Source organism: Gopherus evgoodei, unplaced genomic scaffold (genome assembly GCF_007399415.2).
Source record: "Gopherus evgoodei ecotype Sinaloan lineage unplaced genomic scaffold, rGopEvg1_v1.p scaffold_41_arrow_ctg1, whole genome shotgun sequence".
Taxonomy (NCBI): domain Eukaryota; kingdom Metazoa; phylum Chordata; order Testudines; family Testudinidae; genus Gopherus; species Gopherus evgoodei.
In genome coordinates, this window is record NW_022060062.1 from 438273 (window position 1) to 510361 (window position 72089).

Genomic DNA, 72089 nt, shown 5'->3' on the forward strand with positions numbered 1-72089 from the left:
TCCCCACAGCTGAGGATGAACTGCTGTTCCTGCTGTGGGAGAGGCCCCTTTCCATCCGTTGGACCGAGCCCTCCAGTACTGATAGTCCTGCTATTTCTGACAGAACCATTGTCCAACTCAGAAATCTCAGAATGTAGCTCCATCAACATCTCCACTGCTGTGTAGGAGCCCAGACATGCAGCTGAAACACCCTGATCTGCTTGGCTATGACATTCTCCTCTCCTCCCCCTCCCCTTGCCTCCTGAGAAGCCTGGTACCACTTCCCTGTGGGCTCTCCCAGATGGACGGACCCCTCATTCTGACCCTACTGGAGCCCATGGGACCTGTACCACAGACATCCAGCGCCATTGCAAGGATCCTTTCGCTCCTGCCAACCAGCTCTGTTGGTATACGAGGAGGAAGACAGGTAATCAGTACCACCAGTTCCAAATGAAGCCTCCTTGTCACCAGATGCTGCTATCTCCACCGGATGACCACCGGCAGTACCAAGAACTTTTGCAGAGAGTGGCTACCAACTTAAAAATTCCACTGCAGGAATTCTGGAACCCCCAACATAGTCTTCTGGACATCCTTCAGCCACAGGGAGAGTGCATGTGGCCCTTTCTACAAATAAGGCCATGCTGGAACCAGCCCAGATGATTTGGCGCACACCAACATTGTGCCCCCACCACGAAAAGAGCTGAGAGACAGTACTTTATGCTGGCTAGAAGGACCGATTACCTAGTCATACACCTGTCTTCTAATTCACAGCATGTCAGCACCTGCAGTACAACTTCACCACGTGCAGTAGGCTGGCAGAGCTTAAGTACAAGTGCCCTGCAGATGACAAGGCCCAGCTCTAGGCCTTAGTAAATGAAGGAAAATTAGTGGCACAGTTGGCCATTCAGCTGCCACTGCATCCCCCTTCTGTGCAAGTGCACAGAATTCATGCCCTGCAGATTTCTTTGCTTCCCCACAGAAAAATGACTTTCTGACAGGGAAGCAAAGAGAAGCTGCAAGAGCAGTCACAAACCACTCCCTAGCTGTGCAGGTACATCGTTTCATACACCCAGAGCAGCCGATGGAGAGCTAAATCACCGCAGGGCTTGCCAAATGCTATCCAGTGGCTCCAACCCTGAGCTGGGATCTGCTGCTAGTCCTGGCTGAGCTGGAGACAGGAGAGGACGGAACTTTTTCTTCCCCTGCATGGAGTGTCTGGAGCTGTCTCAGACACATCCCTAGAAACCTCCCACAGGCTGCCGGAAGCTCAGCATCCTCCCCTGCTTCCTACCCCCGTCACTCCTCAACTGTGAGGAAAGCGGTCACTACAGGGAGCTTCTCCCCCATCCACCCCAACCTCTGTGCATCCAGACCTCCCATACCCAGACACACCCTTTAAGCCTCACCAGTACACCCAGAACCCTCTACGTCTCCACACGCAAAGCCCACTGTGCCAGACTTTCTCAACCCCTGCATCTGGAGACCACTGCATCACAGAGGGGAGATAGGCAGGGTCGCAAGGTGCTTCTTGGGCAAGTCCATGCCTTATGTTGTGTCAGAGTCAGATGTAGCCTCACCACTGAGTCTGTGTCTGGAGGGTGGGGGAGCTGCAAGGTGATCTCCTACCTTAATGCAGCCAGTGGCCCATGCTCCCCGCTGCTTTGTGGGATCCTCTGCATTTATTTATTGACAAATAAAACTTGCAGAATTTTAAAATACTGTGTGCAGAATTTTTTATGTTTTGGCACACAGTGCCCTCTGAAGTACTTATTGCTTGGCCACCGGACTTATGGCTTCATTCTTCTGGTTTCCCGAGAGAGGTCCAATACACCATCAAGGATCTCCATTTAGAATAAGCTGATCTTTTCAGTGATAAAACAAAAAGTGCGTTCTCTGGCATCCATGTCACCAACAGTTTTCAAGAGCTCCTTGCCTTTCTCATGGGGATCACCAAGGAAAATGCTTTTCTGTTCCATCTTTTCTGCCTCAAGCACAGGAAGAGTCTTTCTTAGGGCAGAAGCAGACAGGTTGGACACTCTGCTAACTAATATCTCCTTATTTTCACCATATGAGGCTGTGATGCCTCTCCCAACTTCTCTGACAGATTGTGCCAAGCTGTTTCAAGAGCTAATTGAATGAATTGCCCAAGTCAAGATCTACTTAGAATAGGTTGAAGAGTCCCATCATAAGCTGTTAGACATTCTACACATAGCAGTCTTCTATCAAACAGCATTGCAAGTAAATGAGACTTTGCTAGATGGTCTTGGAAGGTTCCAATAGACCCCAGTGACGATATCACCTGCATATATAAATGTGCAGAGTAAAATTATTACATTTAGACAATAACTCAATTTCTGTTTACATGCCCTCTGCCTAATGCCTTGGTTGTCGAGAAATGGGTTTTGGAGTTTATAACCTCAGGCTATTTCATACATTTAATCTCCATCTTCCCAGCTCACCCTCCTTCCTTGGTCCTCAGCGTTTTGCTGAGACTAGAAGTAATTTCTGTCATGTGTAGGGGTTGTAGAACCTGTTTGAGTCCAGCTAAGAGGGAAGAGATTCTGGTCCAAAAAAACTCCCTCTGGATGGAGAGCAATTTATTTCCATCTCCAGCCCTTAAACACCTTTGTGCAAATGCAGAAATTCAGGATGGTGACACTTGCTGGTATTTTCCATTGCTGTATTCCAGGGATTGGTTTTTAGGCTTGATCTTGAGGATGAGAATTTTTGAATCGTGATTTACCCCTCCCATGGGATGTTTTCTTTGTTTAATAGTCAACCAGGATCACTTGCAGTATTGTGCTTCCCATCAGTTCCTTCTGCTCGGAGGGTATTCTTGAAGGCCCTGGTGGTAGTTGCTACTACTTCATTGACCTGGGATGGTTGTCTTTCCATTCCTTCATGGTTCTCTATTCAATGGACACTCTTACAGCAAAGTTGTCTCTATAGTAAAAACAGCTGTGTCCCTTTTCCACAGGTTAGGAGTGGAGCTAAACAAACAAACACACAAAAATCCACTTTGACCCCACTGTAATTGGATTCATAGGATATTCTTTGGGTGCCATAAAAGCCAAAGCTTACCATATCAGGTACGGATTTGATACTAACAAACCACACTTATTTGAATTAAGTCCACAGACTGTCAAGAAATTGTCTGGTTAAGACACATGGCAGCTTGTACCTTTTGTGACACAGCATGCCAAGTTACATGGTTTCTGCTTGCAGAGATGGCTCAGAACAAGTGCAATCTAGACAAGATCGTATCTGTCCCTCATTGAGTATTGGGTTGGCTCAGGTGGTGGAAGGACCTGTCCAGAGTATGTGCAGGAGGTTCCTTCACCCAACCTCCTGCCATTACTATAACTTCAGATTATTCCTCATGAGATGCGAAACACATATAGGGGGGACACTGCTCAGCACAAATGGTGTGCCCAGCACTTGTCTCCATATCAACTTCCTAGAATTAAGAGCAGTCAAGAGTGCCTGAATACACTATACTCCCTTCCTCAGGAACCAGTCTTTCGTGGTCATGACAGACAATGTTGCATTGGTGATATTATATAAACCATGAAGTGAGGGGCAAGATGCTGTGCTGAGCATCCCTTTGTGCTGAACCAGTGAAGTTATGGAACTAGTGTACAGTGAAGAACGTGGTCATCTCACCCTTTTACCTTCCAGGTGTACAAAACACCAGAGCCATCAGAGCAGGCACTTCTCCCAGGTTTGAAGGTGGGAGTGCGACTCTCTGACTTAAGCATATTTTCATAACCTGGTGATTCCTGGAAGCGTGGACCTCTTTGTAACCACTGTGAAAATAGTGTGAAATTCTGTTCTGTGTAGGGAAGAGGTGGAGATCATCAGGTCATAGGAGTGCATTTCTCACCTATTGGACAAAGGGCCGTCTCTCTGCATGTTTATCGACACTGCTGCCCCCAAAGGCTGCTGAACAAGATCAAGCAGGACTAAGCCGGGGTTGTCCTAATTGCACCAACTTGGCCAAGAGACGTTAAATGATTTGTCTCACTTTGTCCTTTCTCCTTCCAGTTATTCCCCATTTGTTATCCCACAGTTCTAGGCACTTTTCTGCCCAGAGCTTGACTCCTCAATGGTTCTTGGGGAATAGTGAATACTTGACCGAGGTACAACAGATCCTATTAAACAGCAGAAAGATCTGGAGCAGAGCTAGCTACTTTTAAAAGTAGAGATTTCATCAATGGCATTTTCACTGGCAGTTTTTCCTATCCATTCCCCTCTTTGCTGTTCTTGATAATCTTTTGGAATTAAGAAGGTCAGACCTTAGCTTGAGTTCTGTCAAAGATCTGGTAATACTCACAACTTTCCCTTTACTGAAGGGGTGCGGTGGGGGTTCAGTATTTGCCTAGCCCACAGTGACAGAGTTCATTAAAGCACTGATAAATTTATTCCCACAATAAGCCTACCTACTCTGGTACGAGGCTTGAACTTGGTCCTTAACAGCTTCATGGAACCTTCATTTGTGCCTCTAGCTACAGTAGTTGTTTTCTATTCCCGTTGCCTATTAAAATGGCATCACCTCTGCACTTGTGCCTGATCGTTAGGGGCATTAATATTGGAGCCCCTTTATTAAGGAAAAAGTTTCATGATAGCCTCATCTCAAACTTCTACCTAAACCATTCTTCCATTTCCGCACTAACCAGGCCATATACCTTCCTCTATATACGTATTTCCCGCTCCCCCGCTCCATTTCCCAGCCACACCAGTCCAGGGAAGAATCTGCATTCCATACTCTGAATGGTGTTAGCTTTGTATCTGGACAGAGCCAGACCATTTAGAAACTCTGACTGTTCCTTTTGTGGCTCGATCAGAAGAATATACACTTTCCACCCAAAAGAAACAAAATGCGTTTCTGGGGATATTCTGAGTTGTTATAAGCTCACTAATGTTCTGTCCCTTTCTAGAGTAATTACCCACTCAACTAGATCTCGATCTACTTCTATGGCACTGTTGAAAAGTGTGCCAGTCACTGAAATTTGCAAAGTCGCAACTTGGTCACCAGTTCAGTTTTTCCAAACAATATGTCTCAGTACAGGCTTCCAGGTCAGATACTGCTATTGCCAGTGCTGTTTTGTCAGCAGTCTTAAATCTAACTCCAAAGATGCTCCCTCTTATGGATGCTCCTTGGCAGTTGCTTGAAGTAGAGTGCCCATCAGGGCTTTTGAGAAAGGAAAGGTGGTTTAATTTTACAGGAACTGAAATTCTTAGAGATGTCTTAATAGGTGCTCTACTGTTTGCCCTTTTCCGCCCTCTGCTTTGCAGTCTGTCTTTTGGTGATAGCGAAGGAAATGAGGGCTATTTGCCTGCACTGCTTCCCTTATTCTTGAGACGGGACATGAGGTGGCCTGGAGCCACCTGCGTGTGCTGAACAGGCACTGATATCGAAAATGTCAATGATGTGCCTGAAGTGGAGTGCATGTAGGGGGATGAACCTTGAAGAACTCAGCCTAGACCCATCCATACAAGTGGTGCATTTCCTAGACACTACTGTGCTAATAAGCGATGGTCACATAAACACCACCCTATACTGGAAAGCCACTGACTGCTATACTTACCTACATGCCTCCAGCTTCCATCCAGAACATAACACACGATCCATTGTCTACAGCCAAGCTCTAAGATACATATTTGCTCCAATCCCTCAGACAGAGATAATTACCTACAAGATCTCTATCAAGCATTCTTAAAACTACAATACCCACCTGCTGAAGTGAAAAAACAGATTGACAGAGCCAGAATAGTAGCCAGAAGTCACCTACTACAGGACAGGCCCAACAAAGAAAATAACACAACACCACGAGCCATCACCTACAGCCCTCAACTAAAACCTCTCCAGCGCATCCTCAAAGATCTACAACCTATCCTTAAAGATGATCCCTCACTCTCACAGATCTTGGGAGACAAGCCAGACCTCGCTTATAGACAGCCTCCCAACCTGAAGCAAATACTCACCAGCAACCGCACACCATACAACATAAACGCTAACCCAGGAACCTATCCTTGCAACAAAGCCCGATGCCAGCTCCGTCCATATGTCTATTCAAATGACACCATCATAGGAACTAACTACATCAGCCGCGTCATCAGGGGCTCATTCACCTGCACATCTACCTACGTGATATGCCATTATGTACCAGCAATGCCTCTCTGCCATGTACATTGGCCAAACCGGACAGTGTCTACGTAGAAGAATAAATGGACACAAATCTGACATCAGGAATCATAACATTGAAAAACCAGTGGGAGAACACTTCAACCTCTCTAACCACTCAGTGACAGACTTGAAGGTGGCAATTTTGCAACAAAAAAACTTCAGAAACAGACTACAAAGGGAGACTGCTGAACTCGAATTAATATGCAAATTAGATACAATTAACTCAGGCTTAAACAGAGACTGGGAATAGTTGGGTCATTACACTAATTGAATCTATTTCCCTATGTTAAGTTCTCCTCACACCTTCTATGGGTCATCTTAATTATCACTTCAAAAGGTTTTTTTTTCTCCTGCTGATGATAGCTCATCTCAATTGATTAGACTCTTCCTGTTGGTATGCATACTTCCACCTTTTCGTGTTCTCTGTATGTATAAATATCTCCTGTCTGTGTGTTCCATTCTATGCATCCAAAGAAGTGGGCTATAGCTCACGAAAGCTCATGCTGAAATAAATTTGTTCGTCTCTAAAGTGCCACAAGTACTCCTGTTCTTTTTGCGGATACAGACTAACATGACTGCTACTCTGAAACCTATACAAAGTTACTAACTTCTCAATCTACAATGGCATTATTTAAGCAATAGACTACACTTGGATTAAGTAAGAATTCTATCTTTGGTGAAGAATTGGTGGATGGCTAACTGTATTCACTGGGCGGATGCACAATTGAACCTTATTTATAAATAAAATGTACAAATTGACTTTAAGTTAATACTAACTGCTGTAAGAATTATTTTTTTAAAATCTAAATTGCAGCAGAGATGCTCTGGATACCTGAACTCCACAAAATGTTGGGCAGTTGGGTATTCCTTGTTAGTACCTTGCAGCATGTGAGTGAAATCAATCTCTTATTTGTAACTGGCTTGACATTTGTATGTAGACTACATTTCCTTGCACTTAAAAGTTTAATTTCTTCAGAGGCTTCCCTTAATGTATACGAGTTCAACCTCCTGGACGTCATTGATTCTTGGGAATCTCTCAGGTCTTTTCTGATCTTCAGTTTTTGCATGTTATCTTGATAGCTACACACACACACACACACACACACATTGTGGCAAAGTACCTGCTTCTCCTCAGCAGATTCAGTCCTTTTTAGCCTTGAAGACACAGGCTTGGGCAAAGCAAAATCCTTCCACGTCACACAGGGTCTGGCTGATCCCTCCTTCAGTCAGTCCCTTGTGCTGGGTTTCTCCCCTTCTGGGGACAGAGTGCAACCTTCCTTGCTGGAAGGGTTCAGAGCCTTGCTGCACCTAACTTGCTGGCAGCTTCTCTGCTTCTCTCACTCTCCCCTCTGCTTCCACGGCAAGGAGGGTTTAAAAAGTTCTCCAGCAGTTGGGGCCAGCTGAACCTAATTAGTTCCTTGGTAACTCCTTTTCCAGCTGAACCTTATTTCCCCATGGCTCTCTCTCCTCAGTGGATAGGGAAAGGCCTTTTAACCCCCCTGAGAGTAATTACGACCCCTCCCTTTCTAGCCATTTGTCCTGGGTTTGCCATATATTCCCCCCTCCCAACACTACCGGGTTGGGCTACTTGGGTCGGAAAGCAGTGCACCCTCAACAGGCCATCCGCATTGCCATGTTGGGTTCCAGACCTATGTCGTACTGTGAACTGGAAGGATTGGAGTGACAGAAACCATCTTGTTACTCTCCCATTTTTGTCCTTGTTTTGGTGCATCCACTGCAAATTGGCATGGTCCGTGACCAGGGTAAACCTCCGCCCAAGTAGATAGTAGCGGAGGCTTTCTATGGCCCATTTTATTGCCAGGCATTCCTTCTCCACTATGACATATTTCCGTTCCCTAGGTAGGAGCTTCCTACTGAGGAAGAAGGATGGGGTGTTCATCATCTCCGACCATTTGTGAAAGCACCGCCCTAGCCCTACTTCAGAGGTGTCTGTTTGTAGGATAAACTCCTTCCCCTAGTCTGGGGCTACTGGTATGGGGTCTGTGCAGAGGGCTGTCCTCAGATCCGCAAAAGTGGCTTTGGCTGCATCAGACCATTTTACTATGTCTGCGCCCTGAGCTTTGGTTAGGTCCGTTAATGGACATGGCCTGGTGGCGAAGTGGGGAACTATAGTACCCGACTAGTCCCAGGAATGCTCTGACCTGTTTTTTCCGGAGTGCTCGGGGCCACTTCTATATATCTTCTAACTTGTTGAGCTGGGGCTTCACCACGCCCCTCCCCACTGTATACCCAAGGTACTTGGCCTCAGCAAGCCCAATCAAACATTTGGAGGGATTTGCAGTCAGTCCTGCCTTCCTCAAGGTGTCCAGGACTGCTTCTACCTTCTCCATGCACGTCTCCCAGTCGGGGCTATATATGATGACGTCGTCGAGATAGGCTGCCGTGTACTTTCCATGGAGTCCTAACAGTTTGTCCATTAGCCGTTGGAAAGTAGCGGGGCCCCATGCAACCCAAAGGGGAGAACAGTGTACTGATATAGTCCTTCTGGAGTTGTAAAGACCGTCTTCTCCTTGTCAGCCTTGGCCAGGGGGATATGCCAATAGCTCTTGGTAAGGTCAGGGGTAGACATAAACCGTGCCTTTCCCAATCGGTCAATAAGCTCATCTATCCTGGGTATAGGGTGTGCATCAAATTGAGACATCTCATTCAGCTTGCAGAAGTCATTGCAGAACCTCATACTGTCCTCCAGCTTAGGCACTAAAACCACGAGACTGGACCATTGACTATGAGATTCTTCATTGACTCCTAAGGTCAACATCTTCCTGACCTCTTTCCTAATCTCTATTCTCTTGGCCTCTGGAATCCGGTATGGCTTGACGTTCACCTTCACTCCAGGCTCTGTGAAGATGTGATGGTGAACCTCAGTAGTCCTGCCTGGCTTTTCCGAGAACACATCCTGGTTGCGTTTGATCAGGTTGATCACTTCTGATCGTTGTTCTGGAGTCAACTCCGGGGATATTCCCACCAGGTCGGGCTGGTTGCTTTTAAAGGATGGTGCCCCCAGCGTAACCACCGGAGCTTCTCTATCCTGCCAAAGTTTCAGCAGATTTATATGGTAGATCTGCTCCAGCTTCCAGCGACCTGGCTGTCGGATCTTATAGTCAACTTCTCCTATAGCTTCACTTACCTCATATGGCCCCTGCCACCTGACCAGGAGCTTGCTGTCCACTGTGGGTATAAGCACCATCACCCAGTCCCCTACCTGGAACTTCCGGGTCATTGCTTGATGATTGTAGTATGTCTGTTGTGCCCCTTGGGCCTTCTCCATGTGTTCGCGCACAAGGGGGGCCACTTGGGCTATTGTGTGTTTCATCTGCAGCACATGTTCTACAATGTTTCTCCCCGGGTTCAGCTGTTCTCCTCAGTCTTCTTTAGCCAGGTCCAGTATGCCCCTGGAGTGGCGACCATATAACAGCTCGAAGGGGGAGAATCCAGTGGAAGACTGAGGAGCCTCCCGTACAGCAAACAACACATAAGGCAGCAGGGTGTCCCAGTCTTTCCCGTCATGACTAATCACTTTCCGTAACATGTTTTTCAATGTCCTGTTAAAACATTCGACAAGGCCATCGGTCTGGGGATGGTAGACCGATGTTCTAAGAGTCCATATGTGGAGCATTGTACACAGGTCCTTCATCAGCTTAGACACAAAGGGGGTCCCTTGGTCCATCAGGATCTTCTTAGGTATTCCTACTCTGGAAAAAATCTGGACTAATTCTTTGGCTATGGTCTTGGACATGGTGTTCCGCAGGAGTATGGCCTCGAGGTATCAGGTGGCATAATCTAGTACTACCAGAATGTACTGATGTCCCTGGGCTGACTTCTCCAATGGCCCTACTATGTCCATAGCTATTCGCTCAAATGGAACCCCAATAATTGGCAGAGGTACCAGAGGGGCCCTTAAGTGTGGTCAGGGCCCATGTATCTGGCATTCCAGACAGGAGGTACAATATTGTCGGATTGCTGCATAAATGCCAGGCCAAAAAAACCTCTGTAGAATCCGATCAAGGGTCTCATCTACGCCTAGATGGGCCCTGAACAGATGACTGTGGGCCAGATCCATTATGGCCATCTGATGCTTCCCGGGGACCAAGAGTTGTTCTATGACTTGCTCTTGGACACGGACTACTCTATATAGCAGATCCTTCTTAATCATATAATATGGCCCTGGGCCCTTAACTCTCCCCTCCACAGGAACCCCATTTACCTTTACTACTTCCTTATGAATATTGTGGTATATGGGATCATTGGCCTGATCCTGACCAAAATTCCCACGTGCGGTCCCCATTTGTCCAAATTCGGGGGGGAGGGGGTCTACCTCCATCTACCCCTCAGGAAAAGCCCCTGGGGAACCAGGTCCAACGATAGGGTTGTTGATGGCCGACCCAGTCCCACTGTCTGTTGAGCCTCTTCTTTCCCCTGCCAGTGTAGAATTCTGGTACTGGGTTAGGTCCCGTCCCCCTCCTTTTATCCAGCCTCCATTCCCTCCGAGTCTTCCTGGACTTCCCCGGTGGGGAGAACAAATTCTGGCTAACCTCATGGAAGGCTGAGGGAGGATCACCTATCTGGGCCACACCCTGGGTCCCAGGGTCATTATTTTCTTCTACTTCATCACCAGGGAGTAGGCAATCAAACCCAGGAAGTCTAGTCGGATAAGGACAGGGTAGGGAAGTTTTGGAAATACTCCCACCGTCAACTTAGTGGGGTTTCCAAAAACTTCTGTTCTTACGGGGATGGTTGGATAATAGTTGACATCCCCATGCACACAGAATATTCCTGAGCGTTTGGCCTGGGATAGTTGGTCCTGCCTGATCAGCTCCCCCGAGACTAACGTGATTGCACTTCCTAAGCCTATTAATGCTGTGGTCTCTCTACCGTTCATCTTAGCGGGCCTAGTGTATCTATGAGGGACCATCGCAACCCCGACTAGACTTATTAGATCACATGGTCCCTCTATATCTCCCAGTTCACATTGCATAGACTTTCCTAGATTTGGGCATTGGGCCGTGATATGCCCCAATTTGCCACAGGCATAACATCAGTACCCCACTCAGGGCAGCCCCTTATTTTTCAGGCTGCTGAGATTTATCCCGAGTCTTTCTCCCCCAGTCCTCCAGTTTCTCCAGGACTGCCAGCTGCTCTTCCGCTTCCTTCCTCCCCTCCATTGTCTGGCCTGGCGCTCGGGCAAACCGGGGCCTCGGTGCAGGGACTGGTCTCCAATTCTGGTGCCTTCCTTCCCCAGTGGTCCAAGAAAGTTGTTGGGCTGCTAAGTGTCTCTCTATAAGAGCGACTAGTTCAGCAAAAGAGGAGGGATCATTTTGGCGGACCCACCCATGTATGTCCGGCAGCAACCCCCTCATGTACCTGTCCAATACCAGGATTTCCACTACCTTCTCTGGCCCATAGGTCTTCGGGCAGAGCCACTTCCGGGCGAGGTGGATCCAGTCAAACAGCTGGGACCTTGGTGCTTTGTCATCCTGGTACTTCCACTTGTGGAAGCACTGGGCACTTATGGCCGGCGTCACACCTGCCCTCGCCAGGATTTCCGCCTTCAGCTGGGGGTAATCCATAGCTGCTTCTCTGGTCATGTCGAAGTAGGTCTACTGGGCCTCCCCACAGAGGAGTGGAGCCAGGAGGCCTGCCCACTGGTCTTGGGGCCAGGCCTGCTGCAGTGCCATCCTCTTGAATGCAAGGAGATAAGCCTCTATATCATCTTGGGCTGACTGGTTCATCAGCAATTGGTTTGTCTCCTGTTGGACATGTACTGACTCTTGCTGGGCCGCCACCTGTACTCTGGTAGCCTCTTGTTGAACTGCAGTGGCCTGTATCAATGCCTTCAATATGTCCTCCATTTAAAAAAAATTTTTTTTGTGATTTACCTTGCCCTGGGATAGCTTGCCACAGAGCCTCACTCACTATCTCATCCGACCCCTGACACCAGGTGTGGCAAAGTACCTGCTTCTCCTCAGCAGGCTCAGTCCTTTTTAGCCTTGGAAACACAGGCTTGGGCAAAGCAAAATCCTTCCAGGTCGCACAGGATCTGGCTAATCCTTCCCTCAGTCAGTACTTTGTGCTGGGTTTCTCCCCTTCTGAGGACAGAGTGCAGCCTTTCTTTCTGGAAGGTTTCAGAGCCTTGCTGCACCTAACTTGCTGGCAGCTTCTCTGCTTCTCTCACTCTCCCCTCTGCTTCCACGGCAAGGAGGGTTTAAAAAGTTCTCCAGCAGTTGGGGCCAGCTGAACCTAATTAGTTCCCTGGTAACTCCTTTTCCAGCTGAATCTTATTTCCCCATGGCTCTCTCTCCTCAGTGGATACAGAGAGGCCTTTTAACCTCCCAGGGACTAATTGCTACCCCTCCCTTTGTAGCCATTTGTCCTGGGTTTACAACTATATATATGTAATAATAATTGGAAAAAAAAAATGAAGAGAAGAGAAAAGAATGTTTTATGGCCAGAGCATAATGCTACATGTCATACTGTTAACTACCAAAGAAAGTAGGCTTAAGAACATAACAAGGTGTGATTTGTTTAACAGCTTGTGGAGCAAGAATCTTTAGTACTACTTTCTCTTTAACCGCAAACAAACAAAACCGAAACAAACAAACTAACCCAGAAGGGAAAAAAAAACCACTTTGGTATCTATGAAACTAGTTAGGTGATAGCACTTGAAATACACAACAAAGAAGATTTGGGTTCTAAGAGCACACTGGAGATGTGTAGTTGTCAATAAGTGCATCATGCATTTCTATGGTATTTATTAAAAAACTGAGTACATGTAAGTTAAATTACAGAATTGTTTAAGTAAACGTGTAAAATATAGTGTCTTTTCCTGGTTAGTAAAAGCAATCCCACCAAATGTAGCCTAAAGGCTGTATTTAGTTGCAGTTCACATGTTCTAATGGTTACCAATGAATGAGCATCAACCTCACCTTGGTGATGGTGGTGGGGAAATAAAGTACACATACAAAGCTAGAGTAAAACAAGATTTCTTGCTTGCTGATTACAATTCAACTTCTATCACTTTGATTTTAAATCAGTCCATCCTGGCAATGTGCCGCACAGGGATGTCAGAGCTGTCAATTGTCCTGATTACTTTTAAATATCCATTGTGTCATCAACTTTACCTGCTGTGATAAACAAATCTGCCTTGAAAATGAGTTAGTAACTGTAAGTTATTGGGGATAAAATCAATGAATCTTAGAATACCAGGATTGGAAGGGACCTCAGGAGGTATCTAGTCCAACCCCCTGGTCCAAGCAGGACCAATCCCCAACTAAATCATCCCAGCCAGGGCTTTGTCAAGGCTGACCTTAAAAACCTCTAAGGAAGGAGATTCCATCACCTTCCTAGGTAACCCATTCCACTGCTTCACCACCCTCCTAGTGAAAATGTTTTTCCTAATATCCAACCTAAACCTCCCCCACTGCAACTTGAGACAATTACTCCTTGTTCTATCATCTGGTACCACTGAGAACAGTCTAGATCCATCCTCTTTGGAACCCTCTTTCAGGTAGTTGAAAGCAGCTATCAAATCCCCCCTTATTCTTCTCTTCTGCAGACTAAACAATCCCAGTTCCCTCAGCCTCTCCTCATAAGTCATGTGCTCCAGCCGCCTAATCATTTTTGTTGTCCTCCGCTGGACTCTTTCCAATTTTTCCACATCTTTCTTGTAGTGAGGGGCCCAAAACTGGACACAGTACTCCAGATGAGGCCTCGCCAATGTCGAATAGAGGAGAATGATCACGTCCCTCAATCTGCTGGCAGTGTCCCTACTTATACAGCCCAAAATGCCGTTAGCCTCCTTGGCAACAGGACACACTGTTGACTCATATCCAGCTTCCTGTCCACTGTAACCTCTGTCATACACCTAGTCCCAGATTTGGACCTTAGCATCCAAAATATGGGGGTTAGCATGAAAAGCTCCAAGCTTAGTTACCAGCTTGGACCTGGTAAAGCTGCCACCACCCAAAAAATTAGAGTGTTTTGGGGCACTCTGGTCTCCACAAAAACCTTCCCTGGGGACCCCAAGACCCAAATCCCTTGAGTCTTACAACAAAGGGAAATAAACCTTTTCCCTTCCCCCCTCCAGGTGTTCCTGGAGAGATACATAGAAGCAAACTCCGTGACTCTAAACAGAGGGAGTCCACCCTCTCTATTTCCAGTCCTGGAAACACAAGCACTTCCCTCTTCACCCAGAGGGAATGCAAAGTCAGGCTAGTAAATCTAACACACACAGATTTCCCCCTGACTTCTTCCTCCCACCAATTCTCTGGTGAGCACAGACTCAATTCCCTGGAGTCCCCCAATAAAGAAAAACTCTAACAGGTCTTAAAAAGAAAGCTTTATATAAAAAGAAAGAAAAAGTACATAAAAATGGTCTCTCTGTATTAAGGTGACAAATACAGGGTCAATTGCTTAAAAGAATATTGAATAAACAGCCTTATTCAAAAAGAATGCAATTCAAAGTACTCCAGCAACTATAGACATGTAAATACAAAAAAATATATAAATCACTATCTGATCTTTTGTACTTACAAGTGGGAAACAGAAGATTAGAAAGCAGGAAATAGAAATCACTTCTCATAGCTGAGAGAGAGACAGACAGAAGACCAGAACAAAGGACTCACACACAAACTTCCCTCCACCCAGAGTTGAAATAATCCTGTTTCCTGATTGGTCCTCTGGTCAGGTGCTTCAGATACTTATTTCCAGGTGAAAGAGACATTAACCCTTAGCTATCTGTTTATGACAACCTCTAGGTCCTTTTCTGCAGAACTCCCGCCTAGCCATTTGGTCCCTAGTCTGTAACAGTGCGTGGGATTCTTTCGTCTTAAGTGCAGGACTCTGCACTTGTCCTTTTATATACAGGAATTGAAGGGAGGTTAATGCAACTTTTCTGCCTTGACTGAAAATGTACTTTTTTTTATTTCGATAGTTGAACCGACTGTGAGCCTAACAAAGGGACCAAACTCTTTAATAGATGGTGAAAATAAAAAAATAGCAGCCATTTGTACAGCAGCCACTGGAAAACCTGGTGCAGATATTGAGTGGGAAGGTGGTTTTGGAGAAGTGGAATCCATTTCTACTTTATTTCCAAATGAAACCGTGACAGTTGTTGCTCGGTACAAAGTCATACCCACCAAACTTGCCACAGGAAGACGTGTAACTTGTGTTGTGAGGCATCCGGCTTTGGAAAAGGAGCTGAGATATCCTTACACATTGGACATACTATGTAAGTATACAACAAGTTAACTGTTGCTTTTACAGAGCTACGGAGAGGTGAAGTGAGTTGATCAAGGATTTGCAGCAGGCCACTGGCTGAGCTGGGAGTAGAACCCAGGTCTCCTGAGACACAGTCAGTTCCCTACTTCCCAAAACACATTGCCACTTACATTTTCATTAACTTGGTTTAATTACCCATTTATATTCCTCCTATGTTTCTTCATGGGCCCTTATTTTTTTTAACAGATGTGACTAATACTCAGATGTTGAAGCTGAAAATTCAATTCCTCCTCTTAAGCTTTACAGGGACTTATTATAAGCAAAATTCAACAAGAATTGAGGTATTTAAAAATACTTGGAATGGTGGTTGCCATTTCTGTCACATTTGGAATAATACAAGTCATGATATCCTCAAAGAACTTCAGTGATGAAAAATATTACGGGGTTACTGTGCTTAACCAGATCACTCACTACACTACTGAGAGTGTTAGAGAAAGCGTGGATAATTTGAGAATCCCTCCACTTGGAAGTTTGTTTTCTTTTTTAATAGAGATTTTTTTTTGGTTTGTTAAACTTGATGTCCCTAAAAGAAACAAGTGACAGAAGATGATAAATTACCAAGCCCCCCTCCTTATTTGACCCTACGGTCTACCTTGTAATAATAATATTTATAATTTCGTAACTGCACCATCCATCTCAGCTGTGGAAATTTGCAGAGCTTTCATCTGTTAGCAATGTTGGGGAGGAGGGATAGCTCAGTGGTTTGAGCATTGGCCTGTTAAATCCAGGATTGTGATTTCAATCTTTGAGGGGGGCCACTTAGGGATCTGGGGCAAAAATCAGTACTTGGTCCTGCTAATGAAGGCAGGGGGCTGGACTCAATGACCTTTCAAGGTCCTTCCAGTTCTAGGATATAAGTATATCTCCAATTATAAATTTGTGTCTTTATTGCAGCAAATAAATTTCTGTGTATGACCAGATTGTTTTGGATTCTACATCTTTGCATCCTACGTCATGCATCCGATGAAGTGGGTATTCACCCACAAAAGCTCGTGCTCCAAAATGTCTGTTAGTCTATAAGGTGCCACAGGACCCTTTGCTGCTTTTTTACAGATCCAGACTAACACGGCTGCCCCTCTGATACTGGACATCTTTACTATTGTTAGCATATCACAAGTAAAAAGCGTTGCACATGTACTACTTCAATTTCAGTTCATTAACAAATACAACAAGAAAAGAACTCTTTCTAGCCCTTTGCTTGTGAACTTCTGGCTGCTTGAAAAACTCTGTCTTGATGGTCACAGACAAAAGCCCAAACAAATGTAGGGCTTGTTTACAATGCCTTGCCGTTTGGATTGTGAGGGTGTGAATATCATTGCACAGCAAGTGCTGAGCTGCAGCTGCCCCATGTGGATACTGTGGGTGTGAACTAGGAGGTTCTTAAAACAGGACTACATTAGTGTGAATTTAGGAATCTCTTCATTCACACCCACGGCATCCATGCAGGGGAGTAGAAGTACAGCACTTGGCATGCAGTTCTTTTCACACTCCGATAGTGCAAACTGCAGTTTGAGACATGGCCTTAGCATATCTCCCTAGATTGACCACTAATAATGCAGTGCTCTGATGGCCTGCTGACTTTGACAAGAGTTGACCCCAAAATAAATTTCAGTCAGTTTCTCCCCTTTGAAGAGTAACTTGTAACTTGCCATAAAGAAGCTGAATTTCTTATAACCTTACATTGTATGCTATGTTGGTCATTTCAATGTGCTGTTGCAAACTTCAGTCCACGTAACCGAAAATGGATGCCTGAAGTTGGGCTATCAAATATATGACCAGAATTTTCAAAAGTCCAGAAAAATTTGGATTCCTAAGGATTCAAAATGTTAGCTTTAGGCATCGATTTTCAAACACAAACTATAACACACTAATGGGTGTGCAGGAGAGGTGGGAAAGGAAGTGTAGGATGTAGATCTCAGAATAGAAAATATTGATGGGTTAGAGTAACTTAATTACTACTTCAGAAAAGCAACTGAGTAGTAAAAATATTTTAAAAATACTTTCACTCTTTACTGAACATCAGACCCCTTGCTGTAATCTGCTCTATCAAAGAATTAAATATTTACCACCAATTACTAGTTGGTGGCATAAACACATGACCAAAAGAGAATTTTCAGTAAATTTAAACAACTGGTTTTTTTTATGGTTACCACTGGCAATTGATCTGGTGCATTCGGGATGGGAATGATGTTGAGACTCTAGTATAATTCTTGATTTTTTGCCTTCAGTCATCTTGGGGAAATACCATAATAAATAAACGTACGGTCTGAGAGTGCCATTGATAGTAAAATTTTTAACATGGAATCAGGAAACATTTGAAATGGTATTAAAAGACTAAAATTATGACTTATTCCAAGTAATACACAACCTCCTTTAACATAGCCTTACAGTATCCTATCAAGTAAACACACTATTAACAACTTGTAAGAATTGTAAAGAACATTTTTGAAAGGCAAGTATGTTCTATTCAATCAATGAACTTTTGACAATTTTAGAACAGTCTGTATTGGAGGATTGGCTGGTTTTAATGTCTGTGATTGAATTTCAAAAGAACTTTAGACTATGTTACACATCTTTTCCCCAGTATTAGTTAGAAACAAAGAAACGTTAACACCTTCCAAAACAAATTGCAAAAAGATACAGGACTTCATACTCATGAGAACTTGCCTAGTGGTCTTTAAAATTGTGTTGAGCATGAATAGAGAAGCAGTTCTGCTTAGTGCTTTGTTTCAATGTATACTAAGAGTCTGCAACTGAGTTCTGAATCTTTGCACTTGAACTGAGTAGAGTATTGTACCGGAGTTGTCATAAATAAAATATAAGAATAAGAAGCAAGTTGTGAGAACTGTTAATACTCCATCCAGGCCCTGTGCCCTGATACGCGAATAAGGAAGGACGTTATCATAAGGTGGTTTTTTTATGTGTAAATATAAACTGCAGATTAACTGAATATTAAGGCAGTCCTGTTGAGGAAGACTACCAGTTTTTAAACTGCTACTCCCTACATGTCATTTGCATTAGTGCACAGTCTGGAGAGAAAAAAGCTGCATCCTTACATTATTGATGACAATAGCTGAAGAGAGACCGGCCTAATAGGAAATTGCCAGTCTCTATAATGTAACCTTTCTGGCCTAGCCCAGTAGCAACAACCAATATCCATAATATGCCTCCAACGTAAATTAATAGTAACGCTAAACTATATAAGCGTTGGGAAGATGTAGCTTCAGGGGGAAGAGAGAGAGATTTCAAGCCTTGCTCTCCTTTTCAACCTTCGTGCCACCTGCATTTGGAGGAAGTAGTTGAGCCTGCTGTCCTGGACTGAGCGCAACTATCCTGCTCTGAATTCTGACCTCATATTACTTAAGTGGGCTATACCTTTACTTTTTACTGTAGCAGACCCTTTCAGTTGGCGTGTCAATTATATTTCAGTGTTTACATTGTGTTGTAGAATACTGTGAATTTGCCTCAAGTATCCCAGTTGAAGCCTTCCAATAAGTGTGTGTTTAAAACAGACATTTTCTACAGCTTGGTTAGTGTGAGATTCTATGGGCAAGACTGAGTGGTTGAAAGAAGTTGGGAAGATGGGGTTCAGATATGGAGCCACGATCACTATTAGTTGCTTCTTGAGTCCTTTGAAAAGAAATAAAACAAAATTAAATGCAGAATACATTAAGTTCCTTGTTGGTTGGACTAGTAGTATTAACATAGTGTGACAAAGCTCCTCCTCTACCTCGGTGGGTCCTGCACTTATTGGCTGATTTGCTCACCTCAGAGATCTTCCCTTCTGGTGGAACCCATAGTCTGGGTCAACTCCTCCTGTGTCTGATCAGGAGTTGGAAGGTTTGGGGGGAACCCGGGCCCGCCCTCTACTCTGGGTTCCAGCCCAGGGCCCTGTGGATTGCAGCTGTCTATAGTGCCTCCTGTAACAGCTGTATGACAGCTACAACTCCCTGGGCTACTTCCCCATGGCCTCCTCCAAACAACTTCTTTATCCTCACCACAGGACCTTCCTCCTGGTGTCTGGTAACACTCGTACTCCTCAGTCTTCCAGCAGCACACCCTCTCACTCTCAGCTCCTTGTACCTCTTGCTCCCAGTTCCACACACGCACACCACGAACTGAAGTGAGCTCCTTTTTAAACTCAGGTGCTCTGATTAGCCTGCCTTAATTGATTCTAGCAGCTTATTGACTGGCTGCAGGTGTTCTAATCAGCTTGTTTGCCTCAATTGTTTCCAGAAAGCTCCTGATTGTTCTGGGACCTTCCCTGTTACCTTACCCAGGGAAAAGGGAACTACTTAACCTGGGCTTAATATATCTGCCTTTTATCACTGTCCTGTAGCCCTCTGGCCTGACCCTGTCACAGCAGGCACAGTGCAGATACCTACTACAGTATAAATCATTAGCTAGAAGTTACCCATGTCGTATGTGCAATTCGTCATTTACCACCGTGTAATATGATTTTTTTTAAAATTCACAGAATTTGGTATATTTGAACTATTGAAGTTAGCACTGCATTATGCTAAAAATTGACATTGTTGACGTAAAGACAAACTAAAAACGTATGGGGCCCACTGATTTGCTTTATGTTAAGCCTCTGATGCCAACTACCCATGTATACTTGTAATTTCCTAGGCTTTCCAGGTAGGACTACCATTACTCATTGGAGATTAAACATTGCCATACTGTTAGTTATATAAAACATGTAGACATATCATTCTAAGCAATGCACGTCTCCTTTTTAGTAATGTACTTTGAATATTGGAATGTGAAATGACTCATATTTTATAGATGCCCCTGAAGTTTCAATAACTGGGTATGATGGAAACTGGTTCTTTGGAAGAGAGCGTGTTTGGCTCCGGTGTAATGCTAACGCAAATCCACCACCCACAGACTTTACATGGACCAGGTGAGTGTTCATGGAAACGAAAGATGAATTTTTCCATTTAAATAAACAATCAGTATTTTAATAAAGGAGAGTTTTGAAGGGTGTTACTGGCTTACGACATAGTGGAAACAAGGCCCTTTGACTGCTACTAACTTGTCTGGTTTCAGTACATGACTAATGCACATTCTGGGTAGTTAGAAATGAATGCTGTTGAAATATGTCCCATACTGATGCATCAGACGTATGGATTGAGATGTGGATGTTGTAAAGAAAAATATTGGTCTTATATAGTAGATGGCTTCTAAGGAGCAGTAGCAATTGGGGTGGGAAAGTACAAATGAAGAATGATTATTACTCTGAAGTCTGAGCAGTTACCAATGCTTTAGGAATAATCCACTTATTTTTATAAATGGAATAACTTCTTTGACAGGTGATTGTGATATTGAGTTTCTTGGGCTTAGTGTAAAACATTGCAAAGACCTGTTGTTCAGCCTTCCTCCTCCGTGTGAGCTGGGGACATGTGTAAAGTAAAGACCCAAAAAACCTGGATATTATTTGAAGAAAATTATGTAGAATTGATATTACATTGAAAATGGGGATGGAAAACACTTGAAGTCTCATTTCAATCATCAAATTTACCATGCCCTAATGAAGAGTAAGCCACTGTATCTGCTTCCAAATAAGCTGCATGAGATGGCTTGCCTCGTGATTCAAAACTTAAGTCAACCCGTGTTGATATCTGGTATCTCTGTATGGCTTCCTGTTGTGTAATAAAAGCAGTATTTCATGACTCCAATATGAATTGGATGCCTTTACTGAGAGTCCTGCTGCCTGCCATCTGTAGTCTTGCGTGTTAAGTACGTTCCCTTGGAGGGAACCACCTCCGAAGAAAATATATGGCCAAAAACTTCTCTTTTACTTCAACTTCACTTGGTCCGTCTGTCTGAAAGAAAGAAAATAACTTGTGTGAGTGTTTAAGTGTATGTAATGCACAGTTGTCATAACATTTCTTCCCAGATCTGTACCTTAGCGTCCAAAATATGGGTGTTAGCATGAAAACCTCCAAGCTTAGTTACCAGCTTGGACCTGGTAATTGCTGCCGCCAGCTAGGAATTATACAGTGCCTAGCTCACTGTGGTCCCCCAAAACCTTCCCTAGGGGATCCCCAGACTCAGATGCCTTGAGTCTTACAACAAAGGGAAATAACCCCCTCCCCTTGTTTCCTTGTTACTTCCTCCCAGGCTCCCCTCCCTGGACGACCCTAGGAGATTCCCTGTTTCCAGTCCTGGAAACACAAGTACCGAGAGATCTAATCTCTCTTCCCCCTCACCCAGAGGGTATGCAAAGTCAGGCTTAGTAAATCTAACACAAAGAGATTTTCTCCTTGACTTCTTCCACCCACCAATTCCCTGGTGAGCTGCAGACTCAATTCCCTGGAGTCCCCACTAAAGAAAAACTCAAACAGGTCTTAAAAAGAAAGTTTTATATAAAAAGAAAGAAAAAGACATTAAAATAGGCTCTGTATCAAGGTGACAATATACAGGGTCAATTGCTTAAGAGAAAAATGAATAAACAGCCTTATCCAAAAAGAATACAATTTAAAACATTCCAGCAACTACACACATATAAATACAAATAACCAATATAAACCTATTGTCTTACTATCCTTGTACTTACAACTTGGAAACAGAAGATTAGAAAACCTGGAGATAGAAAAATCACTCTCAGAGTCGAGAGGGCACAGACACAAGACAAAGAACAAAGAACTCACACCCAAAACTTCCCTCCACCCAGATTTGAAAAAGTCTTGTTTCCTGATTGCTCCTCTGGTCAGGTGTTTCAGGTTACTGGTGTTACCCCTTTACAAGTAAAAGAACATTAACCCTTAGCTATCTGTTTATGACAACAGTAATAGTGCTATGAAAATCACTGATAGTAATAGTGCTATAAGAAGCATTAAAGATCAGCTGTGGTATCACCTTGTAGCCTCAAGTTGCTTCCTGGATCAGTTAGAAGAAAAAAGACTAATAGTTTTAGCGTTGTCTACACTGGAACTTCATTGGCAAAACTTTTGTCTTTTATCAGTGTTGCGTGTGCGCACACACACACACACCAAACAGCAGAAATTTTACCAATGAAAAGCGCCAGTGTGAACAGTGCTTTGTCGGCAGGAGTCGCTCATTGCACGACTTTTAGCAGCACAGCTGTAGCGGCACAGGAATGTTGCTAAAAGCTGCCTGTTGTAGACAAAGCTTTTAAAAATTGTATTTGAAATGTGTAGTTAATAATAATAAACATATAACCAAAGTTTCTTGAATGAAACCTAGTAAACACAAAACAAAATATGCTATCCAAGTATAATGAAGTCATCTCAACTGGATCACATTTAAACCAATTGGATTAAAAAAAACCCTCCTATCCTCTCCAACATGTTATGGTGCAGGTTAAAAGTAATAAGGACAAATAACTAATCTGGTTTTACAAGATATGTTAACCTTCTCACTAAAGTGGCTTTCAAAACACTTAAACCAATTCCCAGATTCAATTTCATTCCTCATGTGGTACAGACAAGTCTAACATGATTTGTAAAAGCAGAGAACTTAATTTCAAGAAATTGTAGATTAACTTGTATACAAATTTCTTGTAATAAACTCTTTGGCAGAAACTTAATCATAAGAATGCCGAGTTTAAAAAGTTGAGGTTGCAATTTATTGGCAGGATACTGGGCTGCAGTGCAGAGGGTCAGACCACTATTATGCAAGGCTGGAGAGCCCTGTCATGCGTGAGGTATTGTACTTGCTTCTGAAAAATGTAATTTCATTTGGGGAAGGCAAAATTAGAATCTCTCTTTGTCCCAGAAAAAAATTCAGTTGAAGTTGATTTCAAATCCAGTTTAAATTCTTATTAATGTGTTTGAATTGAACTGGTGCAGAATAGCTGTATTTTTGCGTTTTGTCCACTGAATTTTAAGGTAAAGGGGCTAAATTATATTCTCAGTACTAGTAATAACACATGCTGAGTGATCTTAATAACCTGGAAGTAGATAGACAAATCTGTACACAACAAGGTTAATGAATCCTTGTTTGGCTGGGGAGATGACAAACTAGTGTGTATTGCGACTGTGTGTTGTGTTCATGCAATGAAATGACAACAAAAGTCCATGCATGTACAATGAAAAATAACTTAAGTATAGATTTGTGCATGTTTAGCCACTTGACTCCTATGGTAGGAAGACTTTGCGATTGGCAAGGAGGATAGCTATTAAGCTGCAGAAATAAAACATTTCTATAGTTGTCTAGCAATCACTGGCCTATAGTCAGCAAGAACTCATGTGGGAGAAAGTCTGAGGATGTTCATTCACTGTACATGTTGAATTTTTAGGGTACTGTTCATGAAAAGTAGTTGTAGCATGTGATGTTGCATGGCAGAGTGTGTTGACATTTCACTCATGGAAATAACACACACACACACACACACACACACACACACACACACACACACACATATATTCTTCTTTGAGTAATGTCCCTGTGGGTGCTCTACATCAGGATACGCTACCTGCTCGTGCACTCTTGATCAGCGATGTTTGTCAGTGGTGTCCGCACCTATGCCCTCTTCACCTTCATACCCCAATAAACTGCCAGTGTCTTCAACAGAGCAGTCCGTGCCCAGCAGTTGAACTATGCAGCTGGCTGCCCTTTGCTTTCTTCTGCCTTTCTCATTTTAGTTTCTCCTTAGTGTTTTTTTTCCTGTTAGCACAAGTTCACGCTTTGAGAGGGGTCATTCCTTCTTTCCTCTGGTCCCTGTTCTCTCCCTCACCTCCGCCCTCACCTCCCGGCCTCATCCACAACCCCAAGTGTGGGTTAGGCTGTAGACCCTGGACTTCAAACCTTTCCATGTGTGCCACAAGTCCTTCCCTTGGAGTGATGGAGATTCAACCTGCCTCTCTGCTGCTTGAGAGAAATCCACATTCCCTCTAAATGTAAAGTCTACTTAAGATTTAAAAACAGATCTAAAAAATTGAGGTAGGAAAAACATACGTTCCTATTTCTGTAGTGCTTTTTGAGACCTAGGCGGTGAGTTATCCCCAAATATATTGGTTCCATTGACCAGCTCTCCTTCGGCAGTAACCAAAGGCGCTAGATTTCCCAAGGAAAGACCCCATTCTCCAGAATCAGAAAAAAAAGAGAAAGTCACTTCCTTGATCTGGGTCTGAAGAGACCTCATGTCCAAACATATATTGCTGAGGCTCCCTTTCCTGCAGTACTGTGACCACAGTAGCATACCTAGAAGTCATCTAGAGAGCTTCTGACACTGACATCTGACTCAGCCTTCATTTTGAGAGTCAAAGACAAAGTCAAGTATCAGAGGGTAGCCGTGTTAGTCTGGATCTGTAAAAGCAGCAAAGAATCCTGTGGCACCTTATAGACTAACAGACGTTTTGGAGCATGAGCTTTCGTGGGTGAATATTGCTACAGAAGTAGTGAACTCCATCCACTGTTGCACTTCTGTATAGATGAGTCTACAAAAAGTATTATATCCCTCCAAGAGGCTCAGCATTTATTCTCTCAGCTCTCTGGTGGTCAGGACCTTTTAATGAATGGAACAGACTACATTAATCCTGTTCAACACCATTGGACAAGGATCTAAAATGATTGGATCTGCTGGGTCATAAGAATAGCTTGTTGGTCTCCTGGTAGTTCAGAGTGGCTTGTTATCAAATCCTGATGGCTAAATGTGACTTCAGTTTATTAAAAATGTTCATCTTACTGAATATATGCCTCAGAAGCAGAGAGAACAATTTCAGGCCCTCACTGCAGAGGATCAAACAGCTGCCAAGGCATCTCTCCAGGGTTTGTACAATTGTCAGTTGCATATAACGGTCTATGGTTATGGCAGTAGTCCTGTGCCAACCTTCCTAGCTGTGGTTTTCAGGCCTCCCCTGGGAGATACAAAATACTATAGAGGACCTTCATTTTGAGGGCCCTCACGTTGTTGAGTGACAACCTGGATGGGTCCCTCCATTCTCTGAAGAACTACTGGGTGACACTAAGTTCTCTAGGCAGCTGTATACCTGCAACTAAAGAAAATACATCAGGTTACAGAGAACTCAATATTTTTGCCCAGTCCACTACCAACCTATGAGAATGGCTGAACATCCCCTGCTCTTGCGCACACAGAAGAAAACCAAATTCCCTAAGGGGTTTCCCCTTCCGCAACCTCCCAGCCAGTGATAATCTTCAATGTCTGTTTTGATCCATTGGTTGATAGTGGTAAACTGCTTCTTGCTGTGGATCTTACATTGCACTTGTTCCCCTCCCACCCTTATGGGGATTCTGTCTCCTATTACCAATCTTCCTGGGAGCTCATCACTTTGGACAGATGGATCCTAGAAGCAGTTTTCACGGGCTTCTCCATCCAGTCCACCCCATTCCTGTTTAGGGACACTTCTCACAAAGAGTTCTTAAGGCAGGAGGTAAAATTCCTCCTGGCTCTGGGGGAGATTGAACATGTCCCATCAGACTTAATTGTGAGAAGATTCTGTTTCATCAGGATAGAATTCTCTTCTTGATATTTTCTTGTTCAGAAGGCACCCCATGAGGGGTCGGGGGAGCAGACCAATTTTGGACCTCAGGACTTAAAACACCTCCATCAGCTCCTGATCATTCAGAATATGACCCTAGGAACAATAATTCCCTCTGTCTGGGAGGCTTTATTCCTTGAACCTTCAGGATTCCTGTTTCCATGTCACCATTCATCCCTCACACAAGCAATTCCTGTGCGTTGTGGTAGGCAAGGACCATCTTCCCATAAAAAGTTTCTGCATCGCCAAATGTATCAAGAACCTATTCAACCTCTTCTCTCCTATCCAGGAACTAACATCAGCATGGGACCTCACTCTAGTTATCAATGTTCCATTTGAACCTGTGGGGAGTTGTTCCCTCCTTCATTTGGCCCTTAAGACCTTATTCCTCGTAACCATTACTTTGGCCAGGAACGTAAGAGCTTGAAACCTTGATGGTGGACCCACCGAATACAGTGTTCTACCAAAATAAGGTAACTCAGTCCCTAAGTCTTTTCTGAATTGCAAGTTAAGCAGGATTTTAATCTACCAATATTTACCCTGAGCCTCACTCTTACAGAGAAGTGAACCACCATACACTTGATGTTTAAAGAGCTCTTGGCTTTTACCATGACAGGAGTAGGCCCTTTTGTGTTGCCCCTTGACTTTTCATCTCTCTTGCAGAAGGAATGAAAGGGGACATCTGATCTGCACCCAGGGGCTGTCCAAATGAGTTGAAGGTTGCACCCTCACATTCTATGAAGTTTCATTGTTAATCTGCCGTCCTCCACTGAGAGTTACTGCTCATTCCACCAACACTCACTCTAACCCCTTTCAAATATAGACCAATTTCAGACATTTGCAGGGCAGCCACCTGGTCTTTGTCACCCATGTTTTACCTGCATTACGCTCTTTCCTGCCTGCCTCTAGGACTGACATGGCATTTGATGTTGTCCTGTGATCCATACTGAATCCACTTCCCCGACACCCTGTTCCACGATGGGAGTTTGCTGACATGGAGCATCCATGGGGATACTACTCAGATAATCTCTCTGCTTTCTTTACCTTGTATAGTAACTGGAGTTCTTCCAGACATATGTCCCCAAGGGTATGCCACTACCCAACATCCTTCCCCTCTGCCTCAGAGCCTGTCTTGAAACATTGATGGCTGAGAAGAAACTGCACTGTCATTAGGTGTGCCCTCTCGATTTATTCTTAAATCAAGGCACAGGGGTTTTCAGGGTTCAGATGTGGATCCATAGACACTGCTGACCGAAAACTCCTATCAAGAGAGCAAGTTCCATGTGTATATCGTGATGTGGAGCACACATTGCAGGGAGGGGACATCCTTCGAAGAACTCCAGTTACTGTAAAAGGTAAATAACCTCTCTGCTCATTTTTTGGTTAGTTGTTAGCCCTGTGTGCCCTAAAATCATCTAATTGCTTAATTAACAGTGAAGGATCATTTAAAGGTCCCCCTAAACAAAAGTGTCTCAGCACATTAACAAGAAACAGCTGGCAGAGCCAATATATATGTGAAATCATACAGGCTGTTCAAGATACAAATGAATTTGTGTTAAGCGCTACATTGAATGCTGCAAATATACTCAGAAAGCTCTTCCTCCTCCACACCTTTGAATTGTCGGCCCTTCATAGTAGTCCGTCTCTCTTCCTCTAGAGATAGGGGTGCGGAAGATAGGCATTTCCACATGCATCAGCCTTGCATGTACTAACAAGACAGGGAGCTGTAGGTGGTCCTTCGGGTTTTGTAACTTTATTCCTACAATCATCTGTTTTTCTGAAAATATTGCTCCCTCGTCTAAACTTTCAGAGAAATCCTGAGACATAAATTCAGGTCTTATTAAGCCCAAATGTATTACCCTGACTTTGTGTCTCAGACTTCCAGTAATGGTGATTTGAGGGACTGAATTAGTTAAATTGTCCTGTTGGCAGTAAAACTATATTGTTACTAGTAAAAAGTATTTTCTTAAAAATTTGACACAGACTGAGCAGTGAGGCTGCACCCAATTGTGACATAATGAGCCCCAGAAACACCCCAGGGCCCTACCCTATGTGCCAGGTGCAATAGGGCAGGCAGGATCCAAGGAGGGAGGGGCTTAGTATGGGGGAATCCAGGTGTGGGTTGGGAGGGTTCTGTGTGGGGCAGTCTGGGTGCGGGAGGCTTAGTGAGGGATCTGGGTAGAGGGGAAGATCTGGATGCACAGGGACTTGTTGGATGGTTCTGGGTGCAATGTTGATGGAACTCTGCCGGAGGATCCAGGTAAAGATGGTTGGGGCTCAGTATGAGATGTGGGCTCATTGTGAGGATCCAGTGGGGTCAGGATCCAGGTGCAACTGGTTGGGGCTTGATAGGGTGCGTTGTTGGGGTGAACCAGGTGCAGGGGGAGTGGGGCTAGTCAGGAGGATTCTGGGTCTAAGGGGGTCTGGATGCTCGGGGAGCAGCTCCCTGTACCTTGATTCCTCCCTCTGCAGCTGAGGAGCGATGGCTATAGGAAATATGTGGGATGAGAGTGGGAGGGAGAGGAGTGAGTTGGCAGAGCTCCCGACAACTGGGGGAGAAATCTGGGGATGGGTCTAACATGATCCCAGATGCCATGCAGGGGAAGAGGAAGTCCCATCGTCCGAAGCCCAGCCGGGACTAGCAGCTCAGCCCAGCTCAAGATAGGAGCCACCAGCCAGGTCAGATAATACATTTTGCTTTTAAATTTTGTCATGTAAATTTTGAGAATGCTTAAACTTCCAAATATTTTCTAATTCAGGTTGGATGGGCAATGGCCTGAAGGTTTAATGTCTTCAAATAATACTTTGCATTTCAACCATCCATTGACTTACAATTATGCTGGGACTTATGTCTGTAAAGTGACCAATTCGCTTGGACAAACAAGTGATCAAAAGACGATCTACATTTTAGGTGAGTTGTTGTTTCTCCTTTCACTTCCTAAGCATGCTTTGTTTAAAATACTGTTTCAGAAATTGGATTAGATGTCTAGTTGAATGTGTTTTTTAGCCATGTTCTATAACAGATTACCTAAAACTCAGTCTTTGATTAAAGATAATATAAAACTGGGAAGGACAAATGGAAATCTAATAGGTTGGATATTAGGAAAAAAATTTTGCACTAGGAGGGTGGTGAAGCACTGGAATGGGTTACCTAGGGAGGTGGTGGAATCTCCATCCTTAGAGGCTTTTAAAGTCAGGCTTGACAAAGCCCTGGCTGGGATGATTTAGTTGGGGATTGGTCCTGCTTTGAGCAGGGGTTTGGACTAGATGACCTCCTGAGGTCCCTTCCAACCCTGAGGGTCTATGAGTCTATTTAATAAACCATTACTCTGCTAGTACTGCCACTGTTTCTAGGGGCTAATACCATTGTTCAATCATGCATGCCGTCTGCCAATTGTAGTACTTACCAGGACCACAGTAGTGTCTGAGATGATACATTAGCTCTAAGAGAAAGTGTCTCCCTCCCTCTACGGTGAAGACAGCATTATTGACAACATCCATGCTACCTAATTTGTGATCAGTTGACAAATGGAAGAGATTTTAGCTGGGAAGGAATTAAATAAAATGACAGAGTTGGAGGCGAGGGAAAGAAAAGTTATCCAACCCAAGCTTAAAATACTTTTCTGAGGACGTCTGGTTTTATTCCTTTATCCTCAGCTGAGCTGGTCAGAATAACAGTGACGCCTCTCACTGCTCATGCACTCCTATGGAGCAGTCGTAAAGCTAATTACAAGCAGCAAAAATGGTTAGCTCACCTTGCTTCAACCAAGGCCAGTGTAACCCATTTGGCGACCTAGGCAGTCACCTAGGGCGCTATCATTTGGCGGGCGGCGGCTGGATGTTTGGCCACCATGGTTGTTGGTGGTATTTTGGGGGCAGGACCTTCCACCACCTAGAGTGCCAAAAAGGCTGGCAGCGCTCCTGGCTACACCTGCCCCTTCCCGTCTGTGTGGTACTCTCTTGTGGGTGGGGTATTGCTGTTGGCAGACTTTTCATTAGTATTTAAATCAGGAAAGCACTTATACCAGGGTTTCCCATGGTAAAGAATCTCAGGAGCAGACAGAAGTGCCCTGTTACCGTAGTACATGTTCCTTTGAGTATATCAGCATATTGAAAGAGTACCATGGCCTAATGAAGATCATACATAGTAGCATCAGTAGTAGAGCTGAGACCCAACATTATTATATTGCCACGATGATGGGAGTAAATGAAATGGAATTGCTTAATTTTACCAATAGGTGCAAATGTTTCAATGAACGGGTGATAGCAGTATTCAGAACATGAACTATAAATTCATTTTACTCTTTCTCTGTTCTTGAGGGCAAATCTGTATGGTAAGGTCTGAATCCATTCTTATCTCAGTAGCTACTGTGCTGGTGGCACTACAGATTCAGCCTGTAGACCACTGAGAGTGAGTAGTGAAGTAACAGCCTCTTTGGCTAACAGAGCAGAAAAAATATCGTTCTTGGAGGCTCTGAATGGAGAATGAAATTGAGCAAGATAGCACCACACAATCAACATTTAAAACATTGAAGTCACACCCTCTGTATGCCAAGTACATACTTGAGCAGGCTTCACTACTTCATAGCAGAGTGCCACGGGCTGTATACCTCAGACCACATTGACTATAAACGAATGGGAGGGGAAGGTGAGTGACCTTGAACTCGGTACAGCTTAATCTGGCTTGGGGAGAATTTAGACAATACTGTCAAAGATAGAATTTCAATATTTGAACCAAATTGGTATAAGCATGCAAAATATTAGTGTTAAACCCTTTCAAAAACACATTTGAAGAAGCTCGTAAGTATGCATGTGCAGTTCTATGACCTGAAAATAAATGTATCAATATCTTCCTGAGGATAAATCCCCTGTAAATTGTTCTGTAACGCTCTGCGTTTTGCCTTCGTTGAACTATTATGTTACTGAAGACAGCCAATGCTTAATTGGAAAGGTTGACTAAGAAGCTTTGGAAAAACTGTACAAAATCTATGTAAGGGTTTGAAAGCTTCCTGGGTATTTAAAATCAAATAAACCATTTAAACAGAGGTGGTTATTTGTTAAAACAGTAGTTTAAAACTATTTTAGTCCTGCAGCATTGATGACAAGAACACCTAACATATGGGAACTATAATCCTTAAACCTGTTCAGTTGCATGTTAACTAAGGCAGAAGAAATCAGCTGGAAGTAGACATAAATTTTAAAAAGAAATGTAATTTGCTATTACAGATTACAATACATAGAATCTGAACAATTAAATATATTTGATCTTGAAAACAGTTTTTAATGAACAGCTTGCCTCTATTATTTAGACCAGGGGTGGGCAAACTTTCAGAAGCGGTGTGCGGAATCTTCATTTGTTCACTCTAATTTAAGCTTTCATGTTTTCAGAAGGTCTCTTTCTGTAAGTCTGTAATAAATAACTGAAACTATTGTTGTATGTAAAGTAAATAAGGTTTTTAAAATGTTTAAGAAGCTTCATTTAAAATTAAATTAAATTGCAGAGCCCCCTGGACTGGTGGCAAGGACCTGGGCAGTGTGAGCGCCACTGAAAATCAGCTCACGTGCCGCCTTCGGCACTCGTTCCATAGGTTGCCTACCCCTGATTTAGACACATTGAGCATATTGTGGCTGCAGTCTTTGTAAAATGAAATAACTACCAAATTCTAAAATTACTTTGCTCCCCTTTTTCTATTTCAAAGATAACAAGGATTCTTAGACTTCCAAATGATTTTTTTCCACTAAAAATCAGTATTAACTATTTGTATCTTAAACTATTTCAGTTATCCTAACATGCCTGTCCACAGCTTCCAACTGATTATCAAAAAACTTAAAAAACCTCAACAGTGCATACCAGTCTGGAAGAATGGTCAGAAAAATTAGCCAACCAGTCATTAATCTGTAGGTAAACAGCCATAATGATGGTGAAATTTTCAAGATTGTTGAGCTATGCAGAGTACAAAAGAAATTGCTTGGGTGCTAATGTATGATTGCAAATATACATTCTAAGGGAAATTAAGGTAGACACAATTGTCAATAAACATATTCAACTTTTATAGACTAAGAATTTCATTCAAACATAAACTTAATAAACAAGAAAAGTAAAATCAAAATTGAACATCAAGTTAATCTGTTTCTGTGAAGTTTCCTAAAGTAGTAAGAGAAAAAGGATTGAGAACTGAGCTTAACGTTGGTGAGGAATTTTACCTGATCACATATCTAGCACTAAAATGCTGTAATGCAGGCCTGCACAACTCGTAAAGCGGCAAGGGCCATATTACTCCAAAGAAAACAGCTGAGGGCTGAAACCCACCCAGCACCGCCACCCCCCCACCTCTGCCAGCATCACTCAACCCCCCTGAAACACAACCCCCCAGCACCGCCCGCCCCCCCCCAAACAACTCCCCCCAAGCGCTGCCCACCCCACAGAAACAAACCCTCCTTCCCCAGCACCGCCCTGCTGAAACAGCAGTATTGAACCTCGGGCAATATGTTATGGGGGCCCCTAAGGCAATATAATTAAGCTAAAAGAAAAATGTCTTTTTTTACTAGAAGTAGAATAAGATCTTCCCCCACCTTGTAATAGGTTGCCCTGTTGAATGAATGAGGTGTGACTGAGGAAGGCGTGGAAGGCAGCACCTCCAGACAGCTGCAACCCTTGGAAAGGGGCTGGGAGCCAGACCAGATCAGTAGAACAAGTCAGCCACTGACTCCTTGCTTGCCTCCTCACCCCCTGCCACTGCCTGCCCACCCGCTCACCTCTTCAGCCCCCCTTCCCCGCCGCCGGCTCACCTGCCCCCCCGCCACTGCCCGCCTGCTCACCTCCTCCGACCCCCACTCCCCACTCGCCTCCTCAGCCCCCCTTCCCCGCTGCCAGCTCATCTGCTCCCCCACCATTGCCCGTCCACTCGCTTCCTCAGCCCTTTTCCCTCGCCGCCAGCTCACCTGCTCCCCTGCCAATGCCCGCCCGCTCGCCTCCTCAGACCCCCGCTCCTCGCTCGCCTCCTCAGCCCCCCTTCCCCGCTGCCGGCTCAACTACCCCCCTCGCCACTGCCCATCCACTTGCTTCCTCAGCCCTTCTCCCTGCCGCCAGCTCACCTGCTCCCCCGCCAATGCCCGCCTGCTCACCTCCTCAGACTCCCACTCCCCTGTCGCCTCCTCAGCCCCCCTTCCCCACCGCCGGCACACCTGCCCCCCCACCATTGCCCGTCCACTCGCTTCCTCAGCCCCCCTTCCCCGCTGCCGGCTCAACTACCCCCCTCGCCACTGCTCGTCCACTCGCTTCCTCAGCCCTTTTCCCTGACGCCAGCTCACCTGCTCCCCTGCCAATGCCCGTCCGCTCGCCTCTTCAGACCCCCACTCCCCTCTCGCCTCCTCAGCCCCCCTTCCCCACCGACGGCTCACCTGCCCCCCCACCACTGCCCACCTGCTCACCTCCTCCGACCCCCACTCCCCGCTCGCCTCCTCAGCCCCGCTTCCCAGACGCCGGCTCATCTGCCCCCCTCGCCACTGCCCGTCCACTCGCTTCCTCAGCCCTTCTCCCTCGCTGCCAGCTCACCTGCCCCCACGCCAATGCCCGCCCGCTCGCCTCCTCAGACCCCGCTCGCCTCCTCAGACCCCCTTCCCCACCGCCGGCTCACCTGCCCCCCCCACTGCCTGTCCACTGGCTTCCTCAGGCCTTCTCCCTCGCCACCAGCTCACCTGCTCCCGTGCCAACGCCCGCCCGCTCGCTTCCTCAGCCCTTTTCCGTCGCCACCAGCTCACCTGCTCCCCTGCCAATGCCCGCTCGCTCGCCTCCTCAGACCCCCACTCCCCGCTCGCCTCCTCAGCCCCCCTTTCCCGCTGCGGGCTCACCTCCTCCCCCACCATTGCCCGTCCACTTGCTTCCTCAGCCCTTTTCCCTCGCCGCCAGCTCACCTGCTTCCCTGCCAATGCCCGTCCGCTCGCCTCCTCAGACCCCCACTCCCCGCTTGCCTCCTCAGCCCCCCTTCCCCGCTGCCGGCTCAACTACCCCCTTCGCCACTGCCCGTCCACTCGCTTCCTCAGCCCTTTTCCCTGCCGCCATCTCACCTGCTCCCCCACCAATACCCGCCCGCTCACCTCCTCAGACCCCCACTTCGCTCTCGCCTCCTCCGCCCCCCTTCCCCGCCGCCGGCTCACCTGCCCCCCCGCCACTGCCAGCCTGCTCACCTCCTCTGATCCTCACTCCTCGCTCACCTCCTCAGCCCCCGTTCCCTGCCGCCGGCTCACCTGCCCCCCCGCCACTGCCCGCCTGCTCACCTCCTCCGACCCCCGCTCGCCTCCTCAGCCCCGCTTCCCAGATGCCAGCTCATCTGCCCCCCTTGCCACTGCCCGTCCACTTGCTTCCTCAGCCCTTCTCCCTCGCTGCCGGCTCACCTGCCCCCCCACCATTGCCCGTCCACTCGCTTCCTCAGCCCTTCTCCCTCGCCACCAGCTCACCTGCTCCCCTGCCAGCGCCCACCCGCTCGCTTCCTCAGCCCTTTTCCCTCGCCGCCAGCTCACCTGCTCCCCCGCCAACGCCCGCCTACTCACCTCCTCAGACCCCCACTCCCCTCTCGCCTCCTCAGCCCCCCTTCCCCGCCGCCGGCTCACCTGCCCCCCCGCCACTGCCCGTCCTCTCACTTCCTCAGCCCTTCTCCCTCGCCACTGGCTCACCTGCTCCAACGCCTGCCTGCTCGCCTCCTCAGCCCCGCTTCCCCGCCGCCAGCTCATCTGCCCCCCTCGCCGCTGCCCATCCACTCGCTTTCTCAGCCCTTCTCCCTCACTGCCAGCTCACCTGCTCCCCCGCCAACGCCCGCCCGCTCGCCTCCTCAGACCCACACTCCCTGCTCGCCTCCTCAGCCCTGCTTCCCCGCCGCCAGCTCACCTGCCCCCCCACAACTGCCCGTCCACTCGCTTCCTCAGCCCTTCTCCCTCGCCACTGGTTCACCTGCTCCAACGCCTGCCCGCTCGCCTCCTCAGCCCCGCTTCCCCGCCGCCAGCTCATCTGCCCCCCTCGCCACTGCCCGTCCACTCGCTTCCTCAGCCCTTCTCCCTCGCTGCCAGCTCACCTGCTCCCCCGCCAACGCCCGCCCGCTCGCCTCCTCAGACCCCCACTCCCCGCTCGCCTCCTCAGCCCCGCTTCCCCATCGCCGGCTCACCTGCCCCCTCACCACTGCCTGTCCACTCGCTTCCTCAGCCCTTTTCCCTCGCCACTGGCTCACCTGCTCCAACGCCTGCCCGCTCGCCTCCTCAGCCCCACTTCCCCGCCACCAGCTCATCTGCCCCCCTCGCCACTGCCCGTCCACTCGCTTTCTCAGCCCTTCTCCCTCGCTGCCAGCTCACCTGCTCCCCCGCCAACGCCCGCCCGCTCGCCTCCTCAGACCCCCACTCCCTGCTCGCCTCCTCAGCCCTGCTTCCCCGCCGCCAGCTCACCTGCCCCCCCACAACTGCCCGTCCACTCGCTTCCTCAGCCCTTCTCCCTCGCCACTGGCTCATCTGCTCCAACGCCTGCCTGCTCGCCTCCTCAGCCCCGCTTCCCCGCCGCCAGCTCATCTGCCCCCCTCGCCGCTGCCCGTCCACTCGCTTTCTCAGCCCTTCTCCCTCACTGCCAGCTCACCTGCTCCCCCGCCAATGCCCGCCCGCTCGCCTCCTCAGATCCCCACTCCCTCGGCTCACTTTCCCCCCCCCCCGCTCGCCTTCTCAGCCCCCCTCCTCCCCCGCAGCTCACATACTCACCCCCCCGCCACTGCCTGCCCACTCGCCTCCTCAGCCTCCCAGTCCCCTGGCCACTGATGAGCTGCCAAAATCTTAACAACTGGTTCTCTCCTCACCCCACAAGGGGATCATGCCCCCCTACCGCCCCCAGGACCTCCTGCCCCATCCAACCCCTTCCCTGTCCCCTGACGGCCCCCCACCATCACATACAACCCCTCCTCTCATTCCTGATGGCCTCCCTGTGACCCCTGCCCTATCCAACCACTTCTTCTCTCTGTCCCCTGACTGTCCCTGGAACCTCTGCCCCTGACTGCCCCCCACCACGCCATCCACCCTCCCCTCCCTCCTGATGGCCCCCCCGGACCCTTGCCCTCGTTCAGCCCCCCTGTTCTCTGCCCTCTGACCGCTCCGACTCCTATCCACCCCCAAACCCCAACCACCATCCCAAACTCCCCTGCCCCCATCCAACCCCCCTCCTTGCCCCCTCACCGCGCTGCCTGGAGGTGGCTGGTGGCACTTCAGCTCGCCACTTGGCTGGAGCTGGGCCATACTGCTGCCGCACAGCGCCTGGAGTATCAGGTCAGGCCAAGCTTACTGCCCCCCCCCGCTTTCCGCGAATCACCTGTTCGTGTGGGAATCCAGGGAGGATAGAGAAGCAAGTGGCAGATGGTCCAAGTAACTACAGGGTTCTTAGTTTGACATCTGTAATATGCAAGGTCTTGGAAAAAATTTTGAAGAAGAACGTAGTTAAGGACATTGAGCTCAATGGTAATTGGGACAAAATACAACATGGTTTTACAAAAGGTAGCTCGTGCCAAACTAACCTGATCTCCTTCTTTGAGAAAGTAACAGATTTTTTTAGACCAAAGAAACACAGTGGATCCAATTTTTCTTGACTTCAGTAAGGCATTTGGTGTGGTTCTACATGGGGAATTATTAGCTAAATTGAAAAAGACGGGGATCAATATGAAAACTGAAAGGTGGATAAGGAACTGGTTAAAGGGGAGACTAAAATGGGTCATACTGAAAGGTGAACTGTCAGGCTGGAGGGAGGTCACCAGTGGAGTTCCTCAGGGATTGGTTTTGGGACCAATCTTATTTATTCTTTTTATTATGATCTTGGCACAAAAACTGGTAGTGTGCTAATAAAGTTTGTGGATGACACAAAGCTGGAGGTATTGCCAATACAGAGAAGGCCTGGGATATCATACAGGAAGATCTGGATGACCTTGTAAACTGGAGTAATAGTAATAGGATGAAATTTAACAGTGAAAAGCGTAAGGTCATGCATTTAGGGATTAATAACAAGAATTTTAGTTATGAGCTGGAGACTCATCAATTGGAAGTAACAGTGAATGAGAAGGACTTCGGGGTATTGCTTGATCACAGGATGACTGTGAGCCATCAGCGTGATATGGCCGTGAAAAAAAGCTAATGTGGTCTTGGGATGCATCAGGTGAGGTATTTCCAGTAGAGATAAGGAGGTGTTAGTACCATTATATAAGGCACTGGTGACACCTTATCTGGAATACTGTGTGCAGGTCTGGTCTCCCGTCTTTAAGAAGAATGGATTCAGACTGGAACAGTCTACTACGATGATGCGAGGAATAGAAAACCTGTTTTATGAAAGGAGGCTTTTTTAGCTTAACCAAAAGAAGGCTGAGGGGAGATATGATTGTTCTCTATAATATAAATATATCAGAGGGATAAATACCGAGGAGGGAAATGAATTATTTAAGCTCAGTATCAATGTGGACACAAGAACTAATGGATATAAACTGGCCATCAGGAAATTTAGACTTGAAATTAGATGAAGGTTTCTAACCATCAGAGGAGTGAAGTTCTGGAACAGCCTTCCAAGGGCAGTGGGGGAGGGGGTGTCTCAAAAGACACATCTGATTTCAAGATTAAGGTTGATATTTTATGCAGGGGATGGTATGATGGGATAGCCTAATTTTGGCAACAAATTGATGGTTGACTATTAGCGGTAGATATGCTCAATGGCCTGTGATGGGACATTAGATGAGGTGGGATCTGAGTTACTGCAGAGAATTCTTTCATGGGTATCTGGCTGGTGAGTTTGATCGCTATGGTTGGGTTCGAGAAGGAATTTTCCTCCAAGGCAGATTTGGCAGAGGCCCTGGGAGTGGGGGCAGGGGCTTTCACCTTCCTCTGCAGTGTGGGGCATGGGTCACTTTCTGGAGGATTCTCTATGCCTTGAAGTCTTTAAACCATGATTTGAGGACTTCAGTAGCTCAGACATAGGTTAGGGGTTTATTACAGGAGTGGGTGGGTGTGATTCTGTGGCCTGCGTTGTGAAGGAGGTCAGCTTAGATGATCTTAAAGTCTATGACTCTGACACAAAGCATCAAATCCCTAGGAAGCTGTGTTAGATTCCAAGTTGGTGATGACATGTCTGTTGCAGTTCAGGAGTCCTAACACTTCCAATTCTTATTGCCAAAGGAACTGTGAATAGTAGGAGTGGTCTTGGCTATGACGGTTGCGAGGGCTCTTACAGTGCCGGCACAACTCCAAAATAACAATGCTATTAATAAAAACTCTCTCTCATGTAGGACATGCATACCAAGAGCAGAACCTGTGGACAAATACCTAGGAGAATTTGTTACTATCAGTTAGGTAACTATACTATTTCGCTGATATTAACATCAGTGTGGATCCTGTGAGCTGTTCTTCACCCATTTCTTCAATCATCAGCTACCACGGGCCTCACATTATAAGGGACCTGAGGGAGGGTCACCGCCATTCCACTCCCTAGACCCTTGCAAAGGAGTATGAGGAGGGATCGGGCACATGTGCAGCCCTCATGGACAATGTTAATTTAAAAAAAAAAGTCATGTACAGTGGGATCTGCACTGACAACTTCTTAAAACCCCAACAAAAAGCAACCCCCCCAGTTATTGCAGGATAAGTTTAGTTACTTGTAGTTCAGAAACCTTTCTACTCAAGCTAAATTCTTCCAACAGATCCTGGGAAATGGCTGTCCCATCATTTTGTTCCAGTCTTTAGCAACACATTCATAGGCCAGCGGCTCTCAACCAGTGGTATGTGTACCACTGGAGGTATGGAGAGGTCTTCCAGGGGGTACATCAACTCATCCAGATATTTGCCTACTTTTACGTCAGACTACATAAAGCACACTTAGCAAAGTCAGTACAGACCAGACTAAAATTTCATACAGGCAATGACTTGTTTATCCTGCTCTATATACTTTACCCTGAAATGCAAGTACAATATTTATATTCCAAGTGGATTATTTTATAACTGTATGGTAAAACAGGCAAGCAGTTACTCAGTAAGTGTGCTGTGGCACTTGCAATTTTATGTCTGATTTTTGTAGGCAATTAGTTTTGCAGTTAAGGGAAACTTGGGGTACACAAGACAAATCAGACCCTTGAAAGGAGTACAGTAGTGTGGAAAGATTGAGAGCCACTGTCTTCAGCCAAATTTGTCACAATGGACTAATTATTTTGTATGCCTCAATTTTCAGGTGCCCAATACGAAACACTGTTTCACTGGGTTGGGTATGAGATACTTCCCTGGAAATGAGATGTCTGCAGTTCGTTAACAAAAAACCCAATAGTGTTTACTTGCTTCTGGAAATTTTGTCCTTGAGCTGTTACAGCAGCAACAGTGGAATAATTCTGGCCTCAACCTTGGGTAGTTGGGGGAGGAAGGAACGGGGGGAAACGAGGTTGTTCTTTTATTTCAGAAAAAGTTAAATTTACAAGAACATTTAAGACAGTTCAATTTTAGAAAATACTAGAGAAGCTTTAATAGCTATTTCTTGTTAAGAGTATGAATTGTCAGGTTTCCAAACTAAGTAGTTCCTAGATAAAAGTCGGTACAAAATACAAATATTCTGGATCATATTTTCTTGAGACTTGGACACACATAAATGAAAAATGAGGCAATAATCCCATTTTAATTGACACTTTAAGATAGCCTCATCTTGCAGTCCTTTTAGACATTCTGGTTGTGGAATACAACAAAGAAACTTGTCTACACTATTACATATTCAAATTAATCTTACTAGTTCAGGTTTTCAACTAACCATATCTTATAGATCCCTTAACACTATAGAAATCAATTAGCAAAAAATCTGCAGTTGACACTGGTTTTACTTCATGGCAATTGGAAAATGCTTTCCAAGAAGCAAGCATTGCTTACGTGTGACCACAAATGGAAGAGTTTAAAGGATGAAACTTCAGAAAACAATTCTCTCTGGTCAGGAGAACTAAGGAAGGATTATAGCACTATCTTTTATTTCTTAAATACTTGAGTTTTCCCCTATTACCTGGTTCTGATGCCATCTGAAGGGTTGTAGATATGAATCTAACCTTTATTTCTTTAATAGAACCGACAGTTGTGTCAGCCTTGATTTGAGAAAAAAAGAATTGATTTCAGTCTTTGCCCTTAAATCGAAGGATGATGATGATCCTGGTAAATTAGGATTGTTAAAAGCTCTATCCTTTTTCCATTATAGGATGAAATAAAGTTTTTTTTCACTTCAGGTTGAACTTCTGGATCACTAAAATCATAATCTGAATTCCTTTTGTTCATTTCTTTAGTGCATTTTCTCTCCTCTCTTATCTTAAAGTCATTTAATTTATATATAGATGTGTTAACAAATCACCATGGACTTGAGTGGGCCACAGTTTGTTGCTTTCAAAAGATTTTTTTTTACAAAACTATCTGTAAATACATTGAACAGAACTTTGCAACACAAGTAGATTACTACAAGCCACAATACATGAAATGCAAATGAAGAAATCAATTGCAGTAAATGTTGTGTGCATTGAAAAGAGAAATCATTCAATGTAATGCAAGAATTTTATAACTGATTCTACATAATTGTTAGTATTACTTATTTTTTTAAAAAAATTGAATAGCAGTGCTCAATAGGAGCATGTAAATATTGCATTTGTCAGAGGCACTGAACTCTTTGGATCTTACTTCTAATTTTGTTTTGTTCAGTTACTTCCATTGCAAGCTGAGTCACGACTTGGACCATTCTCATGAGTTTCATTCTTGGCGTTTAGTTGCCTCGTTAGTAACAAACAGTGTTAAGAATGAGTTAAAGATAGGTTCATGCTTTAGTATCTGTTGTGTAAGCAGGTTTTTTTTTTTAATATTCTCTCCCAAATGTAACCTGAAGTCATGAGTCAAAATTTCAGTTTTAAAAACTTTTGGATGAATTACGTTAAGCTTGCAGCTGGTGATAAGCTGCTAATTCGTACAGCGCTTAAGAAATCCTACTCAATATATTGTTTGTGATTTTGCAGTTTAAGAGACCATGAAGTCACTTTGTTTTAAACCACTTGCAGATATTAGGCAGTCATATGACTTCAGGCGGTTTTTACATATAGAAGCGTGTACATTGCCAGTTGACTTAGAAAATCAAAAGAAAAAAGGTCTTGTCATACAACTCCAGCAGCAGATTTTAAGTGATGTTTCAGTGCCTACCCTTGAGAGCAAGCTAAAACTCAGAATGTGTGCCATTAAGGAGGAGACAGAAAACTTAGAATTTAAAAAAAATGCTTAAAAACAAGTTAAACCAATCAACATTCTGGAAATGTACTAGTTATTACGTATTTTTAGTGACTTCAACTGGTTTCTGTGGAATATTTTTTTTCAAAGAGTGGTTTAAAATATAAACTTGAATTGTTACACTGCTGACGACATTCTCTTAAAAGGAAATTCATAAGCAAAGAACTGCACAACATAATTGAACTTTCAGTTCCTTCACCGTTCCCCACTTAAGCTCTTGAGGTTCTATTAACACAGTCAACATTTTGGAGAGAATAATTAAAATAACTTACGTTCTGCTAACTTAGGACACAATGCATATTTTTTTCATTCTTTACGACTTTGCTTCAATGCACTGAACAATTTCAAAATTTAATAAAACTTTAAGTAAAAATGAAGATACTGTTTGTCCTTCACCTCTATTATTCTTATCTTTGGTTGAAGAATTGGTTAGTGGTTGGTTCTATTTTGTTTTTGCTGTTTTGCAGTAGATAATATCCCCCATGGATGAGATAAAGCTGGTTGGAAGTAGTCAACTATAATATCTACATAAACTGAAAGGAACTTCTCCATTGTTTTAGGATAATTAATGGTTATTTTTAAAATTTGACAGCAATTGCTTTTGTGCTACAAAAGCAGTTACCCACTCTGCTTATTGTATAGCCCAAAATTAATACATAGAAGCCAATTCAGAATTACTTGAAAAAACTGTCATCTATATTGCAAAAGTACTTTATAATTGCTCAAACTTGTTAGAAACGTAAGAAAGAAAAAGTATTGGCTGTTAGTAGAGAGCATCATATTTACATATTCATCAACTTGGCTTTCTTATTAAACCCTCTACTTATTTAGCTTGTATTGACATTCTTTGCCTTTTCTGTGTCTTGTCTACCCTATTCCTCTTTCCATTAGATCCTCCTACTGCTACTACACGACCACCCATGCTTCCATTGCATCCTTCAACTGATGGCATCAGAGCCTTAACAACAGAACCAGAACTAATGCATTTTCCAACATCAAACTTGTCTTCCTTCATTGCTGGCAATCAGGGTACCATCATCGCTAGTGCAGTGTGTGGAGCTCTTTTTCTGATACTTGTAAGTGTTTTGGTTGGAGTTATCTGCTATAGGAGAAGATGGACAGTCTGTGGTTACTACTTTTCTAGGAACTACATTCCACCATCAGATATGCAAGAAGGGTCCCAAATAGATGTTCTCCATTCAGATGATGTGGGCTCTCATCCTGACAGCATAAAAAAAGAAATAAAACATCCAGTGAACAGTCCAACATCAAAAGATTTAGAAGGCCATCTGGAAGACAATCCAGAATGGAACAATTTAGTCAATACTAACAGATCACATGAAGGGTATGAAAGACCAATGGAAGACAGAACACTGGGAAGGAAGGACATGGGTGGTGAATGTTACAATGACAATGAAGACGACAATCCAGAATGGAAAAATTTAGTCAGTTTTAAGAGATTCAAAAAACTGTATGAAAGACCATTGGCTTATTATGAAGGAGGAACACTGAGAAGAAAGGACAAGGGTGGTAAATGTTATGATGACAATGAAGAAGACAATCCAGAATGGGACAATTTAGTCAATATTAAGAGATCCCAAGAACAGTGTGAAAGACCAATGGATTATTATGAAGGAGGAACACTGAGAAGGAAGGACATGAGTGGTGAATGTTATGATGACAATGGAGAAGACTTTGTGTTACATGGAGATGGCTCAATAGAATCCCGGAGGGAACTGTATGTGTAGTAACCACTGATACTGTTCCGTTCATTAGTTGATCGCTTTCAGGTCGCTCATTTTTATTTGAGGAAAAACAAGCTTTTTGAAGTTGATTTTCAAGCTTTTGATATTGTAAAAATCTGGGTTAAATGTATCTGAGCTGCTTTATGATTTTTCAGTGCTGTACTACTGTCTTTGAAAATATTGGGCTTTTGATGCATAATGCGTCATTCGTCTGCTGCACACATAGGAACCAAGTGCTAAATTAAAGTTACCATACAACAGTGTTAGAGTTAAAAAGCAGCTGTCTTGGCTTTGCGATTTAAAAACAGTTTACCTGAGACTATGATCAAGTATAATCTGTGTTAAGCACATGCTTTATTTTATGTATATGTGTGTGTATACACACACACTTACTTTAGACAAAAAAATGAGTGAATTAGTCTCAAAACTGAAGTTAATCTGAGGTAAATTCAATTCTTAAATGTAATTTTTATGATAAAAAAGAACTTGGATTTGCTTAAATCTATTTTTTCCCAAAGGTATATTTTACTTTTCTACACACAAATGAATACCTCTTTGTTTTAATGAGCCTTCCTGCAATGCACAGTTAGTGGTAACTTTTTAAAAAGAATACATGTTGCATTGAAAAAGTTAGAATTTTCAGTGAAGGCATTTTAGAGGCATAACACTGACTATATGGAAGGTTTTGTCTTGTAGCTGATTTTTGAGAACTATTGTTACACTACAGTTCATTTCCAAAAAGTACGATTACAGTCTATGTACAGAATTAGTCAGCTGTAGTCCTGCACTTCACATGTCATCAAAATCGGATTCTCGAACTTAAGAGAATTTTCAACTAGAAATAAGATGAGGCCAGGAAAGTTTTCTCTGGGATTGGGAAATACAAGGTTAGGTCTCATTTCAGGTACAAATTCTAAGCGTATGGAGAAAACAAATGGAGTTAATGTAGCTAAGATTTAGAAATTTAAGATTTTAGCAGAATACAGCATAACATGGTGTGCAGTCATAAAAGGTAAAAGGGCATATTTTTACAATGCTCTGTGATTACATCATTGCTTTAAAGAGTTGAGCATACTTGAAAAAAACATATTAATGAAAAGGGGTTAACATAAAAAAGTGCTATTTAAAATAAAGCAAGTAGGGAAATAACTATTGTTATTTGATGCTGTTGAAAAATAATTTGTACCGGAATCTCCAGGATTCGCAGAACAGCAGTTGTATGTATTACTCGGTTGGGTCTGTTTGTATTGCATTGGTTTGCTTTGTTGACTAAAACAGTAAGCAGTCTTGTAGCTAGGAGAAGCAGATGGCTCCCAGCAATGAAACTGAATGCTTGGAAGTCAGTTTCAAGAGCTGGAACAACCTTGCCTCTCCTTCAGTAGTAGGTTCACTGCTTCATCTTTGCAAATGAATAGAACGGAATCTGAGTGAAATTAATTCAGAAAATCCAGTTTGAGGGCAGTTACATTGTAAAAATGAGAGGTGAGAAATAGTTCTGTGGTGAAATCCCATTTTAAGCTCTCATCTTGACATGCATTCATGAGTTAAACTCTTACCCAGCAAAACTTGCCTTAACGTTGAAGTCCAGAAATGAAAAAAACTTTGCCGGGGGGGTGGTATTGCCACACAAATAAAAATTTAACAAGCTTGGACCAGAATTTTAAGGAAGCTGATTGGCTACCTTTTTGAATGTTTCCTTTAGTAGTAAAAGCACTGCAAAATGACAATATTTAGAGCATTGCAACAAAGACAGTATCTGTATTAGACTTTTGACAGTTTGTGATGCCAAATGACTGCGTGTCTTACATGGTTATTAATACTTGCAAATAAAAATAAGCATTTATCTAACAAACAATTCCTGAGCAGAAGTTTTCATTCTCTTAAGTTTTAGTGATGTTACTAACTCTAACAATAAAAGGAAAGTAGCTCCCTGCTATGTGTGTTAGTAAGGTACCTTGTAATCACCTAGAAAAATTATGCTCATCTCAAGCCTTGGCAAAAATAAGGTGGAGTAATGACAGGGCCAGGAAGGTCATAGTTTAGGGCCACCAAGCTGCAGAGTGCCCAGTAATGTTTGTCTGAAGCAGTGTGTGACTGTATCCATTTGAGCAGTGTCCAACAGCTTTGGGAGCTGCTTCATCAGAAGGCATTTTCTTTCTGTGTGTAAGGATCTGTAGACTTCCATTCTTCTCATGTATACCACTGATCCTTGTGGCCAAAGGAGTGAAGAGCCTAGATGCCAACTCAGCTGTTTGCTCCCCCACATCACAATGAAGAAAACAGATCAATTGTGTACACTTCTGGCTTGGAGGGGGATAGTGCCATTGCACCCTCCCCAGAGTGAGTAACCTTCTTGTACACATAGAGACACATCCATAGTCTACTAAGGACCATTGTGCTGGCCAGAGTGACCACAGGTGCATGGGATTCTTCCATCCTAAGTGCAAGACTCTGCACTTGTCCTTGTTGCACTTCGTCAGATTTGTTTTGGCCCAATCCTCCAGTTTGTCTAGGTCTCTCTGGACCCTATCCCTACCCTCTACCGTATCTACCTCTTCTCCCCAGCTTAGTGTCATCCACAAACGGGCTGAGGGCGCAATCCATCCCATCATCCAGGTCATTAATGAAAAAGATAGTATGCTTTTACAGAGGTGGAAGAAAGCAGAGCATGAGGCTGACCATGAATGAGTTTGGAAGCTACATGAATCTCTGGAGCAGTACCAGACAGGGTCAGGGCATGCATCCCTTCAGATGTTGATGGAAGGTTTGCCTGTGCAGAGTGCTAAAGTATTTTTGTCCGTCCTAGTGACATGGCCAAGAAACTAATGCTGAATACTGCAGCTGACAGAATGCAAAGTATCACACCGATCTCTCTCTTGTTAGAAGAGGGTTCTGCTAAACTCTGCACATGTCCAGCCCAATCGCAATCCCTACCTTCATCTGGCTTCTCTGACTCAGCACAAAATAAAATACACACAAGATGACATTTGGAAAGATGAGAGTTTCAGTTGATGGACCTGCCAGATAACAGCTACTGCTGCTGGAAATAGAGTGGGGGAATATATCAGAGAGATTACACTTATCAGGCCTTTGGAGAATTTACCAGGAAAATCCTCACGAAAGCTCATGCTGAAATAAATTTGTTAGTCTCTGAGGTGCTACAAGTACTCCTGTTCTTTTTGCGGGTACAGACTAACATGGCTGCTACTCTGAAACCAGGGAAATCCAAACATTTTGTAATTTGGGATTCTGAAGAAAAGTACAGGGAAATGAGCACCTGGATTTCAAGTTACATCACCCTCTGTGCCTCCAGTTCGTCCTCTCAACTTTTCCCTGTCCTGTTAACTCAAGAGTAAATAAGCCAGCTACAATTCTGATTTCAGGAGCAGTTCTTTTCACCCCTCTGGATCTATAACCAGGTGTTAGACAGAAGTTGAGGTGCCTCCCACCTCTCTTGTGTGGTGTAGTGTACAAAAGAGAGAGAGAAATTATTTTTGCAAACAGATTTATTTAAGTAACAATGGGAAAAGGAAAAAATCATGAACTATAAAAAAAATCTCAGGTCCTAACTAACTGGAACCTTGGTAACAACTGAACAGAAGAGAACTAAAGAATAGCCCAAAAATACTTTACTGTCTCCAGGTTTTCTTAACTAGGAGGAATGAGTTTAAGATGCAGTTGTCATCACAGGTGATCCACAGTCTCTCGGGATCTGGAAGCTGACATAGTGGGACCCTGGGTGATAGTTCTCTGGGTCCTGGTGACTAGTCCCAAATGTAAGGGGACGGTTTTCCCCTTACTGACATTCAGTGGGGGTGTTTTGGTTGCTAGCTCCCAGCCCTAAAATGGGGAGGGTCGATGGAAGGTTGGGACCCTGCGACTGACAGTCCCCAGGAATAATGGGGAGAGATCAGTGCTCCAGGTCAGCCTGATTGACAGGGTGGGAAGGCTAATCAGGGAGTCAGAAGACCAGGGAGATTCCATCCTCCATGTGAGCTGGAGCTGCCTGGGTCAGACAGAGGGGGGCCGAGCTAAGGAGAGAGCAGGGCCCGAAGCTGAACTGGGAGCAGAGCTGGGCCAGAAAAGCAGCCCAGGGAGCAGGTCAGAGCAGGGAGCAGAGCCAGACACAGCCCAGGGAAAGCAGATCTTGTGCTGGGAGCAGAGCTGCAGCGAGCAACTGAGGCCAGCCAAGGAGGGACCCTGGGCAAAGGGCCCACTGCAGAAAGACACCCCCAGCCAAAGGTCCTTGCAGGCCAGACTGGGAAGGGGATCTTAACCCTATGGGGAGCTGACGCTGGGAAGAAGGGTCCCACAACCCAAAGCCCATTGGTGTGTGGCCACCACCATTGCAAGTGTCCAACCCGCAGAATCCCTGCAGCACAACCAGGGTCTGAGAAGGAGGCCTGAGACCTACAAGGAACAGACTGAAGTGCCCTGATGTCCAGAGACACTGTCTGTGGTGTTCCCTGCCACAGAGCAGGATGATGTGTTTTCCTTTAACCTTTCCCATTTTTCTTATTTTTTTAAAATTAAATTGTTAATTAAACAACTTGCACTGGCTTTAAATTGTATGAAATGATCAGTGGGTCAGGGAGGTGCCTATCCTGGGTGACCACAGCAGGGTTGGGGGTCGAGCCCCCCAGGAATTCTGGGCCCAGCCTTGTTGGGGTTATGAGGACTCTGCCAGACAGAAGAGTGGAAGGGGAGACCTCATGGGCAGGGAGGCCTCTGGGTAAAGGAAGTGAGAGCGAAGACTCAGTTCCTTTCACTAGCCCACTTCACTGGGGTAGTGCAGAAGCCGGAAGAGTTCCCCACAATAGCAGGACCATTTCCCGGCGTACACAAAGGTAGGATTTTGGAACTCTGGAACACCACAGTTTTGAAGGTCAGTGACTGGATGTTAACAGTCTTTAATGTCTTTACAGATGCTGGTGATCCTGATCTGATGGCATGGTCCTGTGGTCTTGATCCAAGTATCTGACACTGCGGAAGAAGACTGCACCTTGACTGTCTATATAATGAACAGCCCCTGAGCAAAAGGTGCTCAGATTCTTTTTTTAGAGATGCATGTGCCAAAGTTGTGAGGTAGGTAGGTCTCTAGGAGACAGTTGGAACAGGTTCCAAATGTCTGTTGGCCTTGTTCCTGCCAAAGTTCCATAAAGAAACTTCACACATTTTTAGAGCCCAAGCCATCCTTTGCCTCAGCTGCCCTGAGGGACACCTGAACTCCAGTATGGAAAATGGGGCTACCTGCCCAGAACACGTACAAACAACAGTAAATGTAAAAAGAAACAGCTACAAGTGCATAGAATGGACTATACTGACAAGGAAATGAACAAAAACCATTCAACACTTCTGGTCCAGAGTTAGCAAAGTATGACCAAGGGCAGGGCCGGCTCCAGGATTTTTGCCGCCCCAAGCAGTGCAAAAAAAAGACAACTGTGATCACGATCAGTTCTACCGCTGCCGCTTTGGCACATGTGTCTTTAAAAAAAAGAGTCTGAGCACCTTTTGCTCAGGGGCTGTTCTTTATATAGACAGTCGAGGTGCAGTCTTCTTTCGCAGTGTCAGATATTTGGATCAATTCGGCAGCTGGTCTTTTGCTCCGAGAGGGAATGCGGGACCTGCCGCCAAAGAGTCCGACGTGCCGCCCCCTCCCCTTGGCTGCCCCAAGCACTTACTTGCTAGGCTGGTGCCTGGAGCCGGCCTTGACTGAGGGGGTACCTCTGGCACAAGCTGCTGTGTATGGCACAGGGCATCAGCCTGAGAGTGCAGCATGAGAATGTTCAAAGGTAGCAAACTTTTGCGGATGAGGGATGCTCTGTCTTATTTTGTTACCATTGTGAAATCTCCATTGAAGATGTGGAATTTTTCAAAATAGAAAATCTTCCCTATTCTAACAAGATATAGAAACAAGAACTATGTACATTTCACTTGAACTGGTTTTACACAAAACAATCTGAACATATTCAGAGATAGTTATTAACACTTTTTTCCTTTTCTGACATGTAATGCAAGGTTACACTTCTCTACTTCTTGTTTATATTTCAGAAGTGTTGTCTGAACAAAAATACAGCTTTTAACAAAATCGTTCCACAATGTAAATTTTAAATAGGTGAACTATGCACGCGTGTCGCATCTGTATTCTTTCTTCACTGATTCTCTCTGGAAGGCAGGCTACGTGTGCCCACCTCTTGCAAGAGTCGCACTGCACCTTTCATAAGTTATAAATGAGAACGTGAAATCACACAACTAATAACTGTACAGATAACTTCAACTAATGTAAAGGATACAAAATAATATTCCTTCAATGTATTATCATTATTCAAGATCTGACTATCATCATCAGTGGAAATGCTTGCTACGGTGGAATTGTTACAAGAATCGTGATCCTTAGGTGGGTAATTATGTTTGGATAATATGCAACTGACTCTATCTTCAACGAGGAGCTTTGTCCTTGTACTGCCTTCTCCTTACTTATCTGCTCAAATATATATCATCAACGACTTAGATGTTGGCATAGAAAGTACACTTATTAAGTTTGCAGACGATACCAAACTGGGAGGGATTGCTACTGCTTTGGAGGACAGGGTCAAAATTCAAAATAATCTGGACAAATTGGAGAAATGGTCTGAGGTAAACCGGATGAAGGTCAATAAAGTTCATCGAGGTTTGTTGCATGGATGTGCACAGGCAGAAATTGAGGAAAAACAACATGGCTTGTCTCATAACCTAAGTCGTGCAGAACGCAATGCCATCCACAGCGTCAGAAACCACCCTGACATTATCATCAAAGAGGCTGATAAAGGAGGTGCTGTTGTCATCATGAACAGGTCTGACTACCAAAAGGAGGCCGCCAGACAACTCTCCAATACCAAATTCTACAGACCAATTCTCTCAGATCCCACTGAGGAATACACTAAGAAACTGCACCATCCACTCAGGACATTCCCTACACTAACACCGGAACAAATCAACATACCCTTACAGCCCCGACCAGGGTTATTCTATCTACTACACAAGATCCACAAACCCGGAAATCCTGGACACCCCATCAGCTCGGGCATTGGCGCTCTCATTGAAGGACTGTCTGGATATGTGGACTCTCTACTCAGACCCTATGCCACCAGCACTCCCAGCTATCTCCGTGACAGCACTGATTTCCTGAGGAAACCATAATGCATTGGTGACCTTCCAGAAAACACCATCCTAGCCACCATGGATGTAGAGGCTCTCTACACAAACATCCCACACACAGATGGAATACAAGCTGTCAGGAACACTATCCCTGATGATGCCACAGCGCAACTGGCTGCTGAGCTCTGTGCCTTTATCCTCACACACAACTATTTCAAAGTTGATGACAATATATATCTCAAGATCAGTGGCACTGCTATGGGCACCCGCATGGCCCCACAATACGCCAATATTTTTATGGTCAACCTGCAACAACGCTTCCTCAGCTCTCGTCCATTCACGCCCCTTCTCTAGCTACGCTACATTGATGACATCTTCATCATCTGGACCCATGGAAGGAGTCTCTGTAAAAATTCCACCACGATTTCAACAGATTCCACCCCATCATCAGCCTCAGCCTGGACCAATGTACACAGGAGGTCCACTTCCTAGACACCACAGTGCAAATAAGTGATGGTCACATTAACACCACCCTATACCGAAAACCTACCGACTGCTATGCCTACCTTCATGCCTCCAGCTTCCATCCTGGGCACATCGCACGATCCATTGCTACTGAGCACTGAGGTGCCAAGCACTAAGGTACAACCGCATCTGCTCTAACCCCTCAGACAGAGACCAGCACCTACGAATCTCCACCAAGCATTCTCAAAAGTACAATACCCGCACCAGGAAATAAGGAAACACATCAACAGAGCCAGACATGTACCCAGAAGCCTCCTACTGCAAGACAAACACAAGAAAGAAACCAACAGGACTCCACTGGCCATCACATACAGTCCCCAGCTAAAACCCCTCCAACGCATCATCAGGGATCTACAACCCATCCTGGACAATGATCCCACACTTTCACAGGCCTTGGGTCGCAGGCCAGTCCTCGCCCACAGACAACCTGAAACAATGCTCACCAGTAACTGCACACTGCCCCATAGTAACTCTAGCTCAGGAACCAATCCATGCAACGGACATCGGTGCCAGCTCTGCCCACATATCTACACCAGCAACACCATCACAGGACCTAACCAGATCAGCCACACCATCACCGGTTCATTCACCTGCACATCCACCAATGTAATATATGCCAGCAATGCCCCTCTGCTATGTACATCGGCCAAACTGGACAGTCACTACAGAAAAGGATAAATGGACACAAAGCAGATATTAGGAATGGCAATATACAGAAACCTGTAGGAGAACACTTCAACCTCCCCGGCCACACTATAACAGACCTTAAGGTGGCCATCCTGCAGCAAAAAAACTTCAGGACCAGACTTCAAAGAGAAACTGCTGAGTTTCAGTTCATCTGCAAATTTGACACCATCAGCTCAGGATTAAACAAAGACCGTGAATGGCTTGCCAACATACAAACCCAGTTTCTCCTCCCTTGGTTTTCACACCTCAACTGCTAGAACAGGGCCTCATCCTCCCTGATTGAACTAACCTCATTATCTCTAGCTTACCTGCTTATATATACCTGCCCCTGGAAATTTCCACTACATGCATCTGACGAAGTAGGTATTCACCTACGAAAGCTCATGCTCCAAAACCTCTGTTAGTCTGTAAGGTGCCACAGGGTTCTCTGCTGCTTTTACAGATCCAGACTAACACGGCTACCCCTCTGATGCATAGCAGAGGTGAGCTTGTAGTTGCCAAATGTCCTTTTAGAAATAGTCCATAGGTTACGGTCCAATGTCCGTATTCAGGGTGGCTCCAGTCAATGAGTGGGGATCTCAGTCCTTAGGGCTTAAGATTTCCCCCTCTTGAAACCCAAAGCAGATCTGAGATGAAGGATCATGTTCCAGGGTTCTTATACATTTCCAGCAGCCTTTTGGCCTAAGGAGACAATGGGCTTAACTCCTTCTCCCAAACATCCTGGCAATTAGCACAGAGTAATTTATCCATTAAACAGTTCAGATACAGGATACCACAACCTTCATAAGAGACACATAGACAATAATACTATTTCACTCAAGTATTATCATAAATGTTAATATTCCTTTTTTTGATCTTTGAATTAAAACTATAGTAATAGACAAGACTTGTTTGCTTACATCACAAGACCTGAGCAAACATCTCCCCTTCTGCCTCTAACAATGCAGACTGTATTTCAAATCTCAATTCATTTACATATCTTCCTAACCAGTCCTTAAGGTTCACCGCTGGAGGTCAGGTTAGTTGGTGAGTTAATTAACTCTTTCTGGCCCTGTCACCTTTCTATGAGATATTATATTATACTTATAATGTCACAAAGGAGTTGTACATTTTCCAGTAAATTTATAATTATGTTCTTTACAATGTAAATGTAAATATAAAGTTAGTAAAACAGGATTTAGTTTTATTCCAGTACAGACCCAATCGGCGATGTCTTTGTCATCCCAGGCCAATAGTATCTTGTGTTCATGGCTATTGTAGTTTTGACTATTCCTTGATGTCCACCCTGTGAACTGCCATGATATTATTCAGAGTTGTAGGGCTTGTTTCATGGTGTGCACAACGACAACTTTTCTTCCCTTGACAGAATGGAAAAGGGTCCCCTCTTATAGTCAGGTAAGATGGAGATGTGATGATGATATCACCTGCTGCACTAAACAATTATCAGACATTTTCAAAGTCAGATTCATTATAAGGCATATGCATATACAAGATATCAGAATACCTTTGATAATGGGTGGGTGCATGTGATTTCAATATATGACTCGGGGTTGAATGTGCAGGAGTGGGTATGGGCTCTTTACTAGGAATGTAGGTCCCAGGGTGAGGGCAGAAATGAGGGGTGCAGGATGCAGGAAGGGGCTCCAGGCTGGGGCAGAGTGTGAAGTGAGGTGTCTGGGGGGGGTGCGGGCTCAGGGGGGCTTGAGATAAGGGGCTTGGTGTGCAGGAGGGTGCTCTGGGCTGGGGCCAAGGTGTTTGGAGGACAGGAGGAGGATCAGGGCTGGAGATTGGGTATGGGATGGGGTTTGGGGTGCAAGTTCTGAGTGGCGCTTATCTCAGGCATCTCCTGCAAGCAGCAGCATATCCCCCCTCCAGCTCCTACTCGGAGGTGCATCCGGACAGCTCTGCATGCTGCCTCATCCACAGGCTCCTCCACTGAAGCTCCCATTGGCCACAGTTCCCGGCCAAGGGGAACTTCAGAGTCAGTGACTGAGGAAGGGAAAGCGCAGCTCACAGAGCGGCCTGGCTGCTGGTGAGCCTAGGAGCTGGGGGGTGGGACATGGCACTGCTGCCGAGAGGTGCAAAGAGCCACAGAAAGCTTGGACTCTGCCTTAGCCCTGCTGCGCCACCACCTGGACTTTTACCAACCCAGTCAACATTGCTGCCTGGAGCTGCTGGAGTCCATTTTCTAGCAGGTGTACTGAGAACCGAACAGCTGACAAACATAGGTGGGGCTCAGTTATAAATGAATTGCACAGAGTGTTGAACCAGAACAAGTATTGCTGCAGGGTTTGTAAAACGATACAGATGGGAGACCAAGGAGGCCCTCTTGCAGTAGGCAAAGGAGACACTCTTGGAAATGTGAAGAAAACTAGTCATGCTAATCCTGGTCCCAGTGAAGGTAAATTGAACACTTCAGGTAAATCCTGTGTTGGCAGATCAGGAAGATCATGTATAGGATTAAGGTTTCCATTGAAGAAAAGTAATTGCTCACCTTCCAGTGGAAAGTTTGCAGCAAATTGACGCAGTTGAGTCTGTCTGCTGTATTCATTCCTTCTAGATAGGTGGTATTCCCTTTATAGGCCATTACCTGTTGAATTTTTTCCTCAAAACATTTCACTGAGTATTGATCGCAGAACAGAACATGACAAGCTGTTAACAGTCACAAAATTGCAACTGTGGTAACCTCAGGGCAGACAGAAAGCTGAAAGGGGGGATGTATCAGTGGTAGAATACAGGTCCAGAATCATAGAATATCAAGGTTGGAAGGGACCTCAGGAGGTCATCTAGTCCAACCCCCTGCTCAAAGCAGGACTAATCCCCTGTCAGATTTTTACACCCCAGTTCCCTAAATGAACTGCTCAAGGATTGAGCTCACAACCCTGGGTTTAGCAGGCCAATGCTCAAACCACTGAGCTATCCCTCCCCCCCAACTATAGCTCTCACTTTTTTTTAGTCATCCCTGCCGGGTTCCCATCGAAACTGTTCGAATTGGGCCATGCACCTCCTAAAGCCAGCCCTGCCCCCAGGAGTCCTGGGCCAGGACCCCACCCCCTACCTAAGCCTCTCTGTTCCTTGTCCTGACTGCCCCAACTCTTCTCCATACCCCTGCTCCCACACAGACCCCTGGGATTCCCACGCCCCATCCAACCACTCCCTGTCCCCTGACCCCTGGACCTTTCTACCTTATTACCAATTCCTCCCTAGGGTGACCAGATGGCCTGATAAAATCGGGACTGTCCTGATTTTGAGCGGTTTGTCCTGCATCCTGACTGAAATACGGTGGGGATGCCATTTGTCCTGATATTTTGTTTCAGGTGTTTTTGTTTGTTGGTTTTTGTTACACTCATCCATCCGGGGAGTCTCTCGGTTGCTGACTTCAGCGGCATTTTGGCAGTGGGTGCTTCTGTCTTTTGGCAGCAAGACTTATTACCCTCCACTGAAATGCCAACAAAGACCGTCAGCGACTGAAGACCCCTCTGCCGAAATGCCACCAGAGACCCGAGTGTAACAATTAAAAAAGTGCCCCCCCCCGGCGGTCCCGATATGTTACAGTTAGCATCTGGTCACCAGACGGCTACTGAACGGTGAAAAAGCCGGACATGTCCGGGAAATACGGAGGGATGGGACCCCACCCCTGGGTCAGTGGAGAAATGCAGCCGCCGGGGTGGGCAAGGCCGGGGCAGGGGGCTCGGTCCTGCAGTCATTGGGGCAGAGGGTCCCCTCAGGTGGGGCAGAGCAGGGGTCCCCTTGGGAAGGGGAGGCTCGGTCCTGCAGCCGCCGGGGCAGAGGGTCCCCTCGGGCAGCGGGGAAGTGGGCTCAGTCCTGCGGCCGCCCGGGCAGGCGGTCCCCTGGGGAAGGGGGCAGGGGGATCGGTCCTGCGGCCGCCGGGGCAGGCGGACCCCTGGGGGAGGGGGCTTGGTCCTGCGGCCGCCGGGGCAGGCGGTCCCCTGGGGAAGGGAGGAAGGTGGCTCGGTTCTGCAGCTGCCCGGGAGGGGGTCCCCTCGGGCAAGGGGGCTCGGTTCTGCAGCCGCCGGGGCAGTGAGTTCCCTCGGGCAAGGGGGCTCGGTTCTGCAGCCGCCGGGGCAGTGAGTTCCCTCGGGCAAGGGGGCTCGGTCCTGCAGCCGCCGGTGCAGGGGGTTCTCTCGGGCAGGGGGGGCCTCGGTCCTGCAGCCGCCGGGGCAGGGAGTCCCCTCGGGCAGGAGGAGTGGGGGGCGAGAAGACCCACCCCGCTGGCAGAGCCCCGGGTGCAGCGCGCGCCGGCTCGCTAAGGGGCGCCCTCTAGCTGGGTCCAGCTCAGACGCGCCGCTGCTGCATGGTGGTCCGGCCTCAACTCAGCCCCCCAGCGCGCCCCGGAGGCCCCGTTCCAGGCCATGTGCGACCCCAAGGTGCCGGCGGGGGCCGAGCGCCCTGGCGCCACTGCCGCCTCGGGCAGGCGCCGCTGTTGAGTAGCGCCTGGGCCGGTTCCCTGGTGGGTGGAAGCCGGGTGGGGCCCTTCACCGCGCAGATCAGCTCTCGGGGGTGGGGGAGGCGGACCCAGCGCCCCAGACTGGGGTTCAGGTGCATTTCCAGGGGTTCAGTGGGTGTTCGAGTGTCATGCCAGGCGGGAGCCCCGAACAGGTGAGTCGATCGGCTCTGCAGAGAGCCCTGCCCGGGGCAGGCTGGCCAGGCTCCTGCTAGCGCCCTGGGAGGGTCCAGCAGCACATGGGGCTTGAATTGTTCCCGAGGGAGTGACTGGAAGCGATTCCATGAGTTGTGCTCTGGCAGGGACCTGTTAGTCTGTGCAGTGACCCCTCACTGCAAGGCGGCCCCTGAGCCTCCTTCTGTTGCTCCTTTGAAGTTGTGCCATGCTCCCTTCTAACGTCGTTCAGCAGCCGCTGGCTTTGTCCACTGCTTGCAGGAAGAGCAGCCTGTTGCCACTAGCTGGTGGGTAGGTGGACCAGCACCCCCCTTAGCAGCTCCCTTCTCCCCTAAGTTCCCTGTGCGGCCGCCACCCAGCAGGCTAGCAATTGCCGATAGGTCAGCTATCTCCCCCGAGCTGCTCCCAGAGCCCCTTATCTCAAGGCCTGTGAAAGTGTGGGATCATTGTCCAGGATGGGTTATAGATCCTTGATGATGCGTTGGAGGGGTTTTAGCTGGGGGCTGTATGTGATGGCCAGTGGAGTCCTGTTGGTTTCTTTCTTGGGTTTGTCTTGCAGTAGGAGGCTTCTGGGTACACGTCTGGCTCTGCTGATCTGTTTCCTTATTTCCTCATGCCGGTATTGTAGTTTTGAGAATGCTTGGTGGAGATTTTGTAGGTGTTGGTCTCTGTCTGAGGGGTAGAGCAGATGCGGTTGTACCTCAGTGCTTGTCTGTAGACAATGGATTGTGTGATGTGTCCGGGATGGAAGCTGGAGGCATGAAGGTAGACATTGTGGTCGGTAGGTTTTCGATATAGGGTGGTGTTAATGTGACCATCACTTATTTGCACCGTGGTGTCAAGAAAGTGGACCTCCCGTGTAGATTGGTCCAGGCTGAGGTTGATGGTGGAGTGGAAGCTGTTGAAATCATGGTGGAATTTTTCCAGAGTCTCCTTCCGATGGGTCTAGATGATGAAGATGTCATCAACGTAGCGTAGGTAGAGAAGGGGCGTGAGTGGACGAGAGCTGAGGAAGCGTTGTTCCAGGTCGGCCATACTTTCATAGGCCTTGGGTGGCAGGCCAGTCCTTGCCCACAGACAACCTGCCAACCTGAAACATATTCTCACCAGTAACTGCACACCGCACCATAATAACTCTAGCTCAGGAACCAATCCATGCAACAAACCTCGATGCCAACTCTGCCCACATATCTACACCAGCGACACCATCACAGGACCTAACCAGATCAGCCACACCATCACTGGTTCATTCACCTGCACATCCACCAATGTAATATACGCCATCATATGCCAGCAATGCTCCTCTGCTATGTACATCGGCCAAACTGGACAGTCTCTACGGAAAAGGATAAATGGACACAAATCAGACATTAGGAATGGCAATATACAAAAACCTGTAGGAGAGCACTTCAACCTCCCTGGCCACACTATAGCAGACCTTAAGGTGGCCATCCTGCAGCAAAAAAACTTCAGGACCAGACTTCAAAGAGAAACTGCTGAGCTTCAGTTCATCTGCGAATTTGACACCATCAGCTCAGGATTGAACAAAGACTGTGAATGGCTTGCCAATTACAGAACCAGTTTCTCCTCTCTTGGTTTTCACACCTCAACTACTAGAACAGAGCCTCATCCTCCCTGATTGAATTGATCTCGTTATCTCTAGCTTGCTTGCTAGCATATATATACCTGCCCCTGGATATTTCCACCACATGCATCTGAAGAAGTGGGTATTCACCCACGAAAGCTCATGCTCCAAAACGTCTGTTAGTCTATAAGGTGCCACAGGATTCTTTGCTGCTTTTACAGATCCAGACTAACACGGCTACCCCTCTGATACTTCCTTATTGACTTTCTCCACACCATTCATGATTTTATAATTCTCTGTCATATTTCCTTGAGGTCATTTGAGCAGGGGGTTGGACTTGATGACCTCCTAAGGTCCCTTCCAACCCTGATATTCTGTGATTCTATGATTCATCTCTTTTCTAAGATGAACAGTCTCAGTGTATTTCATCTCTCCTCATACGCAAGCTGGTTTATATCCCCTAACCGTTTTTGCCTTCTCTACATTTATTTTAATTCTAATATATCTTTTCTGAGAGGGGACAACCAGACCTGCATGCAGTATTCATGGTGTGGGCTTATCATGCATTTATGTAGAGGCATTATGATATTTAGTGCCTTATTATTTACCCCTTTCCTGATGGTTCCTAACACACTGTTTGTTTGTTTTTTGATTGCTGCTGAACATTGAGTGGCTATTTTCAGACAACTATCTGCAGTGGCTCCAAGATCGTTCTTGAGTGATAACAACTAATTTAGACTCCATTTTGTATGTATGGCTGGAATTACTTTTCCCAGTGTGCACTACTTCGCACATACCAACATTACATTTATCACAAGCTACATATGAGTCAATAGTGTAACACTGTGGCAAAAAAGGAGCAAACATTCTGGGCTGTATTAGCCAGGAGTGTTGTAAGCAAGACACAAGAAGTAATTCTTCTGCTCTACTCTGCCCTGATTAGCCTCAGCTGGAGTATTGTGTCCAGTTCTGGGGACCACGTTGCAGGAAAGATGTAGACAAATTGGAGAAGGTCCTCCAGAGAAGAGCAGGAAAAATGATTAAAGGTCTAAAAAACATAACCCATGAGGAAAAATTGAAAAACATGGGTTTGTTTAATATGGAGACTGAGAAGGGGACATAACAATTTTCAAATACATAAAAAGTTTTTACAAGAAGGAGGGAGAAAATTTTTTCTCCTAACCTCTGAGAATAGAACAAGAAGCAATGGGCTTAAGTTGTGGCAAGCATGGTTTAGGTTGGACATTAGGAAAAACTTCCTGTCGGGGTGGTAAAGCTCTGGAATAAATTGCCTAGGGAGGTTGTGCAATCTCCATCATAAGGGATTTTTAAGAGCAGGTTAGGCAAACACCTGTCAGGAATGGTCTGGGTAATAATTAGTCCTGCATGAGTGCAGGGGGCCGAACTAGAAGATCTCCCAGGGTCATTTCCAGTCCTTCAATTCTATGGTTTGATTTAATCAGCCATTTTGTTGCCCAGTCACTGAGTTTTGTGAGATCCGTTCGTAACTCTTCAGTCAGCTTTGGACTTAACAATCTTGGGTATTTTTATATTGTCTACAAACTTTGTCACTCGCTGTTTACCCCGTTCTCTGGATCATTTATGAATATATTGAACAGCACTGGTCCCAGTACAGATCCTTGAGGGACCCAGCAATTTACTTCTTTCAAATCTGAAAACTGGCCACTTATTTCTACCTTTTGTTTACTGTATTTTAATACTGATCTAGTAGAGGACCTTCCATCTTATTCCAGGACTGCTTAGTTTGCTTAAGAACCTTTTGGTGAGAGACCTTGTTAAAGACCTTCTGAAAGTCCAGGTATATCTGCGGGATCACCCTTGTCCTCATATCTGTTGACACCTTAAAATAATTTGACTAGATTGGATTCTGCATGATTTCCCTTTACAAAAGCCATTGACTATTCCTTAACGTATCGTGTTCTTATATAGCAGAGGTAGTCAATAGGCGAATCAGGGGCCAAATCCAGACTGCCAGATGCTTTCAGTTGGACCCCAAAATCTTATTTACTTGTAATTATTGTTACTGCACTGTATTTTATTATTTTCTCTGGAGTCTGAATTTTGCCTACATCATGACCAAGATATTTGGACCTTGATAAAAAATAATTGACTACCATTGACCTATAGTAAAGAACACAATTGTCAGACACACAGTTTCAGCCAGTTTGCCTGATTGTGATATTAGACTTACCAGCCTGTAATTTCCAGTATTGCTTTGAGGCCTTTTTTTTTTTAAATCGGTATTATGTTAGCTACTTGCCAGACATCTAATGCAGAGGTTAATTTAAACAATAGGTTGTATACCACAGTCGTTACCCTGCAGTTTCATGTTTGAATTCCTTTAGAACTCTTGGGTGAATACCAGTCTTGTCCTGGTGACTTACTACACTTAAATTTATCAGTTTGTTCCAAAACCATCTTTACTGACACCTCAATCTGCTTCCTCAGATTTGTTACCTACAAAAAATGGCTGATGTATGGGAATCTCCCCCGTATTCTCTGCAGGGAGGACTGATGCTGTGGCCTTGTTTTCATTGAGCGCTTCTTTAGCAGCTCGATCTCTAGTGCCCAACTGATTCTTTGGCAGACTTCCTGCTTCTGATGTGCTTTAAAAAATTTGCTGTTAGTTTTTGTGTTTTACTAGTTGCTCTTCAAATTCTTTTTGGACTCCCTAATTATACTCTGACACTTGATTTGATGGAATTTGTTCCTTTCTGTTATATATCCATCTGTTGTATTTCAGTGATATGTTTGTATTACTGGGCTGAGCCAGTAATTAGGTTGCCTAACACTTTCCATATAAAAAATTATTGTGGCCCTTTGTTTTTAGAAGCTCTAGCTGCTTCATGGGTTGCATGAAACCTTTGAAATACGGCAGGAGGAAAGTCCTTGGGCTGAAGAGCTGCCCGGTTTGTCCCATTACATTCAATTCAGGTTTTGCTGAGAGATGCCTTTTTGAAAAAAGCCATTTCCCTTCTCTCACCTGTTCATTGCACTCTATATTGGGAATGCTGAAGAACTGTTAGAGCTGTTGCACAAGAAGAAGTGGGGAGAGAGAGATGGGCTTATGCCCAAACCCTGCAAATAGTTCTAATGAGCCAGCTGATTCACTTTGAGGGCTCCATGTGGGGTAAGAGCTGCCACACCGCCTGGTGGTACAAGAGAGGTAGGCTGGGTCCCCCTTGGGATAACAGCCTTCTACTTACCAGGTAATGTGGTAAGTCTTGTAGTTCAAAGGGGAGCAGTCTGAAAGTTCAGGGTTCACACCCAAGTATTGATGTATGATTTGGGTGAGGGAGGATCGTTATAGTTGCGTGTAATAAGATTGGTTTATCTTTTTTCTTAATAAGAAAAACCTAGGAAATTACCTAAGCATGTAAACAAATCTTATTTAGGTTGCAAAGACTGTCGTTGCCTGTGCAACCTTACTTTAGCCTCCGAGTGCATATGTATTTTGGCACAGTCTTAAATTATCTGACAACACACAGATTTTCACAGGGCCCCTGTTTCATTTCATGTGAATGGTAAATGCATTGAGTGAGTGACAAAATTATGGTTGCAGGGGGAACCAAAAATCTGCCATGTCCTAACTTTGAGGTGCTTGACTTTTCAATGTAAATAACATTTTTTGTGGGTGTAATACTCAAGTAATCTATGGTGCTTTGGACTCTTTGGGAAGGACATGCACTATAAAAATGAAATATGTTATTTGCTTTTTTTTTCCTTTCAGTTTAAACCGAAGCCACTATTCTTGAAGTTGTTAAAATTTGCTGGTGCCCCAAAAGACACTTTAACAATGATAGAGGTAAATTATCAGAATTTCTCATTTGGAATGATTGAAAGCAATAAATATAAGTTTCACTCTTACAAGTTTATCATACTTATTAGTTGCCCCATAATGAAAGAAAAATAATGTGGTGTACTGGGTAGGGCATCGGTATGGAAGCTCGGAGGTGGTTCTGTTCCTGGCTTTGTCACAGTCTTGCTTTGTGACCTTGATCAAGTTACTTAACATCTATACCACCATTTCTCTGTTTGTAAAATGGAGTACCGTATATAGCTTTGAGAACTACAGATGAAACCTGCTATGTAAACTAGCATTTATTTATAACGCTGTTAATATTAATATGGAGTTGCAGGTGATGATTGAAAGGAGAATAGGCTTTTTAGGGGGGTTGAAATAGGTTGTTTTATATTGGTTTTATACTTTAAGGTTCTAAATATATTTAATATTCCAAACTTGACTTGCATTGTAGGTAATAATCTATCTTGGCCGATATATTATATCTAAACAATTATCTGATGAAAAACAGCAGGATATTGTCCACTGTGCAGATGATCCTCTTGGAGATCTATTTGGGGAACCAAGCTTTTCGGTAAAAGAACCCAGGTAACATTTCATATTTTTTATGCGAGAGATCCAGATAAAGCTTATGTAATACACTGAACATATGTTTTGGTTTGCAATTTGTTGCATATTTTATTTGATGAAGTCTTGATAGATGGAATTGTCAAAGTTGTACGCCCCCTGCCCAGGTGTCTGGTTTTTGAGAGGGAGGCCTGATTCAGCCCACACTGATATCTGTAAGTGCCAGAGCTCAGAAGCTACACAAACTTCTCAGGTTCAGTAACCTTGGGGGCTTCTGTCTACTTGGAAGAGAGATTCTTTCCTGCACCCCTTGAGGTAACAGCAATGTAATTTAGACATTATACAAGCACTTAAGCCTGTTCTCTTTCCATTATGAACTCCTTATGCATGGGAGACTAAGCCCAAGTAAAGGGGGTTGCATACTCTCTTTTGTTTTTCTCCTGGCAGCTACACAACTCATCCGTGAAAAGTGACAGTGGTTGAAGATTTCACTTTGCAGCAGGCTAAACTTTCTTCTGAAATAGGTTTTATTGCTGCAAAGCCAGTATGCATGACCTGGGTCTTGCCACTGCCCTGAAAGTTGAAGATATTTTTCTCTGAATTAAACCCTGAAATAATGCTGTACAAATTCCATTAAAAATGCTTTGACTCATGATTAGAGATGGTCCAACTGCTGGCTAAGTGAGAAATGGCTTTTTGACAAAATTGAAAGGTTCAGAAGAAAATTTTTGATCTTGTTGAAATTTTTCATTTTTTGAAAAAAATTCAAAATTGAATTTTTCCCAACTTTTTAGGAAAAAAGCATTTAAAGTTTCTTCAGTTTGTTTTGGTGGGGCGGAGGGGGAACACTTTCACTTTTTATACTCTTTTCTCCTTTTTATACTGGGGTGGTGAAAGAGAAGTGGAAAGTTTAAAAAAGCAAAACCCAAGTGTTGGTCCTATTTTCCCCACCAGAATAAAATGAAAACATCCGAAAATGCTGTGAAATTTTTGAGCAAACCAGAAACATTTTAATTTCTTTTGGCTTTTTCTTAAAATGCACTTAGCTCTTTTCCTGTCAGCTCTGATCATGACCCCACAAAATAATCAGTGTTTTCAGCTTGGTCTTTGTCTCTTCTAGTTTGGCTAAACTTACCACAGCAAATAGGAACTTCTAATTTATAATGTATGAAATGTCTGTTTTGTCTCCTTTCAAGGAAAATATACTCAGTGGTTTTGAGAAACTTGTTAGCAGTCAGTCAACAAGGTAAATTAGTGTTGAGAGAACCCCCCTTTTTTGAGGAGGAGGGTCTTTATTAATGCAAAAGTTCTGAAAGCTGTATTCACTTACTTTGTAGGCAATATTCAGTTAACTGGAGTCATTGATAGAGGTTGTAATTATTGTCCCTTTTCATAGCATTGTTGGAGGTGAATTGCATCTTTTACAAATAAATTGTTTTAAGATTATGGGTCTAGCGCAGCAAATGGGCTTGAACTTGTTCTCAGTAAAGTCAATGGCCAAACTTTCATTGGATTCAGCGAAAACAGGATAAGGCATTCTGTGCCGACTTTGAGGCTGCTTTCTTTACATACTCAACTCATACTAAGAAACAGATTTAAAAACCAAAATATTCGAATATTGGTTCATCCTTAACTACCTGGTCTAGTTTGAGTTAACATTTCTCGTGTAATACTTGACATGATAAACAATAAAAGAAGCAGGGAAAAAAATTGTTATGAGTTTATTAAATACATATATAATTTCATAAAATAGACTATGGCCTATTTACATCTGCAAGAGAAGGATGGATAATACAGCTATGATGTAACTTACATTTAAGAAATGAGTGAAATGAAAGTTAAATATGGGGGTGATTTTTTTTAAAAGGCTCTGAAAACTACATTTATACTTGTAATCTGCTTGATTTTTCCAAAGTCTGGAGCACCTAACATCTCCACTGGCTTGAGTGGGTGCAGTTGGGTGCTCAGTACTCGAAAATCAGGCAAGTGCCTATGTATAGACTCTTGGGCTTAACATTAGGCTCCTATTTTTGCAAATCTTGGCCAGAATAGCAAAGTGGAAGGATCTAAGATCAAATCTACTCAAACAAAGAGGGTATGTGCTTACTAGACTTTGTTCTAAATGTTGTGAAAATAACTAGTTGTATTGTGTAGGTCAGGATCTGGTCTGAGAATGTAGTGTAGCTCAGGGTCCATTCTGACAGTGTACTTAGAACAATTATTTCTGTGTCTTAATAATACACTAGTGATTGTAAACATCTCTTGCAGAGCTTGATATCTGCTTTTGCAACCAGTGGATCTTGTATATGTTCTCTTGTAAGTGTTCCCTTGTAAATAGTGGTGTATCATCATGTTGCTATCTAGCTGAAAAGTGTGTTTTATTTATAAGAATATTTTCTGCCAACATTCTTTCATCTGCGAAAAATCCCCAAACACAGTTACGTTTCTTTTTTCTTATAATTGTGTATGTAATGTTCCAAAGAAAACCTTGAACATTTCTTCAGAGTATGAAGTGATTTTGTAAATGTTAATTATCCTCTGAATTAAAGTTTAAAACAATATGTACAAATTATTTGCAGTATATTTTTCACTGCAGTCTTTTGAGCCTGCCGGGAATTCCTTTCTGACGCATTGCTTTATGTATTTTTCTTTTTCAGTGTGTATGGAAATAATCCCATATCAGAGTGAGACCTGGGGCCAAATTGAACAAGGCAATGTTCCAAAGGTGATCTAACATACCCATTTTTTCAAGTTTCACAACTTGATTTGCTTTACCATTGAGATTTGGATGCAGTTGAAAGATGAAAATAAATTTTGTCCTTTCCACATTAATACTCTGCTTACTTAGTGTTTTTGTTAAACAGGAATCCATGCAAGAGTTAGCTGACGAGGAGCAGACATCCCCAGATTTGGCTGCTAAACCAACTGCCTCTTCTAGGAGGGCGCTCGGTGAATCCGGTATTTGCACATTTATAATGCAGGATTTTCAACATGTGATACGTACGCCTAGAGCAAACTTGCATGTCACTCATCAGAGGGGTAGCCGTGTTAGTCTGGATCTGCAAAAGCAGCAAAGAATCCTGTGGCACCTTATAGACTAACAGACATTTTGGAGCATGAGCTTTCGTGGGTGAATACCCACTTCGTTAGATGCATGTCACCCACGAAAGCTCATGCTCCAAAACGTCTGTTAGTCTATAAGGTGCCACAGGATTCTTTGCTGCTTTTACAGATCCAGACTAACACGGCTACCCCTCTGATGAGTGACATGCAAGTTTGCTCTAGAATACTCAAGGAGTTAATAGAAGAGGTATCTGAGCCTCTAGCTATTATTTTTGGGAAATCATGGGAGACGGGGGAGATTCCAGAAGACTGGAAGGGGGCAAATATAGTGCCCATCTATAAAAAGGGAAATAAAAACAACCCAGGAAACTACAGACCAGTTAGTTTAACTTCTGTGCCAGGGAAGATAATGGAGCAGGTAATTAAAGAAATCATCTGCAAACACTTGGAAGGTGATAAGGTGATAGGGAATAGCCAGCATGGATTTGTAAAGAACAAATCATGTCAAACTAATCTGATAGCGTTCTTTGATAGGATAACGAGCCTTGTGGATAAGGGAGAAGCGGTGGATGTGATATACCTAGACTTTAGTAAGGCATTTGATACGGTCTCGCATGATATTCTTATAGATAAACTAGGAAAGTACAATTTAGATGGGGCTACTATAAGGTGGGTGCATAACTGGCTGGATAACCGTACTCAGAGAGTAGTTGTTAATGGCTCCCAATCCTGCTGGAAAGGTATAACAAGTGGGGTTCCGCGTGGTCTGTTTTGCGACCGGTTCTGTTCAATATCTTCATCAACGATTTAGATGTTGGCATAGAAAGTACGCTTATTAAGTTTGCGAACGATACCAAACTAGGAGGGATTGCAACTGCAATTCAAAATGATCTGGCATCTAGGGGTCATAGTAGACCACAAGCTTAATATGAGTCGACAGTGTGATACTGTTGCAAAAAAAGCAAATGTGATTCTGGGATGCATTAACAGGTGTGTTGTAAACAAGACATGAGAAGTCAGGCCTCAGCTGGAGTATTGTGTCCAGTTCTGGGCACCGCATTTCAAGAAAGATGTGGAGAAATTGGAGAGGGTCCAGAGAAGAGCAACAAGAATGATTAAAGGTCTTGAGAACATGACCTATGAAGGAAGGCTGAAGGAACTGGGTTTGTTTAGTTTGGAAAAGAGAAGACTGAGAGGGGACATGATAGCAGTTTTCAGGTATCTAAAAGGGTGTCATCAGGAGGAGGGAGAAAACTTGTTCACCTTAGCTTCCAATGATAGAACAAGAAGCAATGGGCTTAAACTGCAGCAAGGGAGATTTAGGTTGGACATTAGGAAAAAGTTCCTAACTGTCAGAGTAGTTAAACACTGGAATAGATTGCCTAGGGAAGTTGTGGAATCTCCATCTCTGGAGATATTTAAGAGTAGGTTAGATAAATGTCTATTAGGGATGGTCTAGACAATATTTGGTCCTGCCATGAGGGCAGTGGACTGGACTCAATGACCTCTCGAAGTCCCTTCCAGTCCTGGAGACTATAAGTCTATAAGTTGCCACAGGATTCTTTGCTGCTTTTGCATGTCACTGGCTCATGTCATTTTTTTGGTGAGGAGTCCACATTTTCATGGTTTTCGCCATTGTGAAAGGTACCACATTAACAGCCCTGGAGAAAGAGCAGCTCTGCTAATCCATAGAATAGATACAATGTGGGTGTGTTCGAGCACTTCATTGCTCGCGGTACAAATTCTCTGGAGACCACTCTTTCACACACCAGTGCCCTTTTATTTCCCAGTCTTTTACCACCACTATGTATATACAATGCAATACCAATCAGGTAGCCCCTGAGGGAACAGCTTGCTCTTACAGCAGCTGGGAGCAACAGGTCCTCACTTTCCTGTTCCTTCCTCCTACTTCCTTCCTGCCAGCTTTAGAGGCCTTCCTTTCAGCAGGCTCACAGGTGATTTATCTCAGGCCGTTTAATGAGCCACACTCCGCCAGCTCCAGCCAGTTCCCCTTGATAGGAGCTATGCTAGCAGGTTGTGAGCTAACAGGGGTGGGTTCAGTGCCTCTTAAGCCAGCACCCTGTTACACAAGGTAATAGCAATATAGACTTCCCCACATGTTTATACATCTCCTAGCACAGCAGTTTTCAATCTTTTTTTCATTTGTGGATCCCTACACATTTTTGACTGCACGTACAGATCCCTCTGGAAATCTTTGACATAGTTTGCTTACCCCTAGGGGTCTGTGGACCACAGGTTGAAAACCACTGTCCTAGCACACTGAGGCTCTGGTGAGCGACCAAGGCTTCTAGGTGCTATGATAATACATGTAATAACCTCACCAGCATGGGTCAGTCCTGATCTGCAAGGACTCCTAGTCAGGTGATACAATAACTCAGTCTCCACACCTGTTCAATCCTCTACCTTTATACTGATGTCACCAACAAGGGTATCAGCGGTGTTTTCTTTGTGATGTGGACATCTTTTCACACCCAGCCCTGAGACTATCAAACTAATGTCCGGTAACTCTTCAGACAGCCCCCAGATGATAACTTTTGGCAGGGAAAGCAGGGGGCAATAGTAGTATTGGCACATCGGGTAGCAGCTCCCAAAGGGGTTTCTGTGATCCAACCCGTCACAGTGGCCCTGGCTGCTGACTGCCAGGAGATTGCCGCTGTCTCCACTTCTAGATTGAGTAATGTAGCTTATGCCAATGAAATGAGAGATTTGGTAGATAAGGGGGTGCGGGGGAAAGGCACTGGAAACTTTGAAGGGATGTGTGATGTAGTTACTCAGGAACAATTCCTGAATATGTGCAGTGATGATGTAAAACAGTATTGTGGGCCAAAAAGGTGGATGCAGTGGGTGAATTAGCTGGGCTTCCAGACTCTTATGAGCAAGCACAAGCTGCAGTCAGACATAAAGCACTGGCAGAGGGGTCCAGGGTTGTGGGGAAGCAGAATCACCGTTTTGCCCCTGGGAAGGAGGAGGCTGGGCGGTCACCTCCCCATTCCCCTGGTGCTGGTCCCAAATTTCCTGTGCGAGCAGAGGAGGCCAAGAGGTGCTAGCATTGTAAGTCCACTGAGCACCTGAGGAATAAGGGTCTCGTGCTGAGAGGGAACAAACAACAAGTAACACATGAAGCTGCTGCTTCTCAGAGCCCAGCTGCTGCCTCTCTCCACACAGGATTTGTAAAGCTTGCTTCCACACAACCAGGCAATGAGCATAGGCACGCTGTTAAATTGAATGGTGAAGTGCTTCTGGGATTGAGGGACATGGGTGCTGAGATTCCCGTGATCAGGAGGGACCTGATCCAGGAGAAGGATTCGTTGCCAGGTAAAATGGCAGAATTAGAGCTGGTTGGGGGTTACAAAGTCCTTGCAGCTTTAGCTAACGTACACACGCAGACTCGGGATTTGCAGGCTGAACTGACTGTTGCAACGGTGGCACACAATTTTGCACCATTTCTACTTGGGAATGATTTCTTCAGTGTGGCAGAATCTGTCCCAGGCTTGGTTAGCAGGGAGCAGGAATCTTGTGCTAACAGCCCCGGGGTGTGGGGGGGTGTTGAAGTCACAGGGACTGCTGGGGGAATAGGAGGGTGTCTCTTAGGTTCCTATGCAGCAGTAAAGGATGCAGCTTTGGGGGCAAGAATGGTTATGGCCAGTTCCTGCAGCCCAAGGGCTCCAGGCAAGTTCCAGAGGGAGGGGCTGGACAAAGCCAGGTCCTGTCCCGTAATCATCTCCCCCGGAGGAGGGGGATGTATCACCTTGTAACAGAGGGGCCATTCTGGCTGCTGACTGCCAGGAAGTTGCAGGTCAGCAGCGGGCAGGGCCTGCTCTGGGGTGCACAGAGACATATGTCCCAAAGGTGGAAGTTGGGGTCCTGGTGGCCATTGCGGTGGGAACAGACCCCAAAAACTCTTTAGCTGGGTGCCAGCCGAACCTGAGTGAAAGGGGGAGGGGGATTTTGCTGGCCAGTGAAAGGTCTCCCATGGCTGGTAGCTGTGAACCCACAGCTGGAGCAGGGTCACCTGTCCTTTTGGAGGACACAGGGGTGTCTGACCCAAACGGGAGCCCAGAGGGAAACGGGGGGCAGAGAGTCGCCCACCTTTTGTAGGGAGGGACTTTCCCAGAAGGAGGATGAAAAGTCTGCATTTCAAATGACAGCCCCCTCTCCTGTGGATCAGGCTTTAAGGGAAATGGGAGGTCAGGTCTCCTAGGGTGGGGAGGTCCATCCAGCTGATCTGTTGGGAACAGGAATTGCGGTGCCCAAAGGGGTCCAGAGCACCCCATTGAAAGATGTTGTTCTTGCTACACTTGTGAGGGGCTGAGAACAGGCATGGTTGCAGTGCACCCTTTCCTGGCCAACGCCCCAAACACAGGCCTGAATTAGAATCCTTCCCAAAGAGGCAGAAGAATCTGCATCAGAGTGTGTACCTGAGGGCACAGAGAACTGGGAAAATGCAACAGACTCTAAACAAGTCATATTGAGTGAACGAAGCCTGTCCAGCGTAGATTTGCTGTTAACCTTGTGTCTTTTGCTAATTCACCTATGAGATAAAACAAAGGAATTCATACTTCATAAGACCTTTTACGATGTGGGACGTACCTGATTTGTGGAAGAAACTGTTGTACATGCTAGGGATGGTGACAAGACAGCCCCACAAGCATGATCCTTTTCAGCCTATACCTGTAAACAGACTGGAAGCTTGGCACAGCAGCAAAAGCACAACAGGCCCATGCTGCTGTGTAGAAGAGGAAACTGAGGCATACCGCCTCATGGCATTGGTGTCTAAATACCAAGACACCTACACTTTAACAGATACTACTGTCTGCATTCTGTTAGCAATATTACACCCCGTTCTGTTTTCAGGCCTCTGGGGACCAGGACCCCCAAAACTAGCTAGAACCCCTAGGAATGACATCGTATGGATTCAAGGTACTGAAAAGGAGTGTGACCAAAGGCAAACAGGAATTTTACAGGTATTGCCTCCACCATGGACAGCGTCCGAGTCTCTGGCAGTAAACTCGGGGAGGGTGTGACGGTACCTTTCGTGAGGCTTTATGGGAATATGACATAACTGGAATATGTTTTGTGCTGCCTGTGCCATGTAATATATCTCTGTAAAGGTTATGGTCTGCTATATCTAGTCATCCTATTGGTACACACATATCATTCTATACTTGAGGTTAAGAATATTGGCTGTATACTTGCTAGATTTCTAAGTAAGCTTTGTGAGGCATTTGGTCAGCTCCTTTCGGAAGGAATTCACAAGGTTAAGTACCCGATCAGGAAGCACTCGGGGAACAGTGCATCTTGTAATGCTCCAGTCCACATAAGAAGTCTTCCTGGAGCCATACAGGATACCATGTGGACAATGGCTTCTGCCTGTAGAAACTGTAGACTGTGAGTCATGCATGGACATGTGACTGGCCCAGGTGACTCCAGAACTCCATCTTGGAGCTGGACTTTGCGTAGGAGAGAGGAGGGGGTCTCCACCCACAAGAGAAAGTCTATATAAGTCCGTGGGAGACCCCACCACCTCCCAGGATATTTGGAAGAAACTGGAACAAGTGGTAGGGAGCATTCTGGAACCGGTGAGGATCTTATCTGTATTCAGTGGCAAAGAGTTCTGTGGCACCTGATAGACTAACAAACGACTTGGAGCGTGGGCTTTCGTGGGTGAATACCCACTTCGTCAGATGCTCGAAAGCTCATGCTCCAGCCCATTTGTTAGTCTATAAGGTGCCACAGAAATCTTTGTCGCTTTTACAGATCCAAACTAACACGGCTACCCCTCTGATATCTGTATTCAGTTTGATTAGACATAGGTTTGCCCATTTTATTTTGTTTTGCTTGGTGACTTACTTTGTTCTGTCTGTTACTACTTAAATCATACTTTCAGTATTTAATAAAATCACTTTTTTACTTATTAATTAACCCAGAATATGTATTAATACCTGGGGGAGCAAACAGCTGTGCATATCGCTCTACCAGTGTTATAGAGGGAGAACAGTTGATGAGTTTACCCTGTATAAGCTTCATACAGAGTAAAACAGCTTTATTTGGGTTTAGACCCCATTGGGAGCTGGGCATCTGAGTGTTAAAGGCAAGCACACTTCTGTGAGCTGCTTTCAGGTCAATCTGCAGCTTTGGGGCAAGTAATTCAGACCCTGAGCCTGTGTTGGAGCAGACAGGAGTGTCTGGCTCAGCAAGACAGGGTGCTGGGGCCCCGAGCTGGCAAGGAAGGCATGGATAGAAGTGCTTTTGGCACATCGAGTGGCAGCTCCCAAGAGGGTTTCTGTGATCCAACCCGTCTCACTATGATTCTATATTGTGTTTTCCTGTGTTCAGTAATATTTTGTTCAGTTGCTTGATCTATGTAAGGTATTTTTGATACGCTTAAAGAACAGAAGTACATGTGGCACCTTAGAGATTAACAAATTGATTTGAGAATAAGCTTTCGTGGGTTAAAACCCACTTCATCAGCTGCTACTCTGAAATCAGATATGCTTATATTTGTATTATTTAGGCTGCAGTCATCCTAGCCTATCGTAAAACTGTACTGCATTTCTAAGCCATTCACACTACATTCAAAGAACTCTTTAATGTTGTCATAAACAGATAGCTAAGGGTTAATGTCTCTTTCACCTGGAAAGGGGTAACAAACAACACCTGACCAGAGGACCAATCAGGAAACAAGACTTTTTCAAATCTGGGTGGAGGGAAGTTTTGGGTGTGAGTCTTTTGTTCTTGGTTTGTTCTCTCTCTCGGCTCTGAGAGTGACCACAGGAATCTCCAGGCTTTCTAATCTTCTGTTTCCAAGTTGTAAGTACAAGGATAGTAAGACAATAGGTTTATATTGTTTTTTTTTGTATTTACATGTGTGTAGTTGATGGAGTGTATTCTTTTTGGATAAGGATGTTTATTCATTTTTCTTTTAAGCAATTGACCCTGTATATTGCCACCTTGATACAGAGACCCTTTTATGTCCTTTTTCATTCTTTTTATATAAAGCTTTCTTTTTAAGACCTGTTTGAGTGTTTTTCATGGGTTAAGGCTAAGAAACGAAGGGAGGGGGAAAATCTCTTTGTGTTAGAT

General features: G+C 45.0%; 1 protein-coding gene across 1 annotated transcript; it reads left to right on the forward strand.

Annotated features, from left to right (window-relative positions):
• The first annotated feature begins 12918 nt into the window (after positions 1-12918).
• LOC115642535 (nectin-3-like) lies at positions 12919-43127 on the forward strand. Its single transcript, XM_030546161.1, has 5 exons — positions 12919-12931; positions 15117-15413; positions 20252-20369; positions 28692-28843; positions 42106-43127. Exons 1-5 carry the CDS (start codon positions 12919-12921, stop codon positions 42960-42962), a joined length of 1437 nt encoding a protein of 478 aa, XP_030402021.1. The 3' UTR covers positions 42963-43127.
• Positions 43128-72089: the final 28962 nt, after the last annotated feature.

Excerpts from the sequence above, each read along its gene's own strand:
- LOC115642535 (XM_030546161.1), top strand. Across the intron at positions 20,370-28,691 it reads ACAGACTTTACATGGACCAG|GTTGGATGGGCAATGGCCTG; the intron begins GTGAGTGTTCAT and ends TTTCTAATTCAG. Across the intron at positions 28,844-42,105 it reads AAAGACGATCTACATTTTAG|ATCCTCCTACTGCTACTACA; the intron begins GTGAGTTGTTGT and ends TCTTTCCATTAG.